General features: G+C 42.5%; 2 protein-coding genes and 1 non-coding gene across 3 annotated transcripts; all 3 read left to right on the forward strand.

Moving 5' to 3' along the window:
- The first annotated feature begins 6293 nt into the window (after nucleotides 1–6293).
- On the forward strand, nucleotides 6294–21487 carry LOC131912731 (alcohol dehydrogenase 1-like). Its single transcript, XM_059265029.1, has 9 exons — nucleotides 6294–6311; nucleotides 8525–8626; nucleotides 13098–13236; nucleotides 15031–15118; nucleotides 15243–15462; nucleotides 16098–16358; nucleotides 17513–17648; nucleotides 19299–19437; nucleotides 21463–21487. Exons 1-9 carry the CDS (start codon nucleotides 6294–6296, stop codon nucleotides 21485–21487), a joined length of 1128 nt encoding a protein of 375 aa, XP_059121012.1.
- Nucleotides 21488–37029: 15542 nt separating this feature from the next.
- On the forward strand, nucleotides 37030–54990 carry LOC131912732 (alcohol dehydrogenase 1-like). The gene is made up of 9 exons (XM_059265030.1): nucleotides 37030–37068; nucleotides 38534–38635; nucleotides 44906–45044; nucleotides 48085–48172; nucleotides 48286–48505; nucleotides 48660–48920; nucleotides 49879–50014; nucleotides 53947–54085; nucleotides 54966–54990. Exons 1-9 carry the CDS (start codon nucleotides 37030–37032, stop codon nucleotides 54988–54990), a joined length of 1149 nt encoding a protein of 382 aa, XP_059121013.1.
- On the forward strand, nucleotides 37429–37587 carry LOC131913976 (U1 spliceosomal RNA). Its single transcript, XR_009380042.1, has one exon. It is a non-coding gene; the product is annotated as a U1 spliceosomal RNA (small nuclear RNA).
- Nucleotides 54991–72089: the final 17099 nt, after the last annotated feature.

The following is a 72089-nucleotide window of genomic DNA, read 5'->3' on the forward strand; positions in this document are numbered from 1 at the left end:
TGAGGATTTTCTTTTTAAGGCTGTTTGACTTCTACCTCCTCTGGGTCATTCACTGAGAACAGCCCCTCCCTCTCTGTTCCCAAAGTACTCACACCTGAAGGAGCACTTTCCAGACATCCCGACATTTACAGATGTGTGTGGCAGTGTGGCTTTTCTCTGAAGCCACCAGCTACATTTGGGCCAGAGATGTGTGTGTGCACGCTTGTGTGGGTGTGTGGTGCACTGTGTGTCTAGGCCGGAAGACAAACTCCAACGTCATTCTGTTCTAGAATTAGTGTGCCTTCCCAGTGAGAAACCATTTACACACTTGGAGATGAATAAAGGGAAAAGCTCTTTAATACAGCATACATCCAGCTTTGGCTAATGCTCAAAGAGGAGCCAGCCATGAACAGAAGATCTTACTAACTTCTACACACCTTAGGCTTATGCCTTTCACAAACGCTGTCATGCTGAAGTCTCTTTTATGTCCCGGCCACAGGTTACACTTTGAACCATTTGAACAGACACAAGAGACAGCAAGTCTGGCACGTGGGCAGATGGGAGACTGACACAGCAAAGATTGCCAGAATTGTTTCTTAAGCACAGCGGTGGTGTTCTTCCCAATGCTTGTTAGCCAGGATCGTCTTGCCCACCCCGCAGATATGCTTTCCCTAATAAGAGGACAGGGCACTTAATGGCAACCTGGGACTTAATAGTGGCTGTGACCCTGTGCGGACCCCTTGTGCTGCCCCTTGGAGGTACGTTCTTTGCTGTGCGGGAGGGGCCTAATGGCAGGTTGGAGTCGGGGCTGTCTCTCTTCGTTATGAGAATGGGGCCCAACTGGAGGCCATTTTGGTGAACTAACGGTAGGCAGCATCCCGCCATTGTAAATTTTGCTTCTCTCTGACAAGCCTGGCTAAGACACTAACTCATCTCTGGAGTATTTTGGAGGCAGGGGTCTCTTAGCCAAATTTTACTTTGTCTGATATAAAGGATTAGGCGAAACTATTAGCAAATCCTTTATAGCATCAGTTCTGTTGGTTGTAGTTTCTTCTACATTAGTTCTTCTGGAACTGTCCCCCTTGTTTTCTGAGGTAGGATCTCTCAATGGCCTGGAACTCAGCAAGTAAGCCTCGCTGGCTAGCCACTGTCCCCTTCCCAGCACTGGAGTTACAACGATATGCCACCGTGCCTGGCTTTTTAAAAGCCAGGGTTTGGGGGACAAATACAGGTCCTCAGTCTTGCAGAGCAGGCGCTCTACTAGAGACATCATCCCTCCGGCCCCTGCTTCATTTTAAGGATAGTGACTGTAGCTAAAATGTATTGAGAGTTCTCCAGGATGGTGCCATACTCTGTGGATCATACTTATTCACCGGTTAATGTCCCCTCACCAGAACAAATCTTCAAGACAACTGATAAAGAGCAAAGATTGATTTCAACCCATGACTTTGGATGTTTTACACCAAAACTGATAGGCTCCATTGGTTGGGCAACACAGCAAGGTTCAAGCCATTCAGCACTCAGAATGAAGGGTAAGGCTAAGCCTGGGGTCCCACAATACCCCATGACGGGAAACACACAGTGCCGGCAGCCTAAAACTGTCCCACTAGACCTGTTACTGTGTCTACCACCTTTCAGTAATGCCAAAGCAGACTAAGAAAGCGCCACCTGGTCCTTCAGACCATTCCAGATGGTGAAAGAACAATCCTGGAAAGAAGCTGTGTGTGCCAAGGCTGTGTGTGACAGGCTGTGTGCCAAGGCTGTGTGTGACAGGCTGACTCACACATCTGAGAATGTGGCAGGATTGAAGTGTTGCTGAAAGGACCAAGCAGATGCCATAACAGGCTGTCAGTCTTCTCTCAGTGATCAGGCCTCAATTTCAGTTTCCTAAGACTTGAACAAGCAGTTTCTGGGAGGGCCATGAACAAAAGACACAGTCCTTGCAGTAGCTCCCTTTCTGCATGTACTCTGACTGCTCAAGGTTCAGTCAATTGTTTACTGTCTGGGACCCCTCACCAACTTAAAGCTATGTGCATGGATCAATGTGAATGTGCGAGGCCAGCCAGCCTCCATGGCAGCTCAAGGACAGAACCTGGGCCACTGAGTCAGCCCCCACAGTCAGTACATGCAAGGCCAGTCAGTCTCCATGGCAGCTCAAGGACAAAGCCTAGGACTTGTCCAGGCCTGCCTAAAAATGGTAACTGTAACCCCCAACCAGTAAATTCAAAGGTTACTTACCCTCACTCAGTCATATGATGCAAAGGCTTGTACCACCCTGCATCATATAAAAACCTGCTTGCAGGTTTTTCCCTTTAAAAACCCCTCACCCTGAAAGCTCAGGGCCGTCCTCCTCCACCCAGTGTGTTGAAGTGTTGAACACAGATCAAGCCTGGGCTCGCTTGTTATCAATAAACCCCTGCGTGTTTTGCATTGGATATCAGCTCTGTGGTGGTCTTGCTTGACGGTCTCGCGACAGAAGCACAACATTGCCGTTTCAAAGCCTAATTTACAGTGTGTCATGAGGACCTTTAGCCAACCAAATAGCTATTCCTTGACCATTGTGTGTCAGCCCTAACATCATAAACAGATAAAAAGCTCTGGAATGTGCTAACAAAGTCCTATTCCTCACCCATGGAAGGCTAAGAATGCTGTCACCATTGTCAAGTGACAACTGAGGCCTGTCTGCCTGGCTGTGACCTGCTTCTCTGCAGCCCACCGATGTATTTTCAGTGTCCTTGACTTGTGACTTTCTTTGTTCTGATACTGTAAAACCTCTCAGAACTCCTTCCATGTAGGAACCTGCAACCCGGGTAACCTAACTCCATGTCACTCATTCTGGGTCACTCATATTTGGCTCTAGAATAAACTCTTACCTTCCCTTTGAGATGGAAGCTATGTTTCTGTGACAACGAGATTCAAACTCTTGCAGGACAGACAGTTTTTTTCAGTGGTCCTTTTATCCATCCCCCATCGTACAGGTAAAGAAACAAAAGTGATGCGCAGATAAATAAGAAACCATTGTTCCCACAGTTAGTTAGGAACCGGGTTCGTCTGACCCCAAGACTAGGCCTTACCCAGGGTGCATGACTGCCTCCTGGCAGGGGCGGAAACCGTTTTGTTCCCACTGCTACCACCTCTGGACCCAGCTTGGTGCCAGGCACAGGAGTGTTCAGTCTGTGGTTGGCACTGCATGCAGCAAGATGCCAGATGTGACCTTTGCTGTGTTGGTTGTCAGCTTCTCAGCTGTGGAGGGGAGGAAAATGCCAGAGCAAAACCCATCCGCTGGAGGGTGATCCATCCAGCTGCCTTGGACAGGTGTGGTGCGGATTCAAAGATGGCCTTCAAAGCTAACAGAAGAAAACAACTCTGACCTGAGCGACCTGAAGGAGGAATATCAAGTCCAGGAAGAAGGAGATGAAGACTTTTGTTCTGGAAATATTTAATCTAATGTCATCAAGATGTGACCCAAAGCCGGCTGCTGTAAACAACACCAAGGTTTCAACTACTAACCAGCATGCTTTGCGAGGAGATGTGATACTGACTGATGTGTGCTGTTGTGGTTTAAGGACTCCAGAGTCTGTGCTTCAGACCGGGTTATCTTTCTGCTGTGCAACCTCCAGGAATGCCGAGAGGGCAGAAATCCCGTGCAAACTCCAGCAGAACTAGATTATCTAGAGTGTAGATAACACATAAGGAGTTACAGAACGGCTTGCTGTTTCTGCTTAAGTTAGGAAAGACAAAGACTCATGACAGAAACGGTTCAAAATATGCGGCACGCAAACCTGCGAAAATAATTTTACTGAGGTTTTATTCCAAACCAAATGTGAGTGGATTAACATATGGTTTGTTTTAAGAGTATCTAATCATGAAGTTATCTTTATATGAATGGTTAAAATCGATAAGGACTATTCTTTGAGGCTTCCCTTGCATTTGTGAGCTTCAGAGGAGAGAGATAAGAAATCTCTGGTTGAAGTTGTTAATTTAACAATCAGGTGTTTTCTTCTGGGCTGTATTTCCTACCACAGGGCAAAAGCAAGTCATAACTGAGGAAAAATGAGGCAGATGTTCTGAGAGACATAATAATGAACACTTACATGGAGACCTGCTATGTACAAAGCAGGGTTCTTAGCATCTGTGTATTATGATTGCTTGGTGCTTGTGAGGAAACCTGGGAAGCTAATTATCCTTTATTGACAGGGAACTGGAGGCATCTGGAGGTTGTAGTTCTTAGTTCTCAGTATGTAGGAGGTGAAGGTTCTATTGGACCCAGGTCTGTTAGTGATGGCATTGAATGCTTGTCTCCCTCACTGCCTCACATCAGAGAGGGGAAGTCGTGTTGAAGGTGAACAGATTTCAGGTTGAGTTCCCAGATGCACTTGTGACCTTTTCTTCAAATGTTCACTCCTTTCCAAGGTTTCTGTGAGCCAAACATTTTGTCCTTTCCATAAACTCATTACTGCTGGGTTTTTATAACCTGGGAACAACTTGACTAACCCAGAAACTGAGTCCCAGGAATGGCATGACTCCCTGGCATCCGTCAAATAAGGAGCACAATGAGTGGGGTGGGTGGGAGCTGCCAGGAGTTCACTGTTAGCATCAACACACTTAGCACCATCTCTTAGGATTCTGAACCCCATGCCTAGTCAGGGTCTAAATTTAGGAAATGTGGTCGAAAAAAAAGAAAAGAAAAGAAAAAGAAAGGACTAAAAGTTTTCCAAGTGGGGCTAGAGAGACGGCTCAGTGGTTAAGAGAACCAGTTACTTTCCCAGAGGACCTGGTTTTTTTATTCCAGCACCCACGTGGTGGCTCACAACTATCTGTTAACTACAACTTACAGGGATCTGAAAAAAAAATTTTCTTAATGTCCCAGGTGCTGTCAGAAAAGTCTGTAGGGTGGAAAGTTCACATCTGGACATTGCCTCACGGGCTGTCTTACTAGGCTGCTGCCCAGCACATGAAACTTTGCTGAACAGAGGCAGAGTAGGAAGATGGATACAGAAAATACGAGAATGCAAACACTGTAGCACAAGGCCATTTGATAAACAGATGTCAGTCACTCATTCCCAAACCTCCCTTCTTGGACTGTCTCTGAGTATATAAAGGTGATGCTTCCCTGCTTAAAGTACAGTCGTCAGAATGTCTTCTAAGAGCATTCTCTCAGTCAGCTTTCATGGTAGGTAAACCAGGTCTCTTTCCCCCATCATAGTTCTGGTCCAGGAGGAAAAGGCAGGTCCTCAGATGACCTGAGAGTCTTTCTGAATTGTTAGGAAATGCAAAGCTGTTCAAATGAAACTTACAAACATATGACCAGGATATAAAGATTGATCTAGCTCCATACCTAGAGACCTGTGACTGCAGACCTCTATCTCACCCCGGCTCCCAGCAAATGACCCCACCCCACCCCCGCCACCTCACAGCAGCTGTGCACCATGAGGATGAAAGACCCTAGATCCATCTCAGAGAAATGACTACAGTAGGTCCTAACTTGTGCTGGACAGATGTGAATTAGAGGCAGATAAAGCCAGCAGCCAGAGCTCGCCGGCAGTCAGGGTATCACTTTCTGATCTTCCAACTTGTGCTCACTCATTAAGCTAAAAAAGAAGCCTACGGGTCAGGCCAGAATCACAGACTTTGAACAACATCTTCCTCCTCCCCATTATCAGCATGATCTCTTTATTTCACTTTACCTTGACTGACTCGGTCCCCTGTTTTGACTACACACCCATCCCTTGCTCTTATGTAAGTTCTACCCCTGCAGCCCTACTCTTACCTGGGTGAGAGTCTCCCATAATGCCTTACTTCATCTTTAGCATCTCTCAGTTTCACAATGCCTTTCTCAGGTTTTAAAATGGTAACTTATGTGAGTACTTAGACTTTTCCATTCCTCTGACTACTGGCAACCCAGTCTTAACCCTGTTTTTATTGCCCATTTAGCAATAGCATCTATAATAATGGCTTCCTCCAGAAGCTCTGTTGGCTAATTAGCGGGTGCTGTCCGCCTTGTTCTTCACGCCCTGGTTTCCTGCAGAGCCCTCAGCCTTTCACCCCGCCTCCTCTTGAAGCTCTTCTCTCCCAGTCAGCATGTAGGTTGTCAATCTCTTCCCTCATTACCCTTCCCTGGTCTGGTGTATTCCTTCCAGTCTTTGACATATTGTCAACCCGTCACCCTTCTGGTAATCTCCATGTTGACAGTGTGATTACTTTTAATAGCTTTCGGTTTCATGAACCCTATAAATACTTGGCCCAGGCTGCCAAGCTGCACAATCAAACCTTACTGAGATCCAAAGGACACAGGTGACACCAGGGAAGCCACCATGGACACCGCAGGAAAGGTGAGTGTGGCGCTTTACGATGCGCCATGTCACCCTCACTGCCATCGAGCAGTGCGTGTTTACAAGAAATTTAGATTTTGTGTTCTCTGATCGGATTATTAACAAATTCCAATGACGGCAGTACTCAAAGTTTCCCAAGATGTGGAAAGTCTCCCACCACTGCCTAGAGAATAAATTTCTGACAAGTTTGCAAGGGATAATTTGCTAATACTGTAGCAAAAGCTTTAAAATTTGCCTGTCATTTCATCTGAAAGCATATGAGACTGACATGCTCTTTGCTGTGCTACAGGGGCACCTCAGACTGGAAACCACATCTGTGGAGTATTAGGAAGGTGCAGTTACAATGTATTAGTCAGTGAGCCTTAAGTGGTCAGTAAAGATCACCGGAAAATTACTATCATGTTACAGGGAACATCAAGCCGCAACCCAGTCTGCTTGGTGTGGTCAGATGAACACACAGTGCACGCACAGAACATAGACGGAAGAACTCGCTCTACACCATTAGCAGTGGCGGGAACTGGGCCTCCCCTGCTTCTTCCCCTTACATTTGTCTGTGTCACTTAGTATTTTGTGTTATCTGCATATTGTTTTTTTTCCCTAAAAGCTGTTTTTTGACAAAAGTTTTGAGTGAGAGCGAAATTATTCTAATTATGTTGTTCACAGACAGAAGAAGTTTTGTCTATCCCTGTAGTTGGAAGCTCTTGTGAGCCATGGCCTTTCTCTTTGGAAGATAAAAACCTATATTATCTCTTCCACTGGAGTCTGAATTTCTTGAAGACACAACAGATTTACTTTACTTACAATTACCAATGCAGAAATCATACCTATAAATGGAACACATTTGAAATTATACAAACTAGAATCACGGAGTACTAAGTCTCAAAGTTAGGCTAGTCCACTCATTGAGGAAGGAGCTGTTGCAAGAACACACAGAAAGATACTCAAGGCAATAGAAACAGCCTCTAAAGAGAAGCCTGGAAAATTAGAATTTGGTTGTGTAGCGAGAGTGCTAATGTAAGTAGAAAAGGCTGAAACAAACAGTACCCAGGCTGCCCTGGGACAACTCATTTAGACTGTAGCTTTGCATTATACAAAGAAACAATCTTCAAGTAAATACGAGTGAAGTGTTTAAAAATCAAACTGAAAAAATTTCAAAGAGAGGATAAGAAACATTTATTTCTATATGGAGGATTTTCAGACTATGGAAATGGAATAAGTTACAAAGGAAAAGACTTTTATAAACAAACATCACAAAACATATGAATCATTTCATATAAAATTGATATAAAAATGGCAGAGGAAAAAACTTGTAAGACGAGCTGACAGACGGCAAGTTACTCTTTTGATGTTTAAAGAACTCATTTGCATTTAGCAAAAGGCACAAGATGCGAATAGGTCCGTAAATACATGAGCAAGTCTTCCACAGCTCCCATAGTCATGGCGAATACCCACACTGCTACACTGGAAACGTACCCATGAAGATAGTGGGCTTTTCCTGCCTGGGCAATACTTTGTCTAATGATACAGTCAATGCTAAGTAAAATGGAATAAATGATAGCAAAGACAATTTATTATTCTGGGGAGTGAGCCAAGTGATTAAATCTTTCTGTAAAGAGATTTGGAAAACAGCTTAGCCCTAACAATGACTCTATCCTCCCCAAGAAAGTTTCACTTAAGGAAACAACCAACCAAGAAAAAATTATGAACAAATGTGTTCATCATAATACCCTCTGTAAGAGGAAAAGCAATGGGAACACTCCTATAGCCAGGCAGTTATTAAGAAAATTAGGATATACCCAAAGAAAGTGGTCGTTTCCAGTGTGACTATGAAGTTCTTCAAAGTCAAGAGAAACGATTATAAACATGTTAGCAGCAATGGTTTAATAACTAGTTAGTGACTGGTTTAGGAAGAAGAAGAGAGGAAGAGGAAGAACAAGAAGAAGGGAAAGGAAAAAGAAGGCAAAGTTCCTCATATGGAATAATCTTAACTATTTTAAAACTATTGAGATTTTGTAAGAAAAAGTATTTTGAAAGATTGCAAGAAAATTTACTAAATTCTTGGTAGTTTATGCTTGGAATACAGGTGACTTGGTTATATTTATTTATTTTTGGCTTTTTCCCTATGATTTTTGTACTTTTACAAATAATAGCAAGTGTGATTTTTAAAAAAAGAAAGCTTATTGGTAAATGCCATTTTATTTTGTGCCCATTAGACAATCACTTGTCGGGCGGCCATCGCCTGGGCAGAAAAGTCTCGTCTTTCAGTTGAAGAAGTGCAAGTTGAACCACCCAAACCTGGAGAAGTTCTCATTAGGGTAAGTCTAAGTCAGCCAGCCATTCCTTTTGAGGACAAAAGAAAATAATACTGCACTTCAAAAATAAGTATAGGGGCTGGAGAGATGGCTCAGCAGTTAGGAGCACTGGCTGCTCTTCCAGAGGACCCAGGTTCTGTTCCCAGCACCCACATGGTGACTCACAGCCATGTGTAACTCCAGTTCCAAGGGATCCAGTGCACTCTCTGGCCTCCACAGGCACTATATGCACATGGCGCATAGACAACAACACAGGCCAAACACATATACACATAAAATAAAAATAAATAAATCCTTTTTTAAAATAGAAACAGGCATAGACATGTGCAAATGAAATCAGCATGTGTCTGCATTTTGCTCTCCTCACTTTTCTTAGTGAAAGAAAAAGATTTTAAACTGATTCATTAATATTAACAAATACATTAGTGAATATTTAGAGGTAGTTGTTTGATTGAGACAGAATCTCACTATGTAGCTGAAGTTGTCCTCAAATTCATGACCCTCCTGCCTCAGCCTCCTGAGTGCTGAGACTATGAATTCAAGATTGGGGATATATTGACTAGGATCTAACAGCCTGTGGTATTGATATTCTGTCACCATGGCTAGATACCCAAGATAATGAACTTAGGAAGAGAAAGGGTTCATTCTGGGTTGCAGTGTGAGAGCATTTGGCCCAGGATCTCCTAATCCCCATCATTTCTAACCTGTGGTGAGAAACACCTCACTGCAGAAGAGCTCAGCTGAGCGAGTCCATGCATGTCATAGCCAGAGAGCAAGGGAACAGTTTTCTTCACAGCCCCTCTCCCAGTGACCCGACAGCCCCCCGGAGGCCTCCCTGCCTAGAAGTCCCAGCACTTCCCAGAGTGCCTGCAGCAGGGCCCTTACCACTTGGGCCACCAGGCCAATATGCTTATCCACATTATAATATACATGGAATTCATCTGTTTAAGTTTACCCAGGAAATTCAACACTAGATCCACTGAGTACAACAACTACAAAAAGCTACACAGATCTAGCCCATAACAGCTAACCAAAGTAGAGAGGATTTGGGATGGGAGCGGGGGGTACAAGAGGAACAGAAAAAACCAAAATAAAACAATAAAAGAGTTGGCAAGATGCCAGGAGTGGGGGGAGTCAAAGAAGAGGCTGGCAAGAAGGCTGAGTGAGCACTTACTGCTCACCCAGAGGACCTGAGCTCTGTCCCCAGCACCCAAGTTTAGTGGCTCATCACCGCTTGTAACTCCAGTTCCAGGGGACTCCACTGTGTCTTTCGGCCTTCGCAGGCAGCTGTGTTCACACGTGTGTATCCCCACACAGATACACATGCATACACATAATTAAAACTAAAAGTGAGGATTTTATAAGTCTAAAAACATAAAATAAAAAATGTGGGTGGCAAAAGGAGAATTAGAAAAGGACAGATGAGGAATGAAGGAAAACCGGAAAAATACGAAGCTCGCACTCGGTAAGTTAGCAACATGGTGTCCAATGCTGTGCCAAGAGTGTGAGAACAAGATGGAAAGTGACAGAAGTGTGGCAAAGGACGGAGCTCAATCATTGCTGTGGCCGAATACTCTTTGGAAACAATGTTCCCTTCCTTCTCCCTTACCCAGAGAGCTGTCACTGATCGTTTTCTGCAAGGCCACCATCTGCAATGCTTCCTAGCTGATTGGTCACTGCTCTTAGTCTGCTGTGCTCCCTACCTGTAGTCTGCTGTGCTCCCTACCAGTACAGACCATAGCCTAGGTCAGACATGCAGGCTGCCCCACCCAGCTGGAGACTGCAGAGACAAGAAAGAAGCATTATCACATTGACCCCTTGATAAAATCTAAGTTAGAGACTTTGCCCACTGGGGTGGATGAGTGCCTGCCCTCCTAGCTTATTCTATGAACCATGGCCACAGACAATCACATATTCTATTTTGCTATACTAGTAGGGACATGAGAGAGAGAGAGAGAGAGAGAGAGAGAGAGAGAGAGAGAGAGAGAATATGCTTTTATATACATATATAAAAGCATATCTAGCCTTTGGCAGCATCTTGAAGCCATTTTAACACAGTGAGTACCCAAACATAGGTATTTCCCTGGCACACTTTTTTACCCACCTGCTGCATTCAGACATGCCCCTTTCTGGTGTTCTAGCCACCTCTTCTGCCACAGATGATGGAAACACATCTACAGCCTTTCCGTGTTCTTCTAGGATCCAGAATACAAATGCTCTTGTGTATGTGATGTTTCATTTGGAAGGTCTAATGTAGACAGGTTGGGCCATCCACAGGCAAGAAATCTTAAGGAATTATCTAAGAAGTTTTCTAACTTCCCAATAACAGTTAAGTCTTGCAGTATTAGTTTATTTAGCTTAACCTTATTTTACAATATTATCTCCTCTCTGTCTCTGTCTCTCTGTCTCTGTCTCTCTCTGTCTCTCTTTGTCTCTCTGTCTCTCTCTGTCTCTCTGTCTCTCTCTCTCTCGATAGACAGGGTCCTACTATGTAGCCCTGTCTGGCCTAAAACTCTCTATGTAGACTAGGCTGGCCTTGAGCTCATAGAGATCTGCCTGCCTTTGCCTCCCAAATGCTAAAAATATTCTGGCTATCTTAGAATTCATTATATAGACCAAGCTGACCTCTAATTCACAGAGCTCCACCTTCCTCTGTCTCTCAAGTGCTGAGATTAAAGGTGTATTGTAATTGGACATTTCCTGTCCTGACCACCCAGTCCCAAATAACCGACTCAGAGGCTAAATATGAATTATAAATGCTCTGCTGATAGCTCAGGCTTATTACTAGCTAACTCTTACACTTAACCCATATTCCTTATTTACTCTCTGCCATGTGGCGGCACCTTTATTAGCACAGCATGTTCATCTCCTGTTCCCTCTGCATCTGGCTGGCAACTCCTCTCTCTGTCCTTCTCCTTCCCATCATCCTTAGTTTGGTCACCCCACCTATACTTCCTGCCCAGCTACTGGCCAGTCAGTGTTTTATTAAACCAATTCGAGTAACAAATCTTTATAGTGTACAAGAGGATTATTCCACAGCTATATGTGCCACCATGCCCAGCCTTAAAGAAAAATTTCAATGTACAGGTTTAAAATTTTGAAAATTGATTTACCCAAAGCATTGAACTTTATAATATTGGACCTAAAAGTTTGTGTTTCTTGATAGTGATGTTATTATTAATATTTCCAAAAATAATCCAAAATTATTAAAATTTCCAAAAACCATTTTGTTTCAAAATTCTTTGTTGCATAGGTCATATAGACTAGATTTAAAAAAACAAGTTTATTATGAGGTCTGAATGTGAAGCTATGTGATATTGGATAAATAGTTCTAAGTCTCTGGGCCTCCCTTCTCCATACCTAAATTGGTAGGGAGACCTTCTGTGTTCTTCTTGTCAAATACAATGAAGGAAGCAATAATAGAACAGCAGAGGGCAGTCTAGAGATGCAGCTTACTGGGAGAAAGGGCTTCGAGGCCATGATCAGGCCTGAAGGTTGGGGGTGGGGCGGGTTGGGGGGGTGTTAGATTAGACACAATGCAATGTATGGAGATGGAAACATGATGGAGACTTGTGGAGGCCCCAGAGGTTTCCTGGTGAGATCTGAGCTTGCTTTACCTAGCAGGGCTGCATTAAGGGATGGCTTGACCACGTGTGTGGTTACCAGGTGATTGGAAGGGTCTGCATTTGGCCGTGCTAGGGGGAGGTCTTTTGCCCTGCCCCTTGGCATTCCTATAAAAAAAAAAAATTAGAAGAGACAGAGGGTACCCGATGGATATTGATCCAGGCCCTCCCGAAGCTATCCTGTGTTTCTGTCTGTCTCTTCTCCACACTCTCTTTCTACCTAATATTTCTTATCCCGCTCTCCTCAAGAGTACCCTGGAGAAAAAGTGGGAGCTGGCCTCCCACAGAGACTTGAAGGGAAACTTCATCAAAAGTGAAAATGAGAGAGCTAGGAAGAGACAAGAGCAACCCTCAGAGGGATGATGGCAAGGAGCTCTGAGAGGCCTCATAGAGGGCAGTGTACTTACTCCCCAAGCAAGTGCCCCCAAGCAGGCTCGGCGCCAATCCCCAGAAAAACAAAGGGAAAATCTGACTTGTATAAGTTTTGGGGTGAGGGGCTTGTTGGGAAGTTTTATAGCACATGATTTGGTTCAACATGGTGAACACCACAGAGACATGGAAGGACCGTGTTCTCTACACAGAGCTGTCAAGTCGCAGCACAGACTGCCTCTTACCTCTGTAACAGCAAAAACCACACAGAGGCTCGGCAGGGTGTCCTCCAGCAGCAGGGTCTGGCCTTTTCAATGGGATCTCGCTTTTACAGGTAGGTTTTTGTTCTAACACATGAGTGTTTTTTTAGAGATCAAGTGAGATAATTCATAACAAACAAAACAAAACTGAACACTCATTCTCAACAGAGGGAGAAAAAAATCATAAACCAGTTGTCTTTTGGTCACTTAATTTCTATACAGATGTTATCTTCAGAGATCTGCGGTTCTGATGACCACGTGCTGAAAGGGGACCTCTCAGTGAAATTTCCTTTAATTCCGGGTCATGAAGGGGCAGGAATTGTGGAGAGTGTTGGAGATGGAGTGAGCTCCGTGAAACAAGGTAGAAAATGGGAAACAAAATTTATTGGGAGCAGCATGCTGGGGAACTCCTGATCTGAAGAGGAGATACTCTGCACTGTTAGCATTTCAGCAGAAAAACAAGTTGGGTTTGCCTCAAGATTCTTCTAGTTAAGGACTTGTCATGTTATCAAATGAAGCCAGTAATCCAAAGATCACTGTCACTTCTTTTCTGACAAATACAGGGTGTGGAGAACCAGTTCCTGAGCCAGCCAGATAAAGGTTGATATAAGAGCAGAGAACCTCTGAACTTGTCGAAAGGGCCTTAGGCTTAAGAACTGCTGATGTTTTGATCCCGAGAATGTTTTAGAATGATGCCCATTCCAAAGTTGGAGTGTTTGACAAATGAATGGATGTTTTAATCAACTAGAATGTACTGCTTGAAAGTTACATGGCAGGATGATAGTTACATTTCAATGAATCTTCCCCAGTTGCGTCCGAAAGGATCTTGACATGGTTATTCTTAGCATGCCTAAAACGATCACAGTGAATGAGCAATCACTTCTAGATGATGTTAATTCAGAAACCCTATAGTTAGAGACAGCTGCATAAAGAGACTTAGGAAAGTACATAGTAAGGCCGTTCATGGCCATCATTAGTGCATTCACAAAGAGTACAGCAATTGTGAGATGCCTACTGTGGATCAAGGAAGAGACACAGAAGTAAAGAGCTGACTATGCATTTCCCAGAATGTAGCATAAATAAGAGAGTTTACAGGCTAGCTCCTCTTTAGCCAGAAAGATTCTATTGGGGATTTTGTGGGAGACGATAATGAGCATTTGAAGGCAAGGAATAGTTAGAACTTCTCTGGATCTGAGATCTAGTATCTAGAAAATTTTAGAGTCAGTAAAGGTAAAATGTGCTTTATCTAAACTTAAAGAGACTTTTAAGTGTCATCCTAAGGAATTTTCCTATACAATAAACATTTGTAAGGGCCAACACAAAGACAACACTGTAGACCCTGGCAGAGTCTACACGAGTCTGTGACTACTGCATAGGTCAACCTTCTCCCAAGACCCTCTCAGTCTGTCGTTCTAACCCCGGGGCATGAGCTGATCTGGGACCCAAACATCATTAAGATCCTCTCCAGAACTCTTTCCAGTAATTGTTTCACAAAGAAAGTGAAAGAGAAAGAACTTTTTTTTCTCTGAGGTTGGCACAGCTTAGAATCCATCAACAGCAAACCAGTTCCAGAGGCTTGCAGAGTGACGGTGTGGGAGTGGGCCACTCAAACTCCCAAGAGAGCTCTGACATTGCTGGGCTACCACAAACTGGCTATAACCAGCAAGGGATCACATTTTTGTTTTCATTTGCTTGTTTATTTTTCGAGACAGGATTTCTTTGTGTGTAGCCTTGGCTCTCCTAGAACTAGTTCTGTAGACCAGGCTGGCCTCAAACTCACAGGCTGCCTCTACTTCCCAAGTGCTGGGATTAAAAGTGTGTACTACCACTGCCCAGCAAGGGATTACATTTTTTTAAATGGAAAACAAAAGAATTACACTAGATGACTTTAAGATTCCTTCTTGGTTCTATTGCTCTATTTTCTGAGTCAGGAAAGGCAGCCCTACAACTCTCTACCATTCAGGCAATGTCTCCTCATCTTTATCCAAATAGTAACAATCTGAAACCAGGTAAAAAGTCGTGTGCCCTAACTGGAGTGTTACACTAGCTGCTATCATCTGTCCAGGGCCTGTTTTAAGAGAGTCGGTAAGATTCTATCTTTTTTTATTCCATGAATAATTTCAAATTTATTGATTTATCTCCCCCTCCCTTACAGGAGACAAAGTTCTCACACTCATTATTCCACAGTGTAGAGAATGTGACGCCTGCTTGCACACCCAAGGAAACTTCTGTGACAAGCAAGAGTGAGTAGATTTGATCCTTGCCCTTTTATCAAATTGCTCACATTGTATGTGCCTAATGGTGACCACATCTCTTTTCAACTCCTATGCCTGTACGTGGGTGTCTGTCTACATCACTGTGGGGCAGTGTTCTTCCATGTTCCGGGGTGATGCTGGGCGGGACCTGTAGATTTTCCTGCCGAGGACAGAAGATTTATCATTCCTTCCGCACAAGCACGTTCACTGAGTACACTATTGTGCCCGAGATTGCAGTGGTAAAAATTGATGCTGCTGCTCCTAAGGATAAAGTCTGTCTCATAAGCTGTGGCGTTCCTACAGGCTATGGGGCTGCTGTTAACTCAGTCAAGGTGAGCAAGGTATTTGTTGTTAGGTCGAGAAGCACCCCGAAATGGGATTGCTAACGGCAATGTCCTAAAAAAAACAATGACCTGGGTCTAACCCAGGTTGGATTCTTACTGGGTAAACAGAAGGATTCTTATCCAGTAAACAGAAACCTAAACTCGGTATCCCTCAGAAACCTCTTAGTGTGGGTTTCTGTTCATCGGGAAAGCAACTACCCCAACCCCAACAGCAAAGTGTATCTAGTTCCTGATTAACCTGTATCAGTTCAAAAGTCTCCAGGCTAACTCCCAGCTTTCCTGGCTCCCACCCACCTCCCACGCTTACTTGATGGGTGAAGCTCAAACTCATTTTTCCCAGCAAGCCGTTGTTCTTAACTCTCCCGCCCAGGCAGCAGTTTGTCCTCCAACAACTTCTTTCTACCCACAGTGGTCTAATTCCGTGGTGTGACTGCACCTCACTTACATTTGTGTGCTGTCGGTCTATCATGGGGGGGGGATATCAAAACTAGTCCCAAATGATCAAAGTGTCGTATACATAGTTTCAAAAAGCTCACTAGTCTTTTTTAACTTGCTGGTTTATTTTCTTAACTGCCTGTGTCCAGCTTTGAAAATTAATAAAAGCACGCTGTATGAATCTGCAGGTCACCCCTGGCTCCACCTGTGTGGTGTTTGGACTCGGAGGGGTCGGCTCAGCCGTGGTCATGGGCTGCAAAGCTTCTGGTGCTTCTCGAATCATCGGGGTTGACATCAATGAGCAGAAGTTTCCCCGGGCAAGAGCCTTGGGCATCACTGATTGTCTCAACCCTAACAAGCTGGAGAAACCCGTCCAGGAGGTGGTGATGGAAATGACTGGTGTCGGGGCTGACTTTGCCTTTGAGGTCATCGGAAAGGTTGAGACCATGGTGTGTTTACTGGGCACAGTGGGGGGGGGGGGGCTGCCTCAAATGCATAATTGTAAGCACTTCTGGAAATATGGTTTTTGGCCTGTGTGCCCCTAGTGAAAAATGGAATATAAATTCACTCTACAGCCCTATTTTATGAACAAAGGCAATATGCATGAAGAGATATAAAGTTATGGTACACAAAATTGAGATATGCAAAGAGCCATGAGATCGGTAATTTACTTTTCTCAACTCTAATTGTTTACACCTAAATAAGAAAATTATCAGATTCACATATATTTATCTGTGTTCTCTAACAGAACTATACCTCCGTGTGTCAAGTTCTATGGCTACAGGAATTAATGACCTAGCTGGCATCCTCCTGGGTCATACAGTTTAAAGAAGAGGATGTATATACTCATTACATTGAAATGTGTGTCTAATTCCCTGGTGAAAGGCTGAAGGATATTAGTGTAGGGATGTAGGTGACAGAAAAGGGGCAAATAAGGTCAAATTTGAGGGGAAAGGAAAGGGAACAGAGTTAAGATAAAATAGATGAGAAAACGTGTGCCCGTGAATCACTGGAAAATGCGGTTTTTTAAATGAAACTTCCCCAGTTACATCTGTATTTATTACATTCTGTTCTGTTTAGGAGAAATCAACTGAGCAGTGAAGCAGAGCCAGTGAAAAGTTAGACAAACACAGTGTGCGGCCTTTACGGCAGTGAAGAGTTTTATCAAACATACCGTTTGTTCTTGTCTGTCAGTGTGATCAGGGAGCGGGTTTTCGGGATGATAAATCAGTCAGTCAATACTTAGAACAACCCTACGAGGCAACGGAGCCAACAAGGCAGTTAAAGTGCTGGCCTGAGTCACACAGGTTGCAGAGTCTGCACTTTTTACTCCTACACAGAACTGACTCTCTGAGGAGATAGATGGCCATGACCCCAGTGTTAAAGTTGAATTTGAAGTTGCATCTACCCAAGAGAAGGTGACGTCTCAGGGCATGCAGGATTCTTCCCCCGTGGGGTAGAGAAGGTGGCGTCTCAGGGCATGCAGGATTCTTCCCCCGTGGGGTAGAGAAGGTGGCATCTCAGGGCATGCAGGATTCTTCCCCCGTGGGGTAGCTGGTATTAATGCATGGGATGTGCCCGTGGCTGTCCCTGTCCTTCTCAGGTCGCTGCCCGGAACTCCTGCAACAACAGCTATGGCGTCTGTCTGATCGTTGGGCTGGCCCCGGTAGATGCACAGCTATCCCTTGAGGCGACCAAGATTCTGTCCGGAAAAACCCTGAAGGGCGTGTGTTTGGGAGGTAGGTGGATGAGTAGAAAGGTACAATCACTTAGGTCCTCCTCTTAGGGGACCAGATATCCAGAGTAAATGTGTCCAAAGGCTCCTCCTGAAATAAGAGTAACATTCTTCAAATTGCTTTTTTTTTAAAAAAATCTGGGGGAGGGTGTAGTATCATGTAGGCATGTGTATGTATTCATATGTGTGTACAGGTTCATGTGTGTACATGCATGTGTGTGGCTGTACAAGCATGAGTATATGAGTGTGCATATGAAAGCCGGAGTTAGACATCAGGTGCTTCCTCTACTCTGCTCATTTTTTGACACAGAGTTCCTCCCTACACCTGGAACTCACCAGTTGGACTAAACTAGCTGGCCAGTGAGTTCCAGGGATCCTCCTGTCTCCACTTTCCTAGAGCTAAGGTTACATGTACATAACTACCATACCTGACTGTTTACCCTGGGTGCTGGGGACCTGAACTCATGGAAAGTACTTTACCCACCAAGCCACCTTCCCAAACCACCAAGTTAATTTTAATTAGCTAAATAAAATAATGGAGCCATTGAGGATTATAATTTTCCTCCAAGAAAAAAATATTTTTGCAGCAATTAGAATAATTTAATCAACTTTGGTTCTGCACTGATGGCTTCACAGTTTATTGTGCTACTTTAATAGCAATGCCCTTTCGTGTCTTAAAGGTCATTATAAGCACTAAACTAGTACTTTTGAACATGTGTTTCTGTCTTCCCAGAAAAACCCTGATTTCTGAGCAATATTGATTAGCTGATTTAAAAATTAATGCTCCTGGGCTGGAGAGATGGCTCAGAGGTTAAGAGCACTGGCTGCTCTTCTAAAGGTTCTGAGTTCAATTCCCAGCAACCACAGAGTGGCTCACAACCATCTGTAATGAGATCTGGTGCCCTCTTCTGACCTGCAGGGATACATGCAGACAGAACATTGTATACATAATAAATAAATAAATCTTAAAAAAAATTAATACTCCTGTTTCTATCCACTCATCTAGTGGTGGGTGCCCATGCCACGTCCATGCACATGAGCAAAGAGGGCTCCCATGCCCTCTCCATGCTGATGGACGGATACAGTTTCCACACCACCTCTCTGTGTGTAGAGATGATTCCCAGGCATGTGAGAAAATCCCAGAATATGGGTTGGTAAGGTAAAAAGATTATCTTTTAACTCGGTAATATAAATATTGATCCAGATTTTATTTAAAGGATGACTAGGTAACAGAACTGTCTATAGAGGCCACACTTAACAGCAGCTGTCAGTGGCTTCTCAGGTACAAATGATTTCTCCTTTATTTTCACTGATAAATTTTCAGAGAATATCTTACTCATCTCTCATGACCTGCTTGATTTTTTAACTTTTGATTGACTAATACTTCTTATTTTTATTACACTTACTTTATTATTATTTGTGTTTGCATGCGTGTGTGTGTGTGTGTGTGTGTGTGTGTGTGTTTGTGTGTGTGTGTGCCGGGGCACACAGGAGGAGCTCAGAGGCTGGCTTGCCAGAGCCGGTGCCTTACCTTGTGGGTCCTGGAGACCTAAGTCAGGTTGTCAGGTCTCTACAGCAGGACCCTTCATCGGGTCCTGTCTCACCCGCCTGGTCGGTCTCAGCTCATATTACTAATAGCCATTTTGTTTTGCAGATTATAAAACCAGAGACTGTATTCCCCAAATAGTAACTGATTATCTCCAAGATAAGATTAATATAGATCCATTAGTGACTCATCAGCTGCCTTTTAAGCAACTCCACAAAGCTTTAGAACTGTATCATGCAGGAAAAACGTGAGTTTTTGGTGATCGCCTATATTCTGATAACTCATGGAGGAAATGACTACTTATCTATTTTTAAGCAGTTTTGTTTAAAGGGAGCACTTTTTGGACCTTTGGTATCTTTTATACACATCCCCCTATTTCCTAATGTCGTCAAGTTAGGAAAAGGCTTTACCTGCAGTCTCTCTTTGGGAAAAGCCTACTGCATCAATTTCAGAAGGATAGTGGATTCAACATAACACAAAGAACTATAGTTTCCACATCGGGCAATAGTGTTTATTTGTCTGATTAGAGAAATTATCTAAAACAAATGAATTGAATTTCTGGTGTCAGCAACCTTGCAAAAAATCTAAGAAACATGTTGAGACTCCCGCCAAGGGTACAAATCCTTGTGTAATAGGTTAACAGTGGAAGGTAAACCTTGGCGCGTTGGAGCCAAGGGGCACCACAAAGCCAGACCATGCAACAGAGCCCACATGGGAGGTTTACTGAGGAGGAGGGGGGAGGGATCCGGGTGCAGAGGCAGCCTCTGGGCGAGAGCAGAAGGAACAGAGAGGGGGTGAAAAGGGCTTGCTTTTTATAAGGGGATACAGTGTATGCACATAGAGAGAGTACTCTACCGGATGGCTGCAGCAGTCAGTGTCACATCTTGGCGGCAGTGGCTGCTGTGTCCTGCTAGGTCCCCGAGGGCAGGCTGGTGTAAATGCCTGAATGCCAGCACCTTGTCCATGTTTTCTGAATGATGGTCTACCGTGTGTTAGCACAACTGTAGGACTGCAGCGTTTACTCCCTGAGCACTAATTCATTGACATGTTCTTTAAATGCTCAAAAGTTGATAGCAGACTGTTGCTGTGTGTGAGCAATTTCCTGGGAACTTACATTATACACACACAAACACACACTCACACACACACACACACACACACACACACTTACACATCTACTTACCCCAGAAAGGGAACGAACAGTAGGCCAAAGTAATGATTGCACCAGAGTCCAACCTGGATAACCGCTGAGTTTTTATTGGGGTAACTAACAGGCATGAAAGGATATTCACAGGAACAGGGATGATTCTAAAGCAACTTCATCACAGAAAAGCCCCCCTCCCCATGGGTGATGATTCAGGAAGGGCTGCATCCTTGGAGCGCTCTGCGCGACTTACAGGCAGCGCAACAGATCCCAGGGACCTCTCTACAGCTGGGCTGCTTAGAATCTCCTCTTGAGCAGTTTACCACTTCTGTGGCTCTGGGGAGTGGCTATACGTCTTGCAAACTTCAGCTTTCCCAGACTGGTGAAGCTTGTTTACCTCCAGACTTTCAGGAGTCTCCTTTCTCCCCTCTGGAGCAAATGTTTCAATTTGCCCTGCAATTGCCTTCCAGGACTGCTACAAGTGTGGCAGGTTCAGTGTAGAGCAAGAAATAAACAGTAAAGAAACTTTGGTGAATGGGCTTTTCCCGTTCACTTTGAAGCAAGTCTTCAGCTCATATTCTTTCCCCAACTCTGCCTGCACATTTGCTGAATGATTTTTATATGAAAACTTTCACATTTTTGCCCTATTTTTTCCTGGTCAAATTTCACTGGGAATGTCAACCCATTTAAGACAAGAACAAAGCTCGGGGAAAACATCTGAAATTTTTAAATGAGTATTGTGTATGGGGAAGGCATCCGCCAGGCAGTGGACATACCGCAAGAAGAAAGGAACCAGAGGAAGTCATCTTTTTCTTTCTGGTCCAGATGTTAGGCAAGATGTTACAGCAGCAGGATGTTGATAGGAAGCTGCACCTGAGATCCTGGGATCTTCTGAGGTTGTGCAGCCATGGGGAACTGCGCTTGAAGAGGATGCCTTCCTTTTCTGTATGACATTGGATTCCAATCCAGACCCCACTCAGATGCCAGCTGTTACTTAGATGAATTAGAGCTGAGATGAAATCAAGATGGGAACGGTTGGTCACTGAGCATCCTTAGGGTGCCACTCACATCACTGTGCCGAGGGCGGTGCTTCCCAGGCATTTCATGATCAAATGTTTTACGTTTCAGCATCCGCTGTGTTCTACTCTTCTGAGATCTCAATGCTAAAAGCGCAAGAGCATCCTGAAGGGCTTTCCGGTTCCACCGGTTATTTCCGAGCAGCCGGAAGAGATGCTGGATGCATCAGCGGCAGGAATACAATGTAGCTGTGCAATGGGAAATGAAGACCCCTTGACTATACTGATAATAAAACAAGTGGGAAGAACTGGAGCTGTGCAACTCACGCTGTGACCCTAAAAAGAGAAATGATGGCATTCTGTTCATGATAGTTATTGATCATGTCCACAAACCAACTGCCATAAGTTCATGGAAGCTGTTCCCATGTTCATATCTTCCAGATACTTTCATATGTGCAGATCTCCCTGTATATTCCACACCACTTTCCCAACCTGCTGTGGAGTCATCACTGAGAGGGCTGGGGAGCCAGACCAAAGCCATGACAGGTTTCTAATAGCCCTGCCAGGGACCAGGCCTTAGTCTCAGTTTACTAGAACTGGCTGGAGCTGAGCAAGCAGTTCTTGGGAAGACCGCAACTCAGGAGCAACCAATCAACAGGCGCCCACAACCTTCTGCTAGCTCAGCAGGCACCCCACAGCCTTCTGCTAGCTCAGCAGGCACCCCACAGCCTTCTGCTAGCTCAGCAAGTGCTCCACAGCCTTTCTGCTAGCTCAGCAGGCACCCCACAACCTTCTGCCAGCTAAAGATAGCTTTTCCTACCCTGCTGCTGAAAGGTCCCTAACCAGTACAGCCTCCCACCAATCAGCCCCCAGACTAATCTTTCCTCCACCAATTAGCCCCAGACTAACCCTTCCTCCCTGGAATTCCCCTAACCCTGTTTAAAAGAAGCCTGTGAGCTTTTCTGGTGTCACCTTTTGCCACCCCAAGATGCTGGAAATTTTGATAAACACTCTTGTTGATTGCATATGTGACTGGTGGTCTTTTATGGGACTTTTCTCGGATCCCGACAGTCGTCAATGAAAGGCACTCTCAGATGCAGTGAGCCATCTTCTGTCCTTCATGGTTTGCATCAACCATTGCTATTACTCATGAAGGAGTGAGGCATGGCTCCTAGCTGCCTATCTGGGAAATTTTACAACTTACAACCCAGGGAGAAGATACAGGATCTTCTCAGAGGGACTCGGCCACATCTCTAGCAACCCACCCCCCATTCCTACCAAGCCTTTTCTCAACAAACTCAGTGTAGTCGTCTCATTTGGAGCTGAAAGACAGAAGAGAGGGAACGAGGTTTAGCTCTTCTTGTTCTCGACTTTTCCATCAATCATACTTCCTACTTTTGCCTTCACTCATTAGCATTCATCCAATCCTTTAGGTTTTGAAACATGAGGAAAAGTCCTCTTACATTCTCCTTCACTCTGCTCTGACCCTGCTAGTTTTTAATTGGAATCCACCATTTCACAGATATAGGGATCTATGTATAGTGCTGCACTCTTAGTTTTCAAAACAGTGTTTAAATTGCATTGTTTTTGTATTTTTAAACTCAGTTTTAAAAATACATGTGCTTTCAAAAGAGGTATCTGAATGTGTTCCTAGTTTTGTATCTAGATTTAGGCTTTCATCACCAATTTTTAAAAAGTTGTGACAAATATGATGAAATAACAGTGGGGGAGGATGTCGGTGACATAAGACAAATGTATAGAACATATATATATGCATATATATATATATATATCCTAGAAAATGGTAATAAATACTTAATATGTAAAGAATGCTTATAAATTAATAATATATGATAATATAATATCCCAGTGGAAAATTAACTAGGTCAGAAAAAAGTATCTTGCCAAATAAAAAGTACTAAGTTATGGGCTAGTGAGATACCTCAGTGGGTAAAGGTGATGGCTGGGAAGTCTAGGAACCTGAGTTCAGTCTGTGGGACCCATGTAAAAATGGGAGGGAAAAGTCTGGGTCAACCAAGTTGGCTCTGCTCCTCCATGTGCTGTGGCAGAAGCATGCACACACATTGTGAGTGCTCGAACACATGTATACAAAAATAATTGTTTTAGAAAAGAAAAAAGAAATACTAAATAAAGTAATGATGTAATTGTTCATATCATAGGTTGTCAAAACACAAAATAGATGGCGCTCTGCACATGTCAAAGTGTGGGGAAAATATGAGAGCATACAGTCACAGTAGAGCTGTGTACGTCAAGATGTTCATTGAACATGCCATCACATCATGACCCACCTAGTCTAAAGAGTCCACGAGGTCTCAGCTGAGTAGAAACTGGTCTGGCCGTGAGCAGCTGAGCACATTCTCTAGGAGTGGAAGAACCTATGCAAATGCTGTGAGACTGGAGACGGAATGTTCAAACTTACTGTAGCATGCAGAGGACAAGCAGAATGGCTGTGGATGAGATTAGGGAAATAAGGTAGACAGGATGGTCTAATGGACCTTTTTCTTCAAAGACACTTGTATAAATACTGATTGTAACTCTTCAAATTAGAAACAGCCAAAGTGTCCAGTAGTTGTTATTGATGGAATAACATTTTTCCCTTAAATCATGGTATGTCATACAACTTTTTCAAATGATAAAATATATTACTAAGCTTAAAAATGAACCACAATATTAAGGTAGTTTGCAAATGCACATGCCTGTTATGATTGTTTTGACATATATAAGTGAACAAACAAATAAATCTAGGAGTCTTTATGTTGAAATGATTAACTGACTGGTAAGATCATATTCATTGTAAGGTAGAAATTGAGGTGTTTTGAAATAGCTTGATTGGAAATGATACAGAACTGCTGGCCCATTCCAGTTCTACATCTGTCATACTAACCCTTGCAATACCTCTCAGACCATCCAGATACAAGCTGTCTTCAGTCTTCAAGGACTGACTCTAAGACATTGGGTGGTTTTAAAAAGAGAACATGTAATTGCTTATGAGACTCAGTTGGTCAGGGGTGCAAACATTAACAAGTGAGACAGGTGAGAGAGGAAAGAAAAAACTCTGAAGAGAAGAAAATTTGAGGACGATAAAAAGGATGTGCACATTGCTAGTGGGTAGGCAAACCAATCAGCAGGCAGCTAGCAAGGAAGTCAGTGTGAACATTCTGCCTTTGCCGACTTGGGTTGCCAAAGAAATCAGTTTCATGATTTCATCTCATGGAGAATGATGAATTCTCCAGAAGAACTAAAAGTGTAGCTGTGGAGCTATGTGGCAGGCTGCCTCTGTAATCTCTGCCAGTTTTCTACCCAACAACACCCTGCCAGGCCAGGTATAAATCATGTCACTCCCTAGAAGCTCTCGTTGGGTGGAGCTTGAATTCTCAAGCATCTTAGGATCCAGGAGACACCTGCAGTCAGTGGCAGGAGAACATCGGGGTGTCTTTGAGAGCAAGGGAGCCCTTCTCAGTTCCTGTGCTTTGCTTCGGGAACTAAGGCCCTGGAAACTCAAGCCACCCCAAGCTAGTGGCTTTTAGATTCTTGTCTTTTGAATTCAAAGAATGAAATTCACGGACCCCAGAAGGTAAGTTTTAGAGAGGGGGGAAAAAGTTATTTTTATTACAGAAAGCTGAAGAGAAAGAAAGAAAGCAGCCCCTAGCTACAGGAGGGGTCCTGGAAGTGGGATGCCATCAAGGGCCACTGCCTTGAAGTTGACAAGGCTTTGTTGGGTGAAGGATGGAAGAAGGGGAGAGGAGCTGATTCAAGGTGCCCAGGTGCCCCATTTCAGCCACACTCCCCCCTCAGGGGGGAGGGAACATGGAACAAACAGACCTCCTCTTTCTGACACCAGCCTCTGGTCATGGCAGAACCAGAGACATTTTGGCCGAAACGTATCTGGCCTCTTTCGAGGACCAGGATGCTTACATACTCAAGAACATTTTTGACTTCTAGCCAGGAAAGAAAACTGTCCACTCTTCAGGAACACCTTTACCCGAAAACTGCCTGGCCAATCTCCTGCTAGCAATCTCCTGCTTTCAGCATTTCCTTTCCCTCCCTGAGGAGACAACGCTAACTGCGCTAACTGCTGTTAGGAAATGGGGGTGAAAATCAATCTGGGTTCTACAAGTCGAGGCAGGGGTTCGGGTGTGTCTACTGGCTTGCTCCTGTAGTGGGCCTATCTAAAAGGTCCCCAAAAGTGCTTCTATGGCTTTATTTGTATAATTGTCAAGTAAAGGGGGAGGGGTCTTTGGCTCCTGAATAGGGAGAAACAATAAGTGAAAGGTGAGTCTGAGGACACGGAGTAGTTCCTATGGTCCCCATTCTTGTAGATTTTCAGGAGTTAGAGGGTGACTAATGGAGCCCACAGAGATGGAGTCAGACCATCGCAGCCCCTCTGAGTGTGGACTGACTGTAACTAAGAGACAATGAAGTTAAAGCAGCAGTTAACTACACCAAGTCCAGGGTGTAACAGGATGACCCCCTTCCACCACAAAGACACAGCTCACTCTCAGAGCTGTTCACCATCGGCATGGTGTTGTCTGTCATGGTCTGAATGGTTTTGCAGATCTTGTAAAGCAGATAAACATGAACAGAACTACCAGGAATATGTAGATACCCAGCATCCAAGTTTGATAACAGTACAAGTGTTCCCTTGGGCTGCTGGGATATCTCAAGCTATGCCTATTTGTATGATTGTCTTTCATATCATTTGAACTTCAGAATTAATTAATGGTGACTGGGGGACACTAAAGGGGAGAGGAACCTCATCCACAAAAGTGTGTTTTGTGTAATGTAACCAAGATGCTAAAAATATGTGTTTTTTACATAAATTTCTAATGTCTTCTGACTCAAAATGAGTGTTGTAGGATAACCCAAATTTTTCATCTTACTTCAGTATGCAGGTGCTGCCGTCTTTCCTTGTTTGTGTTTTGTTTTGTTTTCCAAATATTTGCATTAAAAGTTTGCCACCTTTCATCCGTCTGTTCCTCTGTCATCAGACTTGGTCAAAGGGATAAGTCCCCAACCAAAAATCTACAGCAGCCACTTTAATGAATAGTAAATTCAGCTATCCTGTTTGCCTTTCAAATGCTAGTAATGATCTCGAATTCAGCTCTCAGTGGGCGATAGTAATTAGTTGCATAAAGAATTAATGAATCTATAAAAATGACTAAGCCACAGATCTTTTTCTTCTTAATTGGGGCAGAGAGTGAGATCCAGAAAGCCTTACCCACAAAGCCTACAAAACTAGCCCATAAGAAATGCCTTAAACAGAGTGCAAAGGGGAAGGCTGGAAATCTTCAGCTAAGGACGACTAGACGTGGCTGGAGCCACTGGAGCAGGATCATAGGCGCTCCAACTGTAGACCTGGAGCTCGCACATTAAAATCCACAAACCTGAGTGGAGATTTAAAACGCTAATGAGGAACAAGGTGCAAGATGGCACAGCTAGAACAAGCAGACAAAAGCCCAATTATGCAAACGAGCCAGAAAGCTTGTACTGTGCGACACAAAAGTCCCTCAGTTTGTGCAGCAGGGTGTTGCTTTTTGCTCCGGCCCCTTTCTCCTCTGGAAATGTGTGTTTTCCTAATAAGCTCCTATTTCTGCTTCTACCCACAGGTCTCTGCTCAGCTCCTTATTCTGGGACATAAGATCGTGAAACCCCTTCGAGGTGCCCATGGAACCCAGATAGTTGCCCCTTGTCAGTCGGTGAGTCAGAAAGCAGGTTAGGATTTTTGTTTCTAATCTCGTAAGCTTTCTACTCATTCTGGGGTGCCTGAGAGTAACTACTCCAAGTTGTGAACAAGGGCAGGCGACATACTTTTAGGGAGATGACGTTTGGAGACTCCGGTGACTGGATAATCCGGTTGTGGGCCGAGATCAGGTAATGAACCAGATGCAAGAAAACCATCTTGCATCAAAAAGCTCCTTGTAAAATCACACCCACCCACATGCCACAGCAGGTCCCGGGAAAGACTACCAACCTCACAGGAGCGGGGAACATGTTCCTTTGTGCTCTCTCTCCTCACGTGCATGCCTTCCTCCGCAGCCCCTCCCTCTCTTCCTTTTTCCCCCTTTCTTCCTTTACTTCCTCCTGCTTTCCCCAATGCTGCTCACACAGTCGTGGGCACTAGGAACCGAGGGGCTATCTGGATTCTCACTGCTGTTCAGAGGTCAAGGGTCCCGGCCTCAGCCTCTGGGCACTACAGCGCCAGAAGAACCAAGTGTCACATGATCTGGATGGCTCTGGGCCTCAACAATGGTGCCTCAGCTCCAAGTCTGGGGCAGTCCCAGCTGCTGGCTCTGCCATACACTGCCTCCTCCCCGCACTTCCCTGATGGTGGAGATGCACTCAGCTCTCCTCATTCTCAGAACTCCTCCTTGGCTCTGCTGGAGACATCCCCACTGTTTGGGTTACTTCACTTGGTTTTCTGGTTTCTTGGTTACTGTGTCCTTTCTACTCATTTAGTAGACATTTCTCTCCTGAGAATATAGACTGGGTCTGCCAGTTAGCAAGACATTCCTTCCAACACGGGATCAAGAAAAATAAGTCGATCATTTGTTCTTTTAACCTGCTTGGGTGTCTGGGAAAAGACCAGAGCCTCGTGGGAGAGGCCTTCCCAGGTGTATAGGATATAGTCTCAGAGCGGCCCATAACAGAGACTTGTTTCCCAGTCTTGGGAAAGTTATCATGGGACATAGTTCCTAGAGAAACAGCACCAGTGTGTCTCATCCTCCTGTAAGCTGTGCTCAGTTCTCCAGAGACACCTGGTGGATTTGACGGGATGCCCCAACACACCAGGTCTTCTGAAGGCCTCCATACACGGATTAGAGGGCCCTTGTATTCTTGTCAGGCACAAGGAAACTCAGTCTCTGGCTCCCTGCCACAGTGTAAGCTCAAGAACTAGACCATGTATGATCCCGAGGAAAGGGTGCGGGTACCGTAACGCCATTCTGATCCTGAGGAAAGGTTGTGGATACTGTAACGCCATTCTGATCCTGAGGAAAGGTTGTGGATACTGTAATGCCGTTCTGATCCTGAGGAAAGGTTGTGGATACTGTAACGCCATCCTGATCCCGAGGAAAGGTTGTGGATACTGTAACGCCATCCTGATCCTGAGGAAAGGTTGTGGATACTGTAACACCATCCTGATCTTGAGGAAAGGGTGCGGATACCGTAATGCCATTCTGATCCTGAGGAAAGGTTGTGGATACTGTAACGCCATCCTGATCCTGAGGAAAGGGTGTGGATACTGTAACGCCATCCTGCCCCATACAGGCTGGTGGTAAGAGGTTTGGTCAAAGGATGGAAGAACCTATATTTGGTCTTGCCTATTCATTACCCTAAGGAAAGTGGGATATGGGAGGAAGCTAGAAGCCATACAAGTGGATAATTGACTCAGAACCCCATAATTTTCTGAGAGCACAGGCCTTTTTAGAACAGGAGCTTGGGATTACAACACCCCAACAGGAAGTAATAGGTGTAGGGTGATGATTGAATGCCACCCCCAGAGACAAGATCAAAGAGGTTACACAAGAAAGGGAACAAAACCCTGCCCTGTTCAACAGGGAAAGAGGAGAGTCTGAATAGCAAGCTTCACCTCTGATAAACACAGACACACACATGGATATAGAGAGAGACATATAAATATATCATAATGTATATGTATATATATGTATATGTATGTATATATATATATCTTTGACTAGGGCCTTTCTTACACTTCAAAGATACACAAATATAAACTTCTACTTTCTTTTGCTGGAAGGGATTTTTAAATTTTTTAATCACATTTTATGTATTGTAATACAAATTTCATATTTAACACTGTATTAGAATAATTTACATTTTTTAAACAGAAAAAAAGGAGCGTGATTTCTTATCTAATGTAACTGTGTCATGTGCGAGAAACACGTGGCTCCACATTAGCCACTCCATTAGGAGGAACCACCTCAGAATCACTTGAGAGTCTGTAGAAAGGCAATGTTGTGACAGTGCCTGGCATTGGACCCCTCTTTCACGTTCTCTCATTATTATATTGTGAAGTGAGAATCCACCCCCAACTTCCTTCAAGGTCAAAATTTCAACTTTGCAAGGAGAATTCTCAATTGACATAACTTTCTGTAATATTATTAGCCAATTTTTTATTGGCATTGTTATCGCCTAAAAATTGCAATTAAAATTGTGGTGAAATAAATGGTAACTATGAGAAATGGATTGTTTTTTCTCTACATAGGCTCCTCTTGTGGAGTGGGCTTCAAGTTAAATCAGACATTGTGCGGCCACACCAACAAGTTCTGCGCCACCATTGCCTTAGCACTTCTTGCACACAGCACAGATTGTAGGTCATGGCTTTTTGGCTGGGTTGCTGCCCACATTTCTCCTTCAGTAGCCCACAGAGTACCCTCCCCAGCCAAAGAAACTAGAGCATAGGGGGGAAGGCTTCATTCAGACACCAGCTCAACCTCAAAACATTCAATGAGCTGTGTGGATGCTGTTCTCAGCCAGCAATGTGGCCCCATGTCAGTCTTTGCAGAGCAACCCTTTACCCTAGCATCAGCCTGGGTTGTTTGGGGATCTCCATAGGAGCCCCCAGATCCCCCCCAACACCTCCACTCCCACCCCTGCCAACAACTCAGCTGAATGTAACCCAGCCCCAACACTAGGAGCCTTGCCTGGCTACAAGAGATGGCCAGTTCAGACTCCATGTCCCCCATTACCATGAGTCCTCACTAGGATCACCCTCATAGATTCCAGGAAGTTTCTACTGCACTAGGTTTCCACACTGCCTCTCACATGATCCCAAATTCCAGCCATCTCTTTCCACACTCCCTCCTTCCATCCGATCCCCCCAACCTGATCCCTCCTGATCCCATCCCCACTGAACCCCCAGTCCACCCATAAAATTTATTCTATTCACTCTTCCTCAGGAGATCCATGTGTCCTCCCTAAAGCCCTCCTCTCTACCTAGCCTCTCTGGGTCTATAGATTATAGCTTGGTTATCATTTACTTAATGGCTAATATCCACTTATAAGTGAGCATATACCTTATTTGTCTTTCTAGGTCTGAGTTACCTCACTCGGGATGATTTTTTCTATTTCATCCATTTGCCTGCAAAACTTTCACAATTTTATTTTTTTAACAGTCTAGTAATACTCCATCGTGTAACTGTACCACATTTTCTTTATCCATTTTTCTGTTAAGGGATATCTAGGTTGTTTTAAATTTCTGGCTTTTTTGAATAGGGCAGCAATGAACATGGTTGAGTAACTGTTTCTGTGGCAAGATGAAGTGTCCTTTGGGTATACACCCAAAAGTGGTACAGCTGGGTCTTGAGGTAGATTGATTCCCAACTGTCTGAGGAACCACCACACTGATTTCCACAGCGGCTGTACAAGTTTGCACCCCAGCAGCAATGGAGGAGTGTTCCCCTTGCTCCACCATCCTCACCTGCATGAGCTGCCACTTGTATTATTGATCTTAGCCATTCTGACAAATGTAAGATGGAATCTCAAAGTAGTTTTGATTTGCATTTCACTGATGGCTAAGGATGTTGAACATTTCTTTAAAAGTTTCTCAGCCATTCCTCTATTGAAAATTCTCTGTTTAGATCCATACCCCATTTTTAATTGGATTATTGAGTTTTTAAATATATAGTTTCTTTATATATTTTGGATCTTAGCCCTCTATCAGATGTGGAGTTGGTAAAAATCTTTTCCCATTTGGTAGGCTACTGTTTTGTTCTATTGATGGTGTCCTTTGCCTTACAGAAGCTTTGCAGTTTCATGAGGTCCATTTATTGTTGATCTTAGTGTCTGCCCTATTGGTATTCTGTTCAGAAAGTCTTTTCCTGGGCCAGTGCATTAAACACTGTTCCACCACTTCCTCTTCTATCAGATTCAGTGTATCTGGTTTAACGTTGAGGCTTTTGATCCACTTAGACTTGAATTTTGTGCAGGGTGATAAGTATGGATATATTTGCATTCTTCTACATGTAGATGTCCAGTTTGACCCGCACCATGTGTTGAAGATGCTATCTTTTTTGCTAGTGTGTGTTTCTGGCTTCATTATCAAAACTCAGGTGTCCATAGGTGTGTGGACTTATGTCTGGGTCTTCAATTCGATCCCATTAATCAAGGTGTCAGTTTTATTACTCTATCTCTGTAGTACAACTTGAAATCAGGGGTAGAGATAACTCCAGCAGTTCTTTCATTGTTTAGGATTGTTTTGGCTGTCCTGGGGTTTTTTGTTCTTCCATCTGAAGTTGAGAACTGCTCTTTCAAGTAAACATGTTTCTTATACCAGAAAAAAAGTATAGCTACAAAAGTGTTACACGAAGAAAATGAACCATGTAGGGAAATGGGGTATTGAATATGTACCAGAGTTAAGTTTATTAAATGAGAGTTTAGTCCAGTGTTGCTTCTTTTTATTAGTGGTTGTTCATTGTACAAAATTACAGGTTTCATTGTGACATTCTCAGACCTGTATGTGATATGCTTCGATATGATTCACTCCCATTACCCTCCCCAGACCCCTTTCCCACTTCTACTGGCCATCTTCCTCTTCTCAAATAATCCTCCTCCTGCTTTCAACACTCTTTCTCTTGGCCAAGATTCTGTAATGAGAGAAACCATGCAACATTTGTCTTGAAGAGTCTGGATTATTTCACTTAACAAGATCATCTCCAACTCTATATATTTTTGGGCAAATGACACAATTTCATTCTTCTTAATGGCATAATAGTAGATAGCTGAGATAGATAGATAGATAGATAGATAGATAGATAGATAGATAGATAATATAGATAGATGCCAGATGATAGATTGATGGTAGATATAGATAGATAGATAACAGATAATAGATAATAGGTAAATAGATGATGATGGTGATAGATGAATGATAGACAATAGATAGATAGATGATAGATAGATGATAGACAGATAGATGATAGATATAATAGATAGATAGATACATAGATAAATAGATAAATTAGATAGATAGATAGATGATAGATAGATAGATAGATAGATAGATAGATAGATAGATAGATATCATACTTTCTTTATCCAGTCTAGATTGAGCATCTAGACTGGCTCCATAGCTGAGTACTGTGCACAGTGCCTCAGTAAACATGGATGTGCAAGCATCTCTGTGGTGTACTTAGAGTCCCTTGAGCATATATCCAGGAGCAGGATAGCCAGAGCCTTTGACAACTCTTTTTCGAGTTTTTCGAAGCCCCTTCATACTGATTTCCATAGTGACTACACTAATTTACATTCCCACCAACAGTGTGTACAAGGGCGCTACACTCAGGGTATCCTTGCAGCAGCTACTTTGTGGTTTGTTTTTCTCAATGGTAGCCATTCTGACTGAGGTGAGATGTATCTCAATGTAATTTTGATTTACATTCCTTGATGACTGAAAATAGGGAACATTTTATTCATGTATTAATTGACCATTTGTATAATTTTTCTCTTGAGACTTGTCTGTATAGTTCATTTGCTTATTTATATACTGATTGTTTGGGTGATTAATCTTAGATATTAATCCCCTGTAAGAATAACTAGCATAGGTTTTTCTCGCATTCAACATGTCAGTTTTCTATACTGAGCAATTCTCCAGCTCCGCATGGACTCCAGCTTGGTCTCTTACAATTTAATTCAGTTCTGACACAAACTACCTCAAGGCAAGCACAGAACCCATAGCGCAGTTCCATGAAACTGCCTCCCACATCAGAAGCTAATCAAAGCCGGTGAATGATAGGTTACTCAACTCTCTGACAGAGGTAAAGCAGCCATTTCAATGACCTTTCCTCAGGACTGACCACTTATTGCGCTAGGTCACAGAACTCAGAGAACCACTTCAGGTTAACTTGAAAGGATGTTAAAAAGATATGAAAATAAACAACTAAATGAAAAGATGCAGGGTAAGGTCCAGATAGCTCCTGGAAACAGCTGAGTCTGACCTTGTTAAACTGAAGTGTAGCCTCCCAGCACTCGGGTGTGTTCACCAACCTAGGTCTCCAGACCCCCAAACTAGAGAGATACAATATGGAGAATCATTACAACATAGGCATGATGGGCAGGCACATCAGTTGAATTTCCAACCCCTCATCCCTCCCTAAAAGATAGTAAGTGAAACCGAGAGCTTTGAGTCCCCGCTCATGGCATGGTCTCTGGGGACCAATTGTCCTGCGTCCTGCTGAAAGTATCAGAAACCCCATCAAGTTGCCTCAGAAGAACAAAATTTCTCCTATATCCAGAGTGTTCAGGGATTAAGGAGCTCTATGTATATCATGCTCATCATTCAAAAAATAACAGTCAGGGGTGCTATGTTAGGAACCAGAAGCTGAGACCAAATGTGTATGTTTTACTATGCCAGATCCCACAGCTTTTACACTACAAGGACCAAGAAACTCGAATCGGGAAATAAAGGCGAAACAGTGCATCGAACTATCCCTTCCCCAAGGAGCTTTTGTACAGTGGGTCACAATCCTTGAAGGAGCTGTTTTAGTTCTAATTGTGCTGTGTTTATTATTTTAGTTAGACAACAGAAGAGGAACTGTAGGTGCCCAGTCTTTAACTTATTGTTACATGAGATGGTTTAGGGCTGTAACTCCGGGGAATTTTCGCAAGGCAACTGTTTTGATGATTATAGCAAGGAATACCACCTTCTCCTCCGTTTTACATTGGGAAACTTGCACGGCAGCATAACAGCTTGAAGTTTAAATTTAGTGGCACCCCCATGTGTAAGGTACCACATTTAAATGTACCAAGATTCCACATACAGCTGTTGCTTGAGCAGTAGTATTAATTAAGCCCACAAAAGTTTGCTGATTGATATAAGTCAGCAGATGCTAAAATTAATTTAGAATCAACCTATGTTACTGAGGTGCAAAGCTAGTTGGTATCCTTTTTTATTTTTTGATGGATGATAATTGTTTAGTAAATTTTGGGTTTCCAATATGATCATGTAACTTTTTAAAAATTATGAGTATACTTTGTGTGCGAGACAGAGCCTCCATTCATATGTAAGTTCTTTCTCAGAGTCTCCAATCAGGATCATCACCAGGATGTCACCTCCCTGTGACAATGGCTGCTCTACAAAGTCTAAAGACCCTCTGTCTTACATAATGCTTAAATTCATGTCTCGGCCTCCTGTTTGCTAGGATGTGACTATGCTGAATGACAGCCTTCCACAGACAGAGCCACTTCAGCACCAACCCCTCCTCGCTATAAAGCAGTGAGAGGGGATGAGATCCTCCCTCCCTGTTTAATCTGTCACAAATTTTTGTCACAATGAAGAGAAACGTAACTGAGGCCATATTAAACAAACATCAGTCTTCTGAGCTTGCTACAGAATGAAACCAACACCCAGGTCCTCCACAAAGTCAGTTCCTCCTTAAAGTGACTCTCAGCTGTGGCTTGCTCCACACTCACCTGTATTAGTTACTTTCCTGTTGCTGTTATAGAACACAATGACCAGAAGCAATTTAAGGAAGAGAGGGCCATTTGAGTGTATGGTTCCAGAGGAAGAGTTCATGGTGGTGAGGAAGACATGGCAGGGTGACAGATTCAGGAAGCCGTGAGAGATGGAGACAGAAACAGACACAGACACAGAGAAAGACATAGAACAAGTAGCCAAGTGAGATTATAAAGCAAAACAATCAAACAAACAAAAAAACCTTATGATGTATTTCCTCCAGCCAGGATTAACTTCCCGGAGGTTCCATAACTTCCCCCAAACACCACCAAAAACTGTGGCTCAAGTGTGCATGGGCCCAGAAGAGGCATTTCTTATTCTAACCACCACATTGTTATATTCACACTGAGTTGAGTGTCTTGCTTCTAGAATCTGTAATAGAGGCTTCATAATATTCAGCAAATGCAGCAATAAGCAGCCTAGCTCCAAATGCAGGCTAGCATAGAGGTGGCATCACAGCTCATAAAAGAGATGCTCATTAGCCGGAAGGCAGCAGTTCAAAGTACAAGTTCATGAGAAGTCAGCAGGACCAATTCGCAAGGCAAACTAAGCCCTAGGGCGTGCTGATCTTTGCTGAAACCCATGCTTGCAGATACCAATGGCTACCACACTAAATGACTAGCTGTAATATTTACATAAAATTGGTTCAGATGTGGATGGGTGATGCCATACCTGGAGGGAAGGAGAAAACTACTGAAAAAATAGGGCTTGCTGGGGAGATTCAGACACACTCTCAAGGAGGTACATAAACGGTTTGAAAGATCAAGGTGACGCCTGGCCAACAATATTAATGGCGACTGTGCAAGATCCATCATACATTTAATCAAATGGAAGACATGAAAGGAACAGGGATGAGTATGGACTTGAAAGCTGCTACAAATATCAAAAGTGAAATCAGGCTTCATTACAGGCAGTAAAGTGAGAAGTGTCTCTGTAGGCGCCTTCCTCTGAACTGAAACACTCACTCCAGAGGGAAGAGGGGAGACTGCGCAAACTCAGGAGGTAACAAGAGTCACAAGTCTGGGAACCCTGAAGCTTGCAAAGTTCCCCAGGACCTCTCCCCAGGGCTGTGGAAGCCGTAAGCAACTGCTCAAGAGAGACTGACCAGCAAGCTGTAGAGAGGTCTCTGGGACTGTGGACTCCTGTGCAAGCCATGCAGAGAGCTCCAGGGATGAAGCCTGGTGATGAGGCCACTCTTGAGTCATCCTTGTTCCTGCAAATAACACTTCACTCCTCTTAGTGACCCCAATAAAATCTCAGTCGTTCACCAAGTTGGACTCTGGTACAATCATTACTTAAGTCTGCTATGGGTTCCTTTTCTAGGGTGAGTACATGTATGTTTTACACCTCCCTAGGAAAGATTTGTCACACACACACACACACACACACACACACACACACACACACACACACACACACTTGTCTCTCATTGATTGTGCCAGTTTAAAACCTAATGCATGTGTTTTTGATGATTCTTGTTTTCTCATTCGCCTTAATGGTTGATATGTTTTCCTTCCAGAGTGTTGAAATCTGCAGGGCTTGGTAGCACAGTCCTGTACTCACCCCAGCACTTGGCAGGTAAGGGCGGGTAGACTTACTCCAACCTGTTTAATTTCACTCTTTCTCTTATGTGGACTCAGACTCGAACACCCGTCATCAGTGTGCACTTCTCTTTCCTCACAGTTTCATCCATTCCTCTTCATAACCACCCCCCAACTCAGAGCATCTGAAACAGGAAACCATGCTCGAACCCTAGTCAAGCTAATTCTAGAATTCTTTAGGAAGTTCTGTCTCTTTGCCCACAAAGGAGTGATTAAAAATAAGGCACTAAAAATTGTATTCAGGATCAGGACATGATGCCAAATGATTCGGCACAAGATTCATTTCAGAATAGGTGATATTTTTCCCCCTTCATCTTTTTTCCTCATTGTCCTTCTAGAACAATCATTGCTTTCCTCTTATGTTTATACTTCACCCATCTTTCCTCCTCATCTTTCCTTCCTGGCTTTATGCCTTCTTTTTCCTGTCTCTTTCGATTTTTCATTTCTCTCTCTTCCTTCTCCTCCCTCTCTGGTTAGTGCGTAGTGGCTGAGTCACTCTGGAGTATAAGAAACCATCAGTGCTCAGTCCAGAAGGTGAGCACTAGAGACGGAGAGGCTCTCGGTTCTGAACCTGCCAGAAGCAAAGATGGAGCAAGTTAGCCTGGCCACAAAAACACCCAGCAATGTAAGTCGGGGTGAGCTCTGGGAACGTAGTCTCCAGAATGGTCATAATTAGTAGTAGGTATACCTTACTACTTAAGGCTCTGTGGAGAAGGAATGGGCATATTTAGTAGTAGGTATACTTTACTACTTAAGGCTCTGTTGAGAAGGAATGGTCATAACTAGTAGTAGGTATACCTTACTATTTATGGCTCTATTGAGAATGGGCATATTTAGTAGTAGGTACACTTTACTACTTAAGTTTCTGTTGAAAACGTGCTTTGCATAAAGGAAGAACTCCTGGTAATCTGCAAGTCAGTTTTAGAGAATTTCTATCAAAATCATAATAAAATAAGAACTGTTATCATTTAAAGAAACAACTTAGAAATTTACCCAAAAGGGGAGATACTGTGATCATGGAGGTATTTTTTCCAGGATGAGGCTCATCCATTACACTCCAAATATGCTGTCCCTTATCATTTCCCGAAATTTGGGGAACTGTGTAATTAGTGACAGTAGGGGACTGTGTTCCCACTTTCCCCTTATTTTTGTGTTAAAAAAAAGCAACTTAATCAATACTGAAAAGTTTATAAAAGGTATGTTTAAATTCTTACCTTCAAAATACCTATTAATAAAGGAAAAATCAATAGAGAAAACCAAAGACTGAATTGTATGGAGATTTACAAACTAAAATGAATAAATGTTATAAGACAGAGGGAGTAAATTAAAATGGCAAATTAAATGTTCTGCATTGTATTTCACTAGGATGAACTTGAGTTAGAAAAGTAAGATGGCCAGTGTTTCTCATTTTACTTCCAAGGTGTTGCTCATCTTTTCTTAAAAGAAAAGGTTCTTTGCACAATAGATTCTAATCTCTAAGTAAGTAGTCAGTATTAGAAAGTATAATGCAGGAATTTAAACTCAGAAAGCAGAATTGGGCTTCATAAACCAATACTGATACTTTGTGATATTTTAAATACAGAAAAATCAACTAAGAATTCCAATCAGCTTGCTGGAGCTAAAAGAATGTATAATATGCACGTATATGTGTATATTTAAATACATATACACATATGTGTGTAGATGTGAACTCATCTTGCATTATGACATTTTGTTTAAAATTTTATTTTAGCCGGGTGGTGGTGGCGCACGCCTTTAATCCCAGCACTCAGGAGGCAGAGGCAGGCGGATCTCTGTGAGTTCGAGGCCAGCCTGGTCTACAGAGCGAGATCCAGGAAAGGCGCAAAGCTACACAGAGAAACCCTGTCTCGAAAAAAACAAACAAAAAAAAATTTATTTTAATCAGACATAAAAAAGATACAAGTGATTGTTCCAATGAATAAGTAGACTATTTTCATCTACTTTCATCCTCTAAGGAGATAAGCAGGATGGCTGCTCAGTGTAGTAGATGTAATTTGACTCCATATCTCACCTGTTTCTAGTTCATTCGCAGTAAGGTACCTCATCACTTCATTTTTGAATTTGTATAGGTCATCACATGCAAGGCAGCTGTTGCCTGGACAGCAAATGCCCCTCTGTCCATTGAGGAGGTTCAAGTTGATCCACCAAAGGCTGGCGAGGTTCGAATTAAGGTAAATATAAATGATGATACATTGAATGGATGTGGATGCATGTATGTGTGTTTACAATGAATTTAGGAAACAAATCGTATTCTATATTAAAGAGAGCTAAGACTTCCTATGATTTATACAGATTGGCATTAGCATATAGTAATAGTGAGGTTGCTGCATTTCGTTAAAATGTCACAAACCTAAGACTATAAACACTAAGTGGCCAGGATTATTTTTAAAACACTAATGTTTTTTAGATTTGAAAATCAGAATAAGGAAGTAGCTCAGTGAAGTCACATAAAGCCAGGCAAGAGGCATGTATTTGTGACTAGGAGCTGGAGATGGGAGAACCCCCAGGACTTTCTGGCCAACCAGTGAAGCCAAAGTGATGAACCTTTGTTTCAGGGGGGACCGTGTCTCAAAATAGAGGAGGAGATGAGGACAGATATCTGGACTTCAACTTCTGGTGCACATGTGTGCACACACGCCACAAACACACAGGAAGTTCTCTCTCTCTCTCTCTCTCTCTCTCTCACACACACACACACACACACACACACACACACACACATACACACACACCCCACAAACACATATGATAAGATAAAAGGTACATTTTTGAATCTGCTTTTAAAAAGGAACTACTTGTTTTAAATAGGATAAGAAATAAATTTTTTTGTCTGAATCTGTCAAATGTGAATGGACTAGACATTGTTAGTGTAATTCTTGACTGTATATATATTGTATATACTTATTGTATATACTTTTTATTACATTTCTTATAACTTTTTCATTTTAAACAAAAAAAGGGAAATGTGGTTGATATATTGTGCACCCCAATAAACTTATCTGGGGGTCAGAAAACAGAGTAGCCACTATATTAAACATAGGTTTAGGCAGTGGTAGCACACGCCTTTAATCCTAGCAATCTGGAGGCAGAGATCCATCCAGATCTCTGTGAGTTCAAAGCCACACTGGAAACAGCCAGGCATGGTGACATATGCCTTTAATCCCAGGAAGTGCTGGCAGGAAGCAGAAAGGTATATAAGGCATGAGGACTAGGAACTAGAGGTCCTTTTAAGCTTTTAGGCTTTTAGCAGCAGGACACTGAGATCCATTCAGGTGAGGACTCAAGGACTTTCAATCAGAGGAAACAAGATCAGCTGAAAAGTTGGCAAGATGAGGTTGGATGTGGTTTGTTCTGTTTTTCTGATCTTTCAGCGTTCACCCCAATACCTGGCTCCAGGTTTGTTTTTATTAATAAGACCTTTTAAGATTTGTGTTACACACATACATACACAGAAAGTTCTCTTTCTCTCACACACATAGGAAACTCACATACACACACAGGAAAGCTCATGCATATACAGACATACACATACACACACACACACACACACACACACACACACACACACACATAGTAAGATTTGTGAAAATCAACACAACTGTTGGTCCCTAAACCTCCATTTTCCACAATTACAGAGATATTCTGATATATAGCTATTGGATGGCTGTAGGTGTCCTCCAAAACTTGTGTTGAAGTCTTATTGCCAATGTAGTGATTCCAAGACAATGCCTCTAAGAAGTGAGTGTGTAGATCGTGGGGCCTTTGCCCTCATGAATGGATTAAAGCTGTCACTGTAAGAAGGGATTACTTATAGACTCCTAATAAAAGCATGATGTTGCACCCACCTACCTCTCTGTGTCACACACATTCACCTGTTGTTTGCCATGTTGTAACATGAGAGACACCATGCTCTTAGATTCACCAGATTCCACAGCTGTGAGCCAAATAAACTGATAGGTTAAGGATGACATAATCGGTGATATTCTGTTACATCAGTAGAAGACGGACTAGACAAAGGTAAATGCTCTGCTGCAGTGGGAGTGACTGAGAGGCCCGGGCTCCCTCTCCCACACTGGCTCACTGACAGACTCTCCAGGTATGACAGACTTATAGTGCTAGGGAGGAACCAGCCGACTTCCTCCCCTGTTCTCATCAGTAAGAAAAGTTTGCTCTAGAAGGGCCAGGTGAGGTCTGAGTCTGCTCCAGTTGCCGTCACAGAACGCCATTGTTCATGTGCTTTAAACAAGATTTATTTTCTCACAGTTCCAGAGTCTGGAAGTCTTCTAGATGAGGACGCCAGCATGGCTGGTTCTGACTAAAGCTCTCATCCTGGCTTAGATAGATGCTCATTTTCTTGCTGTACCTTTATATGAGAGAGAAAGAGAGAACATGGAAAGGAGGAAGCGCCTGGTCTCTCTCTTCATGACTTCATCTGAAGCTGACTACCTCCCAAGACTTCCACTTCCAAATGCTATTACACTGGGGGCTGCCTAGGGCCACTGTATGTAAAAGGCAAACAGTTCAGTTGATAGCAAGAGCTCACACTGTCATTCCCCTGCTCATGGGGAAGAGGTGTCACTTTGGGGGAATAAGTCACTACCTTCACCCAACTCTACTATACCATACAGATGTTCTAACAACAGGAAGAGGCAAGTAGGAGGCCTCAGCACTCCACAGTTCTGTTAAGGGGGCTAACTTTGTTTGGAAAAGAGTGTGGGAGGACTCATACCTTGAGAAGTTACAAAAACAAAGAACTGTGTGGGTATTTTAGGGTTATTTGACTCTCAGTTTCCAAAGTTCAAGAGTGTGTTTTTAGTATCTAACTAGCTTCTGGCAAGGAACTCATGCTCTCTCACAATGAGACAGAGAAAGGGGAGTACTTAACTCACTCGGTAACTAATTCAGTCTTGTTAGACCTAACTCATTCCCATGAGACTTAATCTAGTCTCTTTTTTAAAGATGTATTTTGTTTTTAAAGTGTGTATATGTGTCATCCGTGTATCTGTGTGCACTTGTGTGCTGCTGTCCCTAGAAGCCGTGAAAGGATATCTGAGACACTTAAGCTTGAATTACAGACAGTTATGAGCTACCCAACTTTGGTGCTAAGAACCCAAACTCAGGACCTCTACAGGAACAGAAAGCATTCTTAGCCTCTCCCTCTAGTCTCTTGAGAAAGACACTAAGCCATTATGAGGGTGATGTGCTAGACCCATCCATCAAAGGCTGGCATTCAGTACCTGTTTCACAGGGGAGTGAGAGTCTAGCACGCGAACCCTCGGGGAGCAGACCACACCCAAACTGTCTCCAAGATCTTGGTGATAAGCAATTAAGAGAGTACTGGAAACTCTTGTGATTATAGCAGCAGCAAGCTCAACACAGAAAACCAGGCAAAGATACAATTAATAGTCCATGCTGACATCACTTGAATCTCTGGAAATCTAAAGCTGTGGACCAGACTAGACTGATCTCTCTCAAGACCAATCAGAGTGGGCTTTGAAGAGCAGCAACCCAACAAAAGAACAGAGAGAGACGGGATTGTGGGGCAACTACTTGGATCAATGGCCTGAATAAACAGACCAAGAAAACACAGAGATAATTATCTTCCACCCCCCCACCCCCACTCCCATCCCCCCCCACAAGAGCCCAGAGTAATAAAGGAAATAACATCAAAGTGAGCAATCAGATTGCCAGAAGGAAATAGCAATTTTACAAGGAATTTCAAAAGTTCCAAGGATCAATTTCTGCAGGCCAGGAAAAATAATAAAAATAAAGAGAATGTCTAGATAAAACTTGTTAGCCCTGTCAACATGTTCCGAGGGAAATATTCAGTCTGAAACTGATCTGACTTGCCGCCAATGTCATCCAGTTGTGGTATCTCTGTACCCTGGAGAGAAACTAAGTCACCTTTCGATTTGGAACAGGTAGAGATAAAAATAGTTGCAATGAAGAGAAAGCCAGAAAGCTGTGTGCTGCAGAAGACTCTTAGGAGAGGTCTTCAAAGGCCTTTCTGTTTCCCTTTTGCGTTAGTTTTTATCAGGAAACAGCACGCAGGATGGGGACAGGAAAGCTGGCACAGAAGGGCTCAGGGTTTAGACTGCTTTACCTTTTGGCACAGAATGCAGGGAGATCATCCAAATGTTACCCAGGCTTCCTTCCATGTGAGTTCATGTAACAAAACGTATCCTAAAGTTCCTGCTGTATGCTTTACCCCATCCTACAGTAGCAAAGTGCCAGAAAGAATTCAGTGAGGTCTGCTGTGTTTAGGCAGTCTGGGCAAAATTATGAAGACAAGAGAAACTATGTGTTGTGTTCTGTGGGCACAATAATATCACAAATGTGAGAATTAAAGGATAATCTGCCTCTAGACTTGAAGTTGTGTCATATTTTTCTCTGAAAGACTCAATAATTTTATGACCAGGTATTTTAATATAATAATTGTATTCTTTGAGCGTTTCATCCATGCATACAATATGTTTTGATTGTATTTACCTCTGCTCTTAACTCCTTATGGATTCACTGCCCACTTCCCCATCCTCTCCATACTTCATGTCCTTTTTATTTTTTAACACCTCACTGGGTCCAGTTTATGCTGCTCATATATGCACGGTGTGGGGCCGCCCACTGGAACATGGTTGACCTACCAAGGACTGAACCCCTAAAGAAAACTGACTCACTTAGCAGTCACCAGCTGTGAGAAGTCCCTCAGCTAGGTGTGAGGGCTTGTGAACCCTTCTCTCCTGGGGTGTTAACTGGCTTGCTCTTGTGCAGGTAACCACAGCTGCTCTCAGTTCATGGGTACGTCAGTCCTATCCAGAGGATACTGTTTCTCCCTGGTCTTCCTCAACCTCGGGCTCTTACAATCTGTCCAACCCCTCTTCCACAATATGGCCCCAGCCTTGGGGAAGAATGTGACACAGATGTCCCATTTATGGCAGAACATGCCATACATAGTCTCTGCACTTTGACCAGTTGTGAGTTTCTTCATTAACTGTCATCCACAGCACAAAGACAGTTGCATTAATCAAGGAGTAGATATAGATGTCTTTAGAGGGCAGTTTGATACTATGTCCATTTAGCAATAAAGCAATAGTAATAGGTTTATTTCTGGAGCCTATGAGTTCCCAGCCATAGGGGTTTGGCCAGATTTATAGTACCAGGCATGTTTTTCTTCCTGTGGAGTAGGTCTTAAATCCAATGAGAAAGTGGTTGTTTTTACCTCCAGAGCGTTCATGCTACCGCTACACCCATGGGTGCATCCTACCAGGCTGGTCATTATCATAGCTTGCAGAGTTCAGAGATAAAACTGCTGGTGACTTTTCTCTCCCAGTAGCACACATAGAACCTTCCAGTACCAGGAAAGCAAGCCAGCAGGGGAAAAGCACCCCAGTCAGAACCAGCCTGATTTTCCACATCTGTGGAGTTTTCAGTACTAGGATCATACCAACAAGTGCCTGGTGAACAACCAAGAACCACCCCAACAGCTATATTGTTCGAGGGGTCTCCAAGACACCCGTGACCAACAATCCAAGGGGGAGGTATCCCCAGACCTGGGACTGGACTTTTTATTTGGCAACCTATGGTTTCTGGGAAGAGATTCTCTCTCTCTCTCTCTCTCTCTCTCTCTCTCTCTCTCTCTCTCTCTCTCTCTCTCTCTCTCTCTCTTCTCTCTCTCTCTCACACACACACATTTAGAAAGCTTATAAAATAGTAGGTTTCAATATGGCTTTTTAAAATGTCCTTAGTGTTAATTATCCTTGCCTCGTCCCCTATTCTGCCTTACTTTCCCATCTCCCTCTACAGGTAAACCTCCCTCCTCATTAATCCCCTTTTCCTTTTCACCTGTGTTCTCCTCTCCCTTCTCCCTTAAACCATCTTCCTCCCTCTCCCCCTAGTGGCTTCTTTCAAATAGTTAGGCTTTCTATTGCTGTGGTAAAACATCATGACCACAAGCAACTTGGGAAGGAAAGGGATTGTTTCATTTCCCTCCTCTTGTCACACCGCACCACTGAGGAAAATCAGGGCAGGAACCTGGAGGCAGGAACCGAAGCAGAGGCCGGGGAGGAGTGCTGCTTACTGGATTGTTCACTCACAGCTTGCTCGGCCTACTTTCTTATACATCCCAGGACCACCAGTCCAGGTTGGCAATGCCCACAGTAAACAGGACCCACCCACCTCAATTATTAATCAAGACAATACCCCACAACTTTGCTGCAGGCCAAGCTGTTGGAAGCATTTTTTTCAATTAACATTCTCTTCCCCCAGTTATATTAGGTTTGTGTCTAGTTAACAAAAACCAACCAGCACACCTACTCTACAAGTACTCCAAGTTAAACATGCAAATCTCAAGATTTGATACCAGGATCCACATGTTAGTGACAACACAGTGAGTGTGTCTTTCTGTCACAAGGCATTTTTCTCCATTAATTTAATCATCTTTTCAGATTATATCCACCGGGATCTGTGGTACTGATAACCACATCCTGGAAGGGAAAAACAAAGTACCGCTTCCTGCCATCTTGGGCCATGAAGGAGCTGGGATTGTGGAGAGTGTCGGGCAAGGCGTAACTACCTTAAAGCCAGGTAGGTAACTAGGCATGATATTGATGCCATCTAGGGGTGCAGGAAGAGGTTTGGCTTCTCTGCCACTTAAGAAATTAAGAGGCAGGGCTCTAAGAAATTAAGAGGCAGGGCTGGAGAGATGGCTCAGAGGGTAAGCAGCACTGGTGGCTCTTCCAGAGGTCCTGAGTTCAATTCCCAGCAACCATATGGTGGCTTGCAACCATCTGTAATGAGATCTGGTGCCCTCTTCTGGCATGTAGGCAGAACACTGTACACATAATAAATAAATAAATCTTTTAAAAAAAAAGAGAGAGAGGGAAGGAGGAAGGAAGGGAAAGGAAGGAAGGAAGGAAAGAAGGAAGGAAGGAAGAAATTAAGAGGCAGGGGAAAGATGTTATCAGAAATCACATGGAGCTCCAGCAGAGCTATCCTATGGTAACTGGGAAATCAAGGTCCCCTCTTGAGGGTCTTAGTTTTATTAATGAAAGAATTTAAGAACAATCAAAAACAAGCTTCAGAACAAAGAATGAATTCAAACAGAAGCATAAAGACAGTTTATTGGAGCTTAAAAGGGAAATCCCAGTTCAGGCAAACTGGAAGAGAGAGGAGAGGTAAAGAAGAGAAGGAATGAAAGTCAAGCTGCTTGAACTGAGGCAGCATGGGGCTCAGCCCCTTGGCCACAGATGCCACAAGCCAAGGAGAGGAGCTTTAGAAAAAAGAGGAGGGATCCCAAAGCGTTAGTTACAGGGTGTGAGAGCATACTCGGGCTACAGGCAGCATCTGAGAGAAAAAGAAGAAATAGCCTCAGAAAGGCGAGCAGCCCCAAGACTCACGATGGGTTGGCTGGTAGGCATGGTGTTATGTGTCAGGCATTCGGGAAAGGAAAAGCTTGTACTTTCAATGAACCCACCCTCTCGTGGGTTCTCCCTAGCCAGCTGTTCCCTGTGTATTAGCTCTTAAGGAAGGGGACAGGAGCCTGTCTTCACCTAGAGGCAGATTCCATTTTTTACAATATAGCACTAATTCCTTTCCTAATTCTCACTCTGATTCTTTCCCTGAAGTAACATGAAGATTTCAGAACTCACCATATATTGACAAAACCATGAAACTGCATCCAGACATCAGACACAGTACAAGAAATAGGCAACTTGGGATTCAAAATCCCAGGCTGAGATGGAGTTCAGTGGTGTGACACTTACCTACCATGCACAAGGCTGTAGCCACAAGTTTTCTCTGGTCCCACCCAGCCCACAGTCTCACATTCCTCCAGTCCTGCCCAGCCTTTCAGTCCCTCAGCTGTTTATAAAACAATCATTCAGAGGCTTCATACTAATTACCAATAGTATGGCCTATGGCAGGCTTCTTGCAAGCTAGCTCTTTCATTTTAAATTAACACATTTCTATTAATCTTTGTTTTGCCATGTGGCCATGGGGTTACCAGTCTGGGGCAATGGTGCTCCTTGGGCAGCAGGCTGGCATCTCACCTCTCTTTCCTTTTCTTCTCTGTATATCTGCTTGGATTTCCCGCCTGCCTCTAAGCTGCCTTCCATAAGCCAATGCAGCTTTATTTATCAACCAATCGGAGCAACACATATTCACAGCATATAAAAAAAAATCCCACAGCCACAAGCCAGCATGGAAAAATAGAATATTCATTTCTTCCAATTTTGTTTGACTACAAGGGTCTAAAAGAAGAATTCTTATCCACTCATTTCTATAGATATTATCCCACACCAATCTACTCAATGTTACACTAAGAATTACAATATATACACTGTATCACAATATGGTTAAAAATAAAATATGAGCCCTTTTCTATACACACATGTGTGTATGCACTAATCTTTTCAATTGTACAGAGTAGTATCATGCATAAGAGTTTCTTCTAGAATTTGTATTTACTTTCCCCACACTACAGACCTTCATGTTTCAAGCACTTGATAATATCACATTATTCTAACAAGAATTTGTCATAGATTATTTGTTTTCTTTTATGTATATCATGAGCATGCTATGTCAGAAAAATGGGTGAACATATTTGTGTCTTTCCATGATATCAGAATGTACTGAATAACAGTACGTTCACCCGGTACAGCAGTTTTGCTGGCAACAATTTGCCAGACATTCCAGATCGCCTTGATCTCAAGCACTGGCTGAGGGAAGCACGAGCTGTTTCATTCCCATCCTAATTACTAATATTAACCCTGATCACATGTACACATCCCACAGTAAACACATCAGTTTGTATGTGGAGGGTAGGGACTCCAGAACAGGTATATATGTAGGTTACAAAGGCAAGGAATTTCAAGGGACCTAAGAGGCAATGCTGGAAAACTGAAAGAAATTCCAATAAACAGAGGCTTTATGGGGGCGAGATCTCCAGATGGTGTCCTAGGAGCGGTCATCACCCTCCTTTCTCAAAACGGAGTCAAAAGCTTCTTGTAAAGTTAAGTCTTTCGGGGCAATTAATCTGAAAAGCACCGTGTGACACAATATGGTGTGACTCAGGGCAAGGCACAGACTGATCTCAATCACCTCTGAAGAGATAGGTGCTCTGAAAAAGATCAGTTCCCTTGTTTGACTTACTTAGCTACTTAATGGCAGAACAGGATTAAGGGCACAGGCTGCCTTTCCTCAAGTTCCAGCATAATAATAAAAACACCTCATAATAAGTACTGATTCTAATTTAGCTCATGTATGAATTCATTCTTCCAAATGTCAATAAAGACAGATTCTGCTTTTCTCCTGGAACACTGAGCCAAACAGACAAGTCTCATACCACAAACACAGATGTCACTCTTAGACACAGCCACCTCTTTCCTTTGACCTTCAATGCCATGAACTGCAAATACCTGGATTCTTTTTTTTTTTTTTATCTTGCAGGTCTATTTATAGTAAAAATTTTTGATCCCATAGTGGAATGATAATTAACTTCAAATACCATGCCACAACTCTTCTGGAGCGAATTGATGACATCCGCTATAAACAGCTCCCAGTGGTATTTACTGTATTTCGGGTTTCCCCTGAGTTGGTCATAACTTTCTTTATTCTTTTTCCTCAGGAGATAAAGTCTTAGCGTTGCCTCTTCCGGAATGTAGGGAGTGTGTCTATTGCCTCCACCCTAAGGGCAACTTCTGCAAGAAAGAGAAGTTAGTTTCCATTTCGACTTCTCACCTCATGTGCTTTCCTGGGTGCAGGGGTTGACTCGACTCTGCTAACGTCTTCTCATTTCTCTTCTTCATTGCCGTGTCTGGGGGAGCAGTGTTCTCTCTCCAACCGGATTAATGTTGGATGGAACCAGCAGATTTACCTGCAGAGGGAAGAAAATCTATCATCTTTACGGGACCAGCACATTCACAGAATATACTGTGGTAGATGAAATTGCCCTGGTGAAAATTGATGATGCCGCTCCTATGGATAAAGTCTGTATTTTAAGCTGTGAGGTGCCGACAGGCTTTGGAGCTGTGTTTAATACAGCACAGGTAAGAACACATTTCTGAGTTGTTTTCAGTGACTGTCTACACAGTAAACAGGGAGCCACACAGCTGGAAGGCTCCTCCCATCATGGACAAAACCATAGGGACTTCCCACCCTTCTTCATTTCCTATTAACACAAAATCACCTCTGAATCTGCAGGTCACCCCTGGCTCTACATGTGTGGTGTTTGGACTTGGAGGGATCGGCTCTGCCATTGTCATGGCCTGCAAAGCCTCTGGTGCTTCTAGAATCATCGGGGTTGACATCAATGAGCAGAAGTTTCCCCGGGCAAGAGCCTTGGGTGTCACTGATTGTCTCAACCCTAACAAGCTCGAGAAACCCGTCCAGGAGGTGGTGATGGAAATGACCGGTATTGGTGCTGATTTTGCGTTCGAGGCAATCGGCCTCATTGAAACCATGGTATGTGTCTTGAGCACAATTTGGGAACACATTAACTTCTGAAAGTCAGGAATTTACTGCCATTTGTTTTATTTGGAAGGACTGCTGCAAATTGAACCAAGGGCCTCCAGCATGCTGAGCACAACTCTATACCTTCAGGCCTGATAAAGGGCTACAAATTTTTACCTAGCCTTTTTGAGCACATTGATATGCCTTGCACGCTTCTGAGCTATTATCCTGTTCTGTCCCATTTAATTCATAGATCCATCTTTGTAGCTAATAAATAACACTATCTTCAGCTTAAAGACTGAAAATCCTAATCTTAGTTGAATTTAAACAGCTTACTCTAGATGCCATAGTTAAACATACTCTGTGCTGTTTGATCATAGTATGTCTCCCACATACTCCCTGAAAGCACATATTAGCATTGTTATTGAATTTAGAGAACACAGTCCGCCCCACAAGTAAGGCCTGCCCTCCCCCTAGTAAGCCAATTTTAAAAAGCCAAACTAAAAACAGAAAGCAAAAAAAGATTTAATCAATGTGGCCACATTGGGAAGAGGCACAAAGGGCCCAATGAAGCCCCCAAGTCCATCTTCTCCAGGTCCTGAAGTGAGAGCAAAGTTTAAACAGATACATGCATTTGAGCAGTCCTGGTCAAGGTTTGTTCCCAACCTGACCTCGGCCAGTTCTTGTCTGGGCTTCAGTCTCACCCTGGAAGGCAGGCTAGCAAACTGTTAGGACTGTGTGAGATCTTTCTCCAGCAGACAAGTTCCCACACTGACTGGTGCCCTTTTTCTCTCCTAGCATAAGGTTCATTGGAAAAATACCCCATTTCTTTGAGGTTGTATCTTTCAATAGTCTACTGGTCAGACTGAGAGTTACAAGGGCCTCTTCAGAAGATCTTCATTTCTACCAGGCCACTCACAAGTTACATGTAGAGCTATTGAGACATTAACCCTTCTGTTTCTGCATTTAGGTCGCAGCTTTGAAGTCATGCGTTGTGAGCTACGGGGTGTGTGTGATTATGGGAGTTGCTCCCTCAGGGTCACAGCTCTCATTTGATCCAGCGGTGCTTCTCCCCGGGAGAACCTTGAAATCTTCTGTTATGGGAGGTAGGCCTTTCTGTTTCCTTTCTCTTTCCAGAACCCTAAGTCTCCTGCATGCTCCTTGGAGGGAAACAGGGAGGGAAGATAGGAAGAAATAGAAGACAGTGTATCGAGAAATGGAAAGGTGGGCTGCATTCTCAGCCCTCGGGATGCAGATGCAGGAAGAGTATCACAAGGTTGGTCAAGGCCAGCCTGGACTCAAGTGAGTTCCAGGCAGTCAGGCATACATAGCACGACACTATCCCCTCTCCAACTTCCATGAAAGCACAAGACTATCTTCCTGAAAGTAGTGTGTTCTCTGTAGAAGCAAACAGATCACTAGTTTAACACTGATAAGATCTATAAGGTGCCCATTGGGACCCAGACTTTCTGTACTTGGTGGCAAACCATGGGTGGTATATGGACCACTCCCCCATACAGGTTAAGACTAGATGAGCGTATCACTGATTTGCCCCCGTCCTGAGTTCTCACTTTAATAATCACTCTACGTTTCTATTTTAAAACTAAACACACAATTACAATGTGAGCCCACATTCCAATCTCTTCCCTAAACACCTTCAGAATCTATTCCATCACCTCACAGTCATACCCAGTATGCTTCCAGAACTAACCTGTTCCACAGAACCTGTGCAGTATTAAATGTTCTGAGGCCACACTGTCTAATGAAGTGACTTCTAGTCATATGTGACTTTTGAAAACTCAGAATATGGCTGGTGGGACTGGAAGACTGACAAGTCAGTTATGTTTCATTCTACTCTACTTAAATCCAAACAGCGGTGGTGGATGTGTGGAGCAGGCTTTCTTTTTGGGGGGCACCAACCAACTCCCAAATCATGACACAGAGACTTACTGTTAGCTTTGAATGCTCAGCCTTGCTTAGGCTTCTTTCTGGCTAGCTCTTTTAACTTAAATTAACATGTTTCTCTTTGTCTACCTTTTTTTTTTCTTTATTTCTGTATATCTTACTTTCTCTGCTTCTCGTGTCTGGCTGACAGCTGCCTGGCTTCTGGATCCAAGCATGCCTCTCTCTTCCTCTAGTTCTCTCCTCTTCCTTTTTCTCTGTTCCTCTCTTGAGCCTAAATTTCTCCTCCTATTTATTCTCTCTGCCCACCAACCCACCTATCCTTTCTCTGCCAAGCTCTTTACTAGACCAATCCGGTGCCTTAGGCAGGCAAGGTAAAATAAATGTAATACATCTTTGCCTAGCTAAAATAATATTCCACAACAGATGTGGTGGCACATGACTTAATCCAAGAGCTAGGAAGGCAGAGGGAAGTGGACTTTTGTGAGTTCAAGGCTAGCCTGATCTGCATAGTGAGTTCCAGGGCAAGGCAGGGCAACATAATGAGACCATGCCTAAAAAATAAGTAAATAAATGCAAGCAGCCACACATGACTAGCATCAGCTTGTTATTAGACAGCACAGTTCATATTATCTTATGCCCTGTCCTTAGCCAGAACGCTTAAGCAAGATTAATGACTGATTATTGGTGATTGGTGATTAATGACTAATTGATTGGTTAATTTAAGGCATGGATCTGAAAACTTGGCTTTTGCAGTCAGAGTTCTCAATGGGCATTACCTTTAAGCAAGTTATCCAAATTCCTTAAACCCAGTCCTACCAGCTGAAAACAAGGGTGAGCAATAGTTTTTCTTATCTAATAGTGAAAACTAAATGAAAAACATGCAAGGTAAGAATTCAGCAAAGAAGGTGACACAAATGAGCAAAAAGTGAGTGATCAGTTGATATGTTGACAACAGCAGCTCACGACCCAAGAAAACATGAGGTGTGGGCTTCGGTGGCAGTGAATGCTTGTTTGGGCTGGAAGGTCTGGGGCCTTCTAGATTATTCTTTGACACGCTTTTGTGTAAGTTGAATATGAAGTTGGACTACTACCCTCCTAATCACATAACAGGGAGAACATTTCCATCAACCAGCCTTCCACTTCAGAAGTCTCATCTTTCAGAAATTCAAGAATTATCCAACTTGTGTAAAGCTCCCCAAACTAAACTGTTTAAGAAGTAACTGAATGCAGAGAATGACTAAACACAAATGACTCAGCTTTTTCTTTATAGCTAACTTTCTATCTTTGTCCATTTTCTGTTGCCGTCAAAATGTGTGTGTGTGTGTGTGTGTGTGTGTGTGTGTGTGATTAACGTTCATGAAAAAGAAGTTTGTTTTGCTTTTGTCAAGATATTTTTTTCTCTTATGTGTGAGTATTTTGCCTGCATGTATGTATATACATCACTTGTGTGCCTGGTGCCCTCGAAGATTAGAAGAGGGTATTGGTCCCCTGGGGCAGAAGTTACAGATGGTTGTGAATGACCATGTGGGTGCTGGGAATTGGACCCAGGTCATCTGGAAGAGAAACAAGTGCTCTTGGCCACTGAGTCATCTCTCCAACCAGTGTCAGGATATTTTTATCAGAGCAACAGGAAAAAGAAACAAGCTCACATCAACTAGGAAGAGATGGGCTTTGTATAGCCAAGATGACTTCTGCCATAAGGTGATAACCCACGTCTGCGGCTGCTAAGGGCTATCAAGCACAGCCTTCTGGTTCAATACAAAGGATTACACTGTCTGCAGCAAGAACAGTCCCCCTACAGCAAGATAGAAGCTGAGGGGGGTGTGCCTGCTGAGCCATCACTGAGCCATTGGTCCCCCATCACTGAGCCATTGGTCCCCCATCACTGAGTCATTGGTTCCCCATCACTGAGCCATTAGTCCCAGTCTCTCTTCCTGTCCCTAGACAAGAGACTTTGTCACCTTCTTCTTATGAGGCTGACATATTGCAAGTTTTATGGTTTCTTTCTTGTCAGGCACTATGCCACCTTAGAGGCTCTTCCATGCTTTTAGAAGGACCCTAGGATTCCACACAACTGCTGGAAAATTGAATGTGTTTAGCTCCAGGTACCTGGATTGACCAGCCTTGTGCCTGGTTGTCAGATCCCCAGACCTCAATGTTTTGCCTTTATTTTGACCAGCTACTCCAATCCCAAAGTTGAAATTTGCAAGCACCTTATTCCCATATACCGTGTGTGCCTTCTTCCTGTGCTTCTCTTCATCTATTTATGACACCAAGTGTGTGTGCATGTGTAAAGGCTTTATCAAGCATGCTGGAGAGGTATACCAGATACTCACAGTTGGTTGTCTCATACTTACCAACTAATAAAACTAGCCCCCTAAAAAGAATTATTTTGTTATGGATGAGAGAAGCTGCTGCAAAGGTTGCCCTTTATTCAGTGTTACGCTAACAGGGTTTTAGGTTAGTGAAAATCCTGCATACCAACCAATTATGCAATCATCAGATATTGTATTGTTTCTGTGGTATGGATGTTGAAGGTCTCCCCGGTCTGTAGGTCAGAGGTGCCCAGAATGGTGCTACTGAGAAGTTCTGGAGGTGAAGCCTTCTGCAAAGTCCTTAAGTCCTTGAGTGTATGATCTCAAATGAGACTGTGATAGTATTTTCCTCTTCCTCTGTGAAAGAAAAAAACAGAAGTAATAGACTCAATGCAATCGTGATCACAGCCCATCAGCCCACTTTCCGGGACACTAACCACTTCCTATGACCTTCACTCCCAGCTGTTTTTATGTGCGTTAACACGCTCTGCCTTAGATGAAAGGAGACTGGTAATCCAGGTCAGTCAGCCAGTGGGTGCTGCAGGAAATGGTTAGTGCCCGAAGGACAAAGGAGAGCTTTAGGCATGTGGTTATGGTTATAGCCATGACAGCATAGGCATAGGGCTCTTCTATAGGCCTGGTGATCACATCTGTCAGTGATTGGATTCTGCTGTGCAACAAACTGCTTGCTTTGACACTTAGGAAAAGGACCAATGAATGGCTGGCTTTGATAATTTTATAAATAGACAGTTCACTGGAGCCTTCTGTCAGCTCTGATACTTTTCACATCCCATTGCTTTAGTCTTTTCCTTCTACAGGGTATAAAACCAGAGATGGCATCCCTAAACTAGTAACTGACTACTTACAAAAAAAAATCAACACAGATGCTCTTATAACCCATAAGCTGCCTTTTGAAAAAGTCAATGAAGCGTTCAAATTGTTACGAGAGGGAAACTGGTAAGTATTTGTGCAAATGGGGTGTGTGTGTGTGTGTGTGTGTGTGTGTGTGTGTGTGTGTATGTGTATGTGTGTGTGTATACAAGACTTTCCTGGGTGTGGGGATATTTTGGTCAAAATTTTATGACAAGTCCATGCTCCCATTTTACTCTCTGCTACCCTCATGTGACATGTAAATGGTAGTTAGTTTGTCTGATAAACTCTTGAATATCACATTTCTATTTCTAACACCAGTATCAACTGCAACAACACGAGTGTGGGAACTGCTCAGGAGTAAGTTTTTGCCTAAAAGAACAAATAAACAAAAAGGTGAATCGATAAGCAGAATTCTTTAATCTGAATGTTTTAGAATGGTGGACTTAGAATGCTTTATATACCAGGGAACTTGCTAATATATAAAGCACAATGTACATCACTCTTCCTGATGACTCTCATTTGGTAGTAATAAGAGCACCACAAATTGACAAGAAAAAAACAACAACAAAAAGACCGACTTTTCCATTCAAAATGCAACCCAGTGATTGTCTTCACACAGCCTTTCGTTCTAAAAAATAGAACAGTGCTGTGGAATTACTGCTCCAGTTCCCACCAGACTAGTGAGTGGCCACCTGAAGAGTGGTGAGAGGTCCCAGAGTAAAGTGCACCCATAACTGAGGTGACTGACTGCTCAGGGCTGTCTGCTGCCATACTGTTTGGTTCTCGTTGCTCCGTTCTGATCTCATGATTGACTGTTCTCTGCTATCCTTGATTACAGATATTTTCAGTGTCTGTAAAAAGGGCAGAGTTGGGAGATGGGGATGTATGTGCTGTAATTGCCTTGTGCTACATCCATAAGCACAGACAAGTTAGTCATCTCAGCATTTACTCTTTTGTGTTTCAGCATCCGCTGCGTCCTCACACTCTAAGACTCCGACAATGGCGGGATATTAGCATCCTCAGCAGGGCTCTGTGGTGCTTCTTTACCTCCTTGAAGATTAAATTGCAACCTATGGAGACCAAAATTGGAAAGACACACATACACAATTTTAACAAATTAAACAATCAAATTAACTATTTCAAAACTCATGTCTCTATTTCAGGCTAAACATCAAAGGAAAAGAAGCAGGAATTGGTTACTAAAAATAATATGTGTCCACACTTACAGTACCACTTTAACTTTGCTTTATTTAGTATAGGACTAGGGCCAACCTGTATTTATTTAAAACCTATTTAGAGTGGGTTCTTTGCCATTCTATATGCTCAACTGACTGTTTCAGAAAAACAGGCTGTGGAATAATCCTTTTGTACACTGTGAAGATGTGTTGCCCTCATTGGTTTAATAAAGAGCTAACTGTCCAATAACTAGGCAGGAAGAAGTAAAGCTAGAGAGCCAGACTGGGAGAACACTGGGAGGAAAAGGGAGAAGTCACCAGGAGATGTGAAGAGAAAAAAAAAAAAGTACCAAGCCACATGATCGTACATAGACAATATGGGTTAATTTAAGTTATACGAGCTAGTTAGTAACAAGCCTAAGCTATTAGCCAAACATTTATAATTAACAGTAAGTCTCTGTGTGGTTATTTGGGAGCTGGCTGGTAGGACAGAAACATCCACCAACAAAAATCCTGGGCACATTATGTCAGAAATAGAGATAAGTACATGTTCATCTTTGCACAATGCAGAATGTATTAACAATAAACTCACAAGGGGCCATAGTTTCAATGGCAGCAATTTGTCAGATACATCAACTTTTCATGATAATCCTGGCAGAGGTGAGCAGGGATACTTTAATTGCAATCTTATTTACTACTCTTACCACTCAGATCACATATTACACATCACACAGCAATTATTTCTATATATGCATGATATATGTAGGTTATAGAATGACTCTTGTGAATTAAGGGGTCACAGCAGACTTCAAGAGGTTTGAGAAGTCCTAAGAAGCAGGAAAACTGGTAGATATAAATCTGTACTGACAATGAACCAACTTGGGCTATTGCTTCTGCTAAAGCAGTGGTTCTCAACCTTCCTAATGCTGAGACCCTTTAATACAGTTCCCCAACCATAAAATTATTTTCACCAATACTTCATAACTATAATTTTGCTACTGTTGTGAATCGTAATGTAAATATCTAATATGCAGATGGTCTTAGGCAACCTCTGTGAAAGGGTCATTTGACCCCCAAAGAGGTCATTACCCACAGGTTGAGAATCACTGTGCTAGAGAATCTACCAAGGCTATTGTAGAGTCAGGCTTCAGGCTCAGAGTTGAGACCAGCTATAGAGACAAAAGGGCAGAACTAGGTCCTGATGAACAAATGAGTAGATGGGTAGATGGCAGGTCTAGGCAAGTAAACAGGTAGATGAGCAGTGACAGTTTGAGTATGTCACATCAACAACAGAGATTAGGCTGAGCTGAAGGCCCTGAGATAGTTGTGAATTACCTGCCTGTCAGTCTCTTGATGCACATCCTAGGTGGTCAGTGAAGGATCTCTCCATCTTTTTTTGTTTGTTTTTGATTTTTAGAGACAGGGTTTTCCTGTATAGCCTTAGCTGTGCTGGAACTCACTCTTTACACCAACTGGCCTCAAACTCAGAGATTCACCTGCCTCTGCCTCCGAAGTGCTGGGATTAAAGGTGTGCACCACCACTGCCTGTTGTTTGTTTTTGTTCTTTTGGGGAGCCTGCCATCCAGCTCCCAAATAAATCACACAGGGAGGCTTATTCTTAATTATAAATTTCTGGCCTTAGCTTGGCTTGTTTCTTGCCAGCTTTTCTTAACTTTAAATTATCCCATCTAGGGTTGGGGAATTAACTCAGTGGTAGAGCCCTTGCCTAGCAAGCACAAGGCCCTGGGTTCGGTTCTCAGCTCTGGAAAAAAAAAAAAAAAAAAAAAGACCGCCAGGTGGTGGCACATGCCTTTAATCCCAGCACTCAGGAGGCAGAGCCAGGTGGATCTCTGTGAGTTTGAGGCCAGCCTGGGCTACCAAGTGAGTTCCAGGAAAGGCACAAAGCTACACAGAGAAACCCTGTCTTGAAAAAACAAAACAAAAAAAATTATCCCATCTACCTTTTGGCTCTGGGCTTTCCCCATTCTCTTAATTCTGTAAGTCTTACTCTTTTGTTTTGTTTTGTTTTTTGAGACAGAGTTTCTCTGTAGTTTTGGAGCCTGTCCTGGACTAGCTCTGTAGACCAGGCTGGCCTTGAGCTCACAGAGATCCACCTGCCTCTGCCTCCCGAGTGCTGGGATTACAGGCGTGTGCCACCACCACCTGGCATAAATCTTACTCTTAATCCATGGCTTACTGTGTAGCTGGGTGGCTGACCCTTAGAGTCCTCCTCCTCCGGCTCTTTCTTCCTCCTCCTCCTCTATATTCTCTCTGCCTGCCAGTGCCTATCAGTGGCCTTGATATTGGCCACTCAGCTCTTTATTAGACCATCACGTGTTCTAGACAGGCACAGTAACACAGCTTCACAGAGTTAAACAAATGCAACATAAACAAAAGTAACACACCTTAAAACAATATTCCCCAACCACTGCCAGTCATCTTAATGCTAGGTGCCTACCTCTTTATGGGACTCAAATGAAGGAGTTACATCCTTTCCTTGGTCTGGTGTGTCTAACAAGTTCTTAGTCCTGCTTTTCTCTGTATGGTTTAAATATGATCACTGTACAAAGGATGGGGGCAAAATTTATATCACATGGCACAAGGTTTTGGCTCATCTACTTATCTCAAGCTACCTTGCACATGTGATAGTATCTATCACATGCCTTCTGCATACAGCTTCATGCATTTTATGTGTCATTAGCATCTGAAATCCTCCCAGGGATGTGTGTTTTAGTGTTGTAATGAGCCATAGGTCACCTGCACACACTCTGGAGTGCCCCTGTGCCTCTTCTGGTGGCTGTCATTAGTCAACCTCTATCCCAATAAGCAGGAGGTGTGCTCCAGTCGTCTTTGCCAACTGTTTTTTTTTAATATAATACTTTTTCTAAGGATTAGCATGAGGCCTTCTCATTCTAGACCCTGTTCTACTTCACTGGAGTCTTGAGAACTGAGTCAAATTTGGAAAAAAGGAGAATGTGTGCTGAACATGGCCATCTCTCTCTCTGCCTCTTGACTGTCGATGTGATGTGACCTCACATTCCCATGGACATGACCCCCTTGCCTCACCATGTACTCTCAGACCAGGAGCCAAAATAAGATCTTCCTTTGAAAAATCGTTTCAGTCATAACAATGAGAAAAGTAATACAAACACTTGATTTCATAAAACCAACACTAATGGACACAAAGGGATGGATCCCAATACAATAACAGTGGGTAAATTCAATAGCCTACTCTAATAAATCATCATCCAGATGTAAGAAATAAGCAATGAAACTTCAGAGTCAAACAGCACCATAAACAAGTTGGACTTAACAGATATCTACAGAGTATTTCTTCCAGCAGCTGTGGAAACACATAATTCTCAACAGCCTAAGGAACTTTGTTTAAAATAATTTACATTTTAGGCCACAAAGCAAGTCTTAGCAAATCAAAAATGTGGATTAATTTATTTGTCTTATACATAATTGTGGGCTAAAACTAGACAGGTCAAGTACCCTTCAGCATCTTGAAGACAGATGTACCTTCTTTCAAGGACTTCAGTTCTCTGTGGAAAATTAAGCCAGTCATCTGTAGTCAAATGTTTCCATTTACCCCCAAATATATGAAAGCTGGGGATATTTAGTTATCAATGGTAGCACCAGCTGGAGCACCAGATGGCAGTTTCCCCCCTAAACATGTTCTCTTTTCTTACATTTGTGTTTCTCGGTTTGGTGGTAAGGTCCCTCCTCTTGATGACTGCAATATTCTTGTTAACTGGTGGTGTTTGGGCTTGGGATCAATCTTTGCACTATTAGAGGGGCTTCCTTGGTTTCACCCCGAGAGTAGTTTTCCCCACTATGTCTCAAGTTTACAGTTTCAGAGGTTTAGTCCATTATCATCATGGTGGAAGCATGGCAGCATGCAGGCAGACATGGTGCAGGAGAAGGAGCTGAAAGTTCTACATCCTGATCTGCAGGTAACAGGAAAAGAACTGTGTGTCACTGAGTCTGGGCTTAAGCATCTGAGACCTAAAAGTTTGCCCCCATAGTGACACACTTCCTCCAACAGGCCACACCTACTCCAACAGGCCACACCTCCTAATAGTACCATTCCCTGTGTGCTAAGCATTCAAACACATCAGTCTTTGGGGACCATACCTCTTCAAACCACAACATCATCGCAGTCAGAATAGCCAAGATCAGCAGCTGACAACACATGCTGGCTTTTGTTGTGGAGACTGGAGAACCCTCGTTCACTGTTAGTGAGACTGCAAATTGGTGCAGCCACAATGGAAATCAGTATGGAGAATCCTCAAAAAAACTAAAAATAAATCTATCATATGACCAAATAAAGCTATACCATTCCTGGCATATGTCCAAAGGACTCAACAGCATATTTCACAGATGTTCGTAGCTGCTCTATTCACAATATCCAGGAAATTGAGACAACCCAAGTGTTCCTCAATAAATGAATAGGTATAAAACGTGATACATATATATAATGAAATATTATTCAGCTATAATTAAAAATGAAATCTTGAAATTTGCAGGTAAATGTGTAGACCTGGAAAAGATTACATTGAGTGAGGTAATCCAGATACAAATAGACAACACCACATGTTCTCTCTCATCTGTTGTTCTGTGGTTGTTTGAATGAGAATGAATCCCATGGGTTATATATCTGAGTACTTGGTCCCCAGTTAGAATTCTCTGGAAAGGATTAAGAGGTGTGTCACTGGGAGTGGTTTCAAAAGACTGGTGCTATTCCCAGTTCCCTTGCTTGCCTGCTGCTTGCAGATTAACAGGTGAGCTCTCAGCTACTGCTCCAGCACCATGCCTGCCTGCCTGCTGCCATAGTCCCCACCATGAGGACCATGGACTTTAATTCTCTGGAACTATGAGCCCAAAATTAAATGCTTTCTTTTATAAGTTGCCTTATATGTCACAGCAATAGAAAAGTAACTAAAATACATCCCCTTAAAATCCTCAGATGTGTATACACAACATGGAGTAACCACAGAAAAGAAAAAATGTAAAGGGACCATAAGGAGTTTGGGGGCTTGGGGGGTGAAGAACAGAATACATGTGATACAAAGTGGTAAATGCAATAACAGTCTGGGGCCTCCAACTGGGGAGGTAGAAAGGAGGTCAATACAGAAGGAGAAGAAGGGATAAATAACATCAAGGCTGTCTAATAAAGCCTCAAGCTATCATATTATTTTATACTTACCTAAAATTATATATATATATATATATATATATATATATATATATATATATATATATAGTTAATCCCAAAGATGGGAGGAGAAAGATCACTTACCTAAATCATCATGGCCAAATTAATTAAAGCAAGATTTTTTTTTATTCATGTATACAGGCTGCCTCCCCCTAAGGTGGAATTTGAGAGGTCGGCATTGGATGTGAGGAAGACAAGGTTTTTATAGCTCAGGGGTAGGGGATTTCCAAATGGGGGATTTGGTGGTCAAAATAGGTGGGGTTACAGGAGCAGAACATAAGCATAACAAGTTAGTCATAATGACCTCCTGAAACAAAGACATGATCGCAAGGTGGTCATAACAAGGTAGCCATAACCACCCTTTTGAAACAAAAGTAGAGTTGCAAGATAGTTATTAATTTTTTAAAACAAAGATGATTGCCATTTCTGGAACAGACAGTTCAGAACCATTTGTAAGTAAGTTTACTGGTGGGGCATAGCTCAATCCTTGAGAAACAGATTTAATCATAAACAGGAATGAACCTAGTTTGTCTTTACTATAAGATGGCTTTTAAGCCTAAGATGGAGGCAGGCTGGTTCTTCAGTATGTATATACATGTTTGTGTGTGATATATATGTATTATATGTGTGTGTATATAATACACACACATATGTATATACATGCACACATACATAGATATCTTAAAAGAAGCTAAGATACAAATATCTTAAGGGAAGATATCAAGGTATCTTTAAGATATAAATATCTTAAAAGAAATTAAACCACTTGGGCTGACAATGCTCCCCACAAGAATCACAGACTAATAAAAACCCCAGTACCAGACATGAGAAACCTCTTTTATACTGAAATCTCATGAGTAGAGTCTTTCATAAGTCTATGTTCTTTTGTGTATTTCCAGGCTGGAAAACCAAGGATGAAATCCCTAAGCTAGTTTCTGACTATATGGTGAAGAAGTTTAACCTAGATCCACTGATTACCCACACCCTGACTCTCGATAAGGTCAATGAAGCAATTCAGCTCATGAAAAACGGGCAATGGTAAAAGTCGTTTTTAATCTGTGTGTGGGTGTGGGGACAGACAGCTTGTCACTGCTGCAAATGCTGCACAAAGAACCTCTGAGGAGCTCAGAGCCTCCCCTGCCCTCTGAATGTGGCTTTATTGCTGACTTATAAAATACATGATCCTGCAAGTATTAAAGTGGTAAATATCTTAGCATTATTTTTTATATAACACAGAACTAAAAGTGTCATCCCACGAAGTTATGGTCCAAGTTTAGGAACATAGTTTACAGAGCTGAAGAAAACAGCTTACAGAGCTCTGCAGGTAAGAAGCACTTGCCACAAGATGAACATCTAATTCCCAGCAGCCACTTAAAGATGGAAGGAGAGAACTGACTCCACAAGGCTGTCCTCTGACTTCCTTATGCACACCTTAGCTCACGTCTACCCTCCACTCCTCCCCAGAATAATAGAATAGAAAAAATTGAGTTTATTTTACAAAGAGTCCATTGTTGTCATTTTTTGTTTCTGTGTGGGGACTGTCTTTAAGATTCCTAATTCTGACACCTCTTTAATCTCCCCAGTAGAAACTAACCATAAATGACATCAATACTTCTCATAGTTTAAAACTCCTCACCTACTTTATTATCCTGAGAACTACATGTTATTTTGTTCAGTTTTCTTGCAGTTTCTTAATCTGCCCACTTTTTACCCAACCTCAAGGAAAGAGACTCTAGCTTATAGGTCTAAAACATGAGAAAGTGCATCCGAAGCACATTGCTTCAAAACATCCTCAATGTGTTCTCTTCCTTCCTTTCTTTCTTTTCTTTCATTTTTTTTTATCCACTGTGTCCTGCTACCTTAATTACAAGATCTGCAGCATTTCATCACTAACTTGGATTCTCTATATTATTGTGATTTAGAACAATCAGCCACACAATACCTTTCTGTTTTCTTGCCTTTGACTCACTCAGAAACAACCCTGTATCAGGCTTCTCACCTGACCACACCATCAAAGTTATTCTCCCATGACCCAGTGCCAGCAGGACCAGCCTGCCTTTTACAGCTATGTTAAGGTTGATTTGAACCACCCAATAACACATTCTGCAGATGAAGGCACATCAAGATGCTCCATTGGCACAGCTGTCTTTACCTCCAGACCCACATGTCCTCACCCACTGGATCCTTCAGAAGCTACTTGAACTGATAAACAGCTGGGTAAACTTTCAGGTCACAAAACCAACACAAGAATCAATAGTGTGGTTATACAGCAATAACACGTTATCTGATATGGAAATCAAGAAAGCAATTTCACAATTAGAGTGAGATTGATTTTGCAGATAAATTGATAACTAGGAATAAATTTAACCAAAGGTGAAAGATCTCTATAATAAAACCTGTGAAACATTGCAGAGTACAGTGGTGTGCTTCTTTAATCTAAGCACCTTGGTGGCCAAGGAGAGCCAACCTATGTGAGTTTGGGGTTAGCCTGATCCTCATAGCAAGTTCAACATAATTTCATTATGATGAAATCATGTCTCCCAAATATACATATTTAAATATATATAAACATTTTTATGTATACGTGTATAAAACATTGATGATAGAAACTGAAGACACAAAAAAATGGAAAAACATTCTGTTCATGAACCCATATTGTTGAAAATGCTCATACTACCCAAAGAGATCTACAGATTCAGTGCAATCTTAACAAGATACTAATAACATTCCTCACAGAACTAGGAAAACAGCCTTTAAATCTGTATGGAACCACAAAAAAAACGCAAATAGACAAGTAATCCTGATCAAAAAGTACAAAACAGGAGTCATTATATTCCAAAACACACTACTGAGTCCTAGTGACCACAGCAGCTGGTGTGGCAGAAAAACCAGAATCACAGACCCAGGGAACTGAAAAACAGAGCACCCAGAAAAACTAACACATGTGCAGTGAGCAGGCTATTTACAAAGCTGCTCTCTGATTAGTTCATTTTCTATTTTGTGATAACAGACCACGACTATAGGGTAAAAGGCCTGGGCCAATTCTGGGCTTGAAATCACACCAATTCCAGTCCCCAAGGTCAGGACTTAAAATCCCACCACTCCGCATCCTAGAAATCTACACCCTGGAAAATTCTGCCACCAAGAAACCCTGTATAAGCCTGCCTTCCACTCCTGTGTTTTTCCCAATAAATCTCTTGTGTGAGGTTTATTTGCAGTGTGACTTTGTAGTATTTTTTGGCTCCTGACCTCCAAGATACATTTCCCCTCAGAGTTGTAACACATGCGTTGGAGATATCTTTACCCTCAGAACTGTAATACTTAAAATGACCAAGGCAACCAATAAAAGAAAATGTTTAATTTGAGGCCATGGCTTCATGGAGTAACAAAAGCAAGAGAAGGAAAATTACAGAGTCCAAATTGTATCAAACAATTTAAACTGCCAAAGCAGTAACTTGATGATAGACGTGAACTTTGTAATCAAACAGACTTCAAACAGTTGCTCCACTAAACAAACATTGCTGTATTTTACGTATGAAATGCCTCGTACTAGCACAGATAGGTAGGTCTCACTAAACAAAAGCAAGCAACACTTTTATCTATATGAATTAGCTAAACAGCAAACAATTTATAATATGAACCAATCCCATTATAAAAGTAACCCATGAGAGAGACACGGCTTCTCTTTTCCCTTGAGACTGAGACAGCAGGAACAAAGGTCCCTGGATAGGAACTCAATAGAGTCCTTGCCAGAAAGGGTACTTCAGAGTCTATTTTCTGGGAATCAGAGGCCTGCCACTGAATTCTCAACATTCTGGATGGTACAAGGGAGAAAATCATTTAACCTGAACAAAATGACTTACAGAATTATGGAAGCCACATAGTGGCTTCATGTTACTTACATAGTAAACTGACCTCTCTTTTCTTCCATGTAGTTTTGTATCATACATTCTCTATGAATTAATGACTACCCTTGGATTACAAGCACATGTATACTATGTATGTATGACAAGTGACAAAATCAGTTGTGGATGAAAAATCAAAAAAAAAAAAAAAGATTAGTCTTCAATTTGGGGGAAACATTACCCAGAAGAACCAACATAGAAGACACAGTCCTAGAACCTTTGGACCAGGACCATAGAGCTACCACTCCACAAATTGTACTGTTCTAGATAGATACTAGGTAAATAGATGATACATAGATACATAGATACATACATACATACATACATACATACATGATGATAGGTAGATAGATAGATAGATAGATAGATAGATAGATAGATAGATAGATAGATAGATAGATAGATTAGATAGAATTTAATATTAGACTCTGAACCTTACCCTGAAATTCTACTGCTATTTTGGCTGGAGCTTTGGGGAAGTCACCAGAACTGCAAGCCATGTGACATGGACTTAGAGGACTGATCTTTAAGGAACAGGAAGATCCAGTGAGTGACACTTCTAAGCTTGGTTTCTCAAGGATACTGGCAGATCGCTACAGAGGATGACTGAGACAGGCACACGGGAGATACGGATGTGCGGCTTTAGAAAATAAGGCAAGAACTAAAGGGTATCCATGGAGACATTCTCTGAAGAGCTTACCTCTGCTCTTCAAAATGTTTTCCATTTCTTCTCATTTTTTAGTCCCTCTGCAAATCTATTAAGAAAATGAAATAATATTGGCAAGTAACAGAATCTTGACACACCACAGAATTCATGTGTTGATAATGCTTAAAATCAGAAAAGGGTTTGATTTTTCCCGGGTCCCAGCCCTTCGCAGAATTGCTCCTTGGCCTTTTCCCCCATCACAGCTCATCAGACCTGGTCTACAGTTGCCCTGTGTTCTTCTCTGAGTCCTGCTACTGTTGCTATGCCCCGGCCCCAAGCCAGAGGGCAAACATTCATCTGTTATGAACAATGATGTCATTCTTTTAATGCATGTGTGAGTGTGTGTGTACCCCGGTGGGGGAAGTGGTGTGGGCACACATGTGTGAGTGTGTATGTGCCCGGTGGGGATGTGGTGTGGGCACACATGTGTGAGTGTATGTATGCCCGGTGGGGATATGGTGTGGGCACACACATGTGTGCAGCTGGAGGGCAGAGGACAATGTCAAGTGTCATCTTCTGGAACACTGTTCACCTCCTTGACCTTGAGGTAGGGTCTCCCATTGGTCTAGACTCACCAGGGACAACAGGCTAGCTGGCCAGTGAACCACAAAGAGCCTTCTGTCTCTGCCACTCCAGTGCTGAGATCACAAGCAAATACCACCATGGCCAGCATGGGCCTAGAACATGGTTTCTAGGAATCAAGTCCTGGTCCTCACACCTGTAAGGCAAGTTCTTTACTGACTGAGATCTCTCCAGCTCAACTACACCTTTATTCTATACTCCCCTTTCATCTAGCCACTGGCTATAAGCTTTATAATGAATTCCTTCTACACCAGTGAGAATCTTTCATTTTGCTTTGGCTAATTGTTACAAGCTAAAGCCAGATTCCCTAACACTATTTCTTCCTGTTGCAAAAGTATACACCTGTCTGAATGGAAGTACATACACATATCTAAGGATGCTTTTGCCTGAGGCAAAATGTATAGAGTCAATGTGTGGTGGTGCATGCCTTTAATCCCCGCACCCATGAGGCAGAGGCAAGCAGATTTCTGTGAATTCCAGGCCAACCAGGTCTACAGAGTGAGTTTCAGGACAGCCAGGACTATCACACAGAGAAATCCTGTATGAAACAACCAAACAAATAGAGTTAATGCCAAGCATAGGTTCTTAGAAAGGTATCTCATGAAAAACAGCCTGCATTTCTTTACTAAATCATCAAAATGCTCTTGGTTCTTAATATATATATATGAAAGATCTTAAAGTTATTGAAGCTAAATTCCTATTTTGAAGAGAAATTTGGATAAAAATAACAGTGTGTTTACTTGAAAAATGTCAATGGCATGAAAGGTAAAGAGAATCTAAAAAACTACTCACAATTTCCCATGAAATTAAAAGACACAGATGGGACATGACAACTGAACTGAATTCTGCACATGATTCTGGATGTATCATGTATTCTTGGAAGAAAACACTTTGTAGAAGATGGCAAAAACTAGAATATAATGCACTAAGAGGATCACTCTACAAGAAAGATGCCACCAAGCTGGAACTGAGTTCCATCGCCGTGTGTTGGAGGGAGAGAACTGACCCTTGATAGTTGTCCTGTGACTTCCACTCATTCATCATGGTACACGAGTACATGCGTGTGCAATACATACAACAGGAGGGAGGGAGGGAGGGAGGAAGGAAGGACTACGGTATACTGAACACAGATGATAAAGGCTAGAAAAGCTCACTGCTATAGAGAAATGTTTACTAAAGGATAGGCGTCTGGAAGGTTTGGTTTGTTTGATTTTACAAGGAGACTACTAACAATGCAGAGGACACAGCTTACAGAAGCACTAGACCAGGGCTTCTCAACCTTCCTAATGCTGCGACCCTTTAATATAGTTCCTCATGTCATGGTGACCCCCAGCCATAAAGTTATTTTCATTACTACTTCATAACTGTAACTTTGCTACTGTTATGAATTGTAATGTAAATATCTGATATGCAGGATATATATATAATATATATTGGCTTTTTCGAGATGTCCTGGATCTCGCTCTGTAGACCAGGCTGACCTCGAATTCACAGAGATCCACCTGGCTCTGCCTCCTGAGTGCTGGGATTAAAGGCATGCGCCACCACCACCCGGTTTATGCAGGATATTTGATATGTGACCCTCCAATGGGTCGTGACCCACAGGTTGAAAACCACAACACTAGAGAAACTAGAATTGTTAAACATGTAGACTTTTAAAATTCTTCAAGGGAAGGAAATGACTCCTGTTCACCCAGAAGGCTGGAGTGAATGTTGTCTAACAACCTGGTGATCTTTTGCTATTCTATGACGCTAGCCTTCAGCTGAATCCTCCTCCAAAATCCTGAGCATTGTTTAGGCCCTAATCCTGAGCTTTATCTCTCAATGAACAGAACTCATCCTTATGAAAGAGGTGCCATGTACTTGGCATTCTCAATCAACAGAACCTATCTTTATGCTTACAAATCCTTCCAACCTAGGGCCTTATTCTGAGCACTTTATCTGTTAATGGAACACCCATTCTTATGGTGAAGGTCACAACTGCTTTGTTAAAGAGATGTACTTTGCAAGAAAGTTTCCAGCAGCCAAGCCTAAAGCTTTGCTATGATCACCGTTGAGTGGGAACTTTTTTCTAAAGTTTTCTTGACTTTAAACGTTTAAGAAAAGTAAACCACTTGGTCAGACTCCAGAAGTTTTTGTCCCAGCACTGGCTAAAGTCGTGCTGACCTGAGTTTTATTCTTAACCTCACCCACATGGGTTGTTCCCTGCCAGTTTACCAGCTGGCCATGATGCTTGTGGGGACAACCACCTAACAAATTTTTTCAAGTTTAAATAGATAAAAATGGAACCCAATGAATTATGAATTAAAGGATAGGTAGTAAGAAAGCAGAATAGAGAACATGCACTATATCTTTGAAAGTTGAATAAAAATAACTGAATTCAATAATAAACCACTGAAGTCAAGGGAACTAGTGAATACTATGAGAACACAGGAAAGACCGACATAGTGAAAGAGAACCACACTGACAAGGAAAGATGGCAAAAATGTTGTAAACTTTTAAAGCACAGAAGTTTCACAGATCCAAATGTAAAATATGCAAAACAGGGTCAGTGAGAGGGTTCAACAGGTAAAGGCAATTGCCCCCAATCAAGACCATTTCAGCCAACACACACATACATACACAAACTAAATAAATGTAATAAACAATTTTAAATACGTAAAGCAAAAAGTACTATAAGAAATGAAAACTGCATGACAATGATTGCTGTGGATATCGCTCTGTATAAATAAACACTGATTGGCCGGTAGCCAGACAGGAAGTATAGGTGGGACTAACAGAGAGGAGAATTGAGGGAACAGGAAGGCAGGGAGAGAGACTGCCTGGAGCCTCCACCAGGACAAGGAAGATGTAAAGTACCGGTAAGCCACGAGCCACGTGGCAAAGTAAAGATTAATAGAAATGGGCTAAATATAAGAGTAAGAGCTGGACAATGATAGGCCTGAGCTAAGGGCCAAGCAGTTTAAATAATGTAAGAGTCTGTGTGTTTATTTTATAAATGGGTTCCGGGACTGACGGGACTTGGAGGGAGCTGGAGAGAAATTCACCAGCTACAAATGATCTTTACAAATCGCTCATCAATTAATTAGTAAGCACCGTGATCTGACTCCAGAATATCAAACTGTTTATCCTCAATGATGGTCAGGGAAATAAAGATCATAAAGAATTATGTATCCTTATGTATCGCCATAGGATCAAATTTAAGTCTAGTGACTAAGCATGAATGTCTACATCCTGTCACTCATCCTGTCACTGTGAGTGATCAACAAACACAGCTGAGGAAAAACCAAGGAAGGGCATACACACAATGAGTCTATTCACACAAACCTATTAACACATTAAACTACTAAAAAGGAAAGCCCAAATATGTAGCAAAACCACAAATGTGCAAGGAAATTATCAGGGTGTAAAAGTTCCACAGCAATTAAAATGCCCTTTATTTAGTAGTTATTTGTAACTCAGCCTTATAAAACTAATGCACTTTTCTCTACTTAATATAGTATAATAAAAGATAAGAAAAAGAATTAATTTTTAAAAAAGTCTTGGTGCCAGTTGGGATCGATGAGTTTGTAGGTGAACTATGACAGCACAAATGTCACAGCAGGAGTCAGGCAGGGCTGTGATTGGACAACCAGCCAGCAGGAATGCTATTTATTCAGAGTCCTCAGTACAGGACACAGAGCATTCTGGGTAGAGGTGAAAGGCCAGTCAGAAAGACACTTCCACAACAAGCTGCCTAAGGAAGATGGGCACCAAGGGAAAAGTGAGTACATAACCTACGTCTGCATTTGGTTTCTGCTTCTGTTGTGTCTCTGCACTTCTGCTGAAGATGCTTCCTTCTGGGTTACACTCAAGGCACAGCGATTTAAAGTCCACTAAAGGGTAGGAACAGTCCATAAGCTAGAAATCTGTTCTAAGGAAAAACAACTCTGGATTTGCTCAAGTGTCTTCTAGGGTACTCACATATTATTTACATGGTGGCAGGGGGAAAATTAAGTTGTCTATGCTCTAACCATCAATGCACAGTAATTTAAAGCATGGGAATGGATGGGACAAAGTAGATTGCAAAATGCTATGTGTATGACCCCATGTGAGGACACCCAAAGGCTTTTCAACATATGGAGAAAGTAAGTAATAATGATATAGGTGGATTTTTTTCTTCTATTTCAAAACCTATTGTAATGAATGTACTTTGCATTTGTAATATAAAAAATAACAATTTAAATCATAATTAAATATTGCAAAGAACAATTGAGAAGCATGTTTTCAAATGGTCAAAAAAATTTATATCAACAGTACAGGTTGTAGTAAGGACAAAGGATTATAGACTTCCTTTCAATTTTCTTTCAATTTTACTTATATTTGAAATTAAAAAGGTAATTTGAGACTGAAAAATTAATATAGGAATTAATTATTATATATAATTAATTAATTATAAAACTTTAGGAATTTGATTTCTTTTCATGCACTTTAACTCAATTCTAGAAAGAGAACAATTTCTTTTTTCACATTTGATGTATTCTTTTATTTTTCATTAAGAAATTTTCTACTCATTCCACATACTATCCACAAATCCCCCCTCCTCCCTCCTCCCTCCTCCCACCCCCAGCCCTCTTTCCCAAGCCACCCTGCATCCCCACATCCCCCAAATCGAGGTCTCCCATGGGGAGTCAGCAGAGCCCAGCACACTGAGCCTAGGCAGGTCCAAGCCCCTTCCCACTGCACCAAGGCTGTACAAGGCATCACACCACAGGCACCAGATTCCCAGAAGCCTGCCCATAGACCAGAGACAGATTCTGATCCCCCTGACTGGGTGCCCCCCAAACAGTTTGAGCCAAACACCCATCTTCTGTATCCAGAGGGCCTGGTCCAGTCCCATGGGGGCTCCACAGCCACCAGTCCACAGTTCATGGCTGGTCATCGAACGAGAACAATTTCTATTGAACTTACATTCTACTGATAAACTGACTGTGTAAGCCTCACTTCCCAGATATCTTACCATCTAGAGACCTTAGTTAAACTCAAGTTAGTGGGTTTAGGATGGGACGTTCTTCTCTAACAGTTCCAGAGTGACAGGAATACCTGTCGGTCCAATGACCACACTTTAATTTCTGGTCAAACTTCACCATAATATTACACATTAATTAAAAATAACAAGCTGAGGGCTGGAGAGATGGCTCAGCAGTAAAGAGCACTGGCTGCTCTTCCAGAGGTCCTGAGTTCAATTCCCACCAGCCACATGGTGGCTCACAACCATTCATAAAGAGATCTGGTGCCCTTTTCTGGCCTGCAGGCATACATGCAGACAGAACACTGTACACATAATAAATAAATAAATCTTTTTTTTAAAAAATGGCATTGTTTTTAGATTAAAAATAATAATAACAAACTGGTATAATTGACCTTCTGGGTGTTCAATAACCACACTTGGAGATGACTACACTGATGTGGTCAGTGGAATTGAAAGAGAGGATATCTTTGCCCTTATTCTACAAGGTCAACTAAGTCCCAAGGAACTGTCAACATCTTTCAAAATGTCCTGTAACTGTGGGGAGTCACCTATTCTCTTGTCTTGGGAGGCTTTGGATATACCACTGAGTGGACTGTAACCAGTGTCCAGCCTGCCAAAATGATGGTCAACACAGAAAAAATTGCCTCCACACTTCCAAGTGAAACAATGGTCAAGCAAGGTCTCTGACTTATCCTCACACAGATGGACTAAATAGGAAAAAAAAAAAAAAAAAAAAAGACTAGATGAGCCGGGGCTTTCTCCCAAGCCCGAGTCATGCCTGAGGACCAAATCTTCAACCACCCTTTTGCAGAAAAAAGAAAATAATTAATTTTGGCCACCTATATGATCTTAAACACCCAGTATAAAGCTATAACTAGAATTAAAATGATCAATGTTTCTTTAACAGTTTAAGGAACTACAGTCCTCAGACATGGTACATAACCATACAAGAGATTATTTGGACAACAATCTCACTAATGATTCTATTCCTGACAAATATATACATTGCACAGACACAGGACAGGACCTTAACTTAATTCAACACTGCAGTGTCTTATTATCTGTAGGGGAAAAGAAAACAGTCCTATACCCTTAAATATTCAGACCTAATCTGTAAAAACTGTGTCTACCAACCACAGCACATGATCTCTGGAAGAAGACTTCTCATGGCTGTCACGTGTTCTTCTGCACTCTGACTGTTCATGGTCAGTGATTAAAGGAGATTGCCACATGTCCTGTTGTCAAATTCAGGTTTGAAAAACTATTTGGGGCACCCAAATGATGTCTCTGGGACATTGTGACACAATCAAAAAAAAAAAAAGAGAGAGAGACTTCTCTTTTAGATTACTAGTTAGCTGCCTGCAGCTGTCTGGTTGTGACTGTAACAACTGGCATCTGGATTTCCCTCAGGTGAGGTCCACACTGTCCACCTCCACTGGGCATCACACCTAGTACATGAGCAGAGGTGTCCATTGCAGCTATTACTGACAA

The sequence above is a fragment of the Peromyscus eremicus genome, chromosome 6 (assembly GCF_949786415.1).
Source record: "Peromyscus eremicus chromosome 6, PerEre_H2_v1, whole genome shotgun sequence".
NCBI classification, from domain to species: domain Eukaryota; kingdom Metazoa; phylum Chordata; class Mammalia; order Rodentia; family Cricetidae; genus Peromyscus; species Peromyscus eremicus.

Excerpts from the sequence above, each read along its gene's own strand:
- LOC131912731 (XM_059265029.1), top strand. Across the intron at positions 13,237-15,030 it reads AGTGAGCTCCGTGAAACAAG|GAGACAAAGTTCTCACACTC; the intron begins GTAGAAAATGGG and ends CCTCCCTTACAG. Across the intron at positions 16,359-17,512 it reads TCGGAAAGGTTGAGACCATG|GTCGCTGCCCGGAACTCCTG; the intron begins GTGTGTTTACTG and ends TGTCCTTCTCAG.
- LOC131912732 (XM_059265030.1), top strand. The coding sequence starts at position 37,030 with ATGGAGCAAGTTAGCCTGGCCACAAAAACACCCAGCAAT. Across the intron at positions 38,636-44,905 it reads CTGGCGAGGTTCGAATTAAG|ATTATATCCACCGGGATCTG; the intron begins GTAAATATAAAT and ends TCATCTTTTCAG. Across the intron at positions 45,045-48,084 it reads CGTAACTACCTTAAAGCCAG|GAGATAAAGTCTTAGCGTTG; the intron begins GTAGGTAACTAG and ends CTTTTTCCTCAG.